This window comes from Euphorbia lathyris, chromosome 2 (genome assembly GCF_963576675.1).
Source record: "Euphorbia lathyris chromosome 2, ddEupLath1.1, whole genome shotgun sequence".
In the NCBI taxonomy this organism is placed as follows: Eukaryota; Viridiplantae; Streptophyta; class Magnoliopsida; order Malpighiales; family Euphorbiaceae; genus Euphorbia; species Euphorbia lathyris.
The window spans coordinates 445,836-517,924 of NC_088911.1; the positions used below are offsets into that span (position 1 = coordinate 445,836).

Below are 72,089 nucleotides of genomic sequence, written 5' to 3' on the forward strand. Positions count from 1 at the left end.
ATGCCCAAATTCATTCAAATTCAAATGGGTCACCATCTTTAAATCTCATGTATAATGAGGTTAATCAAACTAGTTCAACAATAGCTTTGAATTTTCATAATAATTATGAGCACAACCCATTTATACAAAATGGTGGGCATGTTCAAGACATGTCCAATCCATTTCTTCCTCATCATACTCAAAATCCTATCGAAATTATGGGCTCAAATCAGAGTCAAACCCATCTCAATAAGAAACCTTTCAAGAATAACACAGTTAAGGGGAAATGGACAATTGAAGAAGATATGTACGAAATTAGAAAAATCTGAGAACTCATGTTTGATGAAATTAACCTATTTTTTCTTTGTGATATGGTATCTCATATATATGCATTTTGGATCATGTTTTGCAGTCTTCTGACTCAATTAGTGCACAAGTATGGAGAAACAAAATGGTCTCAAATTGGTCAACTATTGCCTGGCAGAATTGGGGGACAGTGTAGAGCAAGATGGATGAATCACCTAAGGCCTCATATCAAGGTAATTTAGCTACCAAAGTCCCTATCCATGGCTGTTTAAACAACTTTTCCCGGTGTTTCTTTCCCATCGTGACAAAATACTATATTCCCCATTATATTATCTGCAGCTTTCGATGTTTTTTTTAATGTTTTCTATCCTAGAAATAAAAATGCCTCCATGGAAGACATATGGAAATGTCTGACTTGGGATGTACATATGAATTTGTTTGTAAATAGTGATGCTAATTCATTTTATTTAATATTCATTAAATGGAGTGGTCTCTCTAAACTATATTACCATGTGTAAACCATGTTATCACTTGTCTTATTATGTATAAACTGTGTTATGTATGATTTTTTTTTTTTTAATTTTGCAGAAGGATGCATGGAGTGAAGAGGAGGATAAGGTACTGATACAGACACATAAAGAAATGGGAAACAAATGGGCAGAATTTGAAAAAATATTACCAGGGAGAACTGAGAACTCAATTAAAAATCACTGGAATGCAACAAGAAAGAGAAAGTGCACCACTAAATATCCAAGAAGAGATCTTCTTCAAGATTACATTAGAAGCTTAAACTTAGACTCTGAAGGGACTAGTGCTACTGAAACACCAGGTTCGAGCTTGATGCAGCCACAATCCATAGAGTTTAAAGCTTGGTTCCAAAATATGATGTTTGATTTTGATGAGAAGATGTTTGAAGATGGAAACTATGAATCTTTATTTTGCTTACTTAAAGATATGGATAATCATCATCATGTTAGTGTTGTTGATGATCACAAAACCTTTGAGGAGGATGCTGCTTCCATGAATTTACCCGTGAAGAAGAAGGAGATGGATTTAGTGGAGATGATTTCTGATGCTAAAATGTAATAGATAGATAAATACAATAATATTAATATTTTGTTGTTTTAATTTAAAGGTAATCCAAAAACAAATAATATATCCAGATGTTTTTAGTTTAGTTCTAAATTAAAAGAATATTATATTAGGTGGTAACTGAAAAGAAAAAACCGTGTATGGATATAATTAAAGTGGCTTAAATAAAAATGTTGGGGATGTAAACATTTTGCTTTTTAGTGTCTTTTTGTGTGTCTATTTTGTTTATCAACTCTAACACACATTTTGCATATTTTAGTATTTTTTTCCTTAAATCTTTTCTAATTAATTATTTGCTTGGAAATTTTACAAATTTAATTATACCGCTGCACTTGCCCGAGGGACTGGAAGTCAAGAAAGCATTATGAGTATTGGAGACAAGAGACCGGATAACCGTATTAATTGGCCGAACAATAATTTTCTGCAAGAAAACATTATTGTCATTTTAATAACAAAAACGATTAAAAATATTATTATATTCATATAAAAAATAAAATTAATCCAAATATACACATCATTACAATAAATAGAAAAACACTATGGGTGGGTTTGGTTTACCTACTTGTTTATGTTACTTTTTGCTGTTGGAAAAGACTGCTTTTCGACCAAAGGTCTAGCTAGGGGATTTTAATTATTTAGTTTCTCAAGACGAAAAGCGAGGTACGTTCCTTAGCCACAAGTGTTGTTTATGGGTTTTAGGGATGCAATGGTGGATAGTGTCCTGGTGGATATTGGTTCACTTGGTAGCGAGGTAGAGGTACCATCAATTGGTTGGCAGAAAGGATAGACCGGGCTCTCTCATCGAATTTGTAGCTGAATATCTTCGTTAATGTGGTGGTTAAAGTTATCAACTTCAGGCCTAAAGGGGCCAAATATAATATAATATTTTTAAGCATAAATTTCTATTTTAAATTTTTAAGTATAATTTTTTACTAAGATCTCTTGTCTCTTATTTCGTATAGAGCCCATAAAATGTCAGGGGAGCCCTGGATGTTCTCTCAAGAAAAACATAGTGTACCCAAGCTTTTTCTTAATTAAATATTTTACAAATTAGCCACTCAAATTTCCTAAAAGTGATGAAATGTTCCTTATTTTTTTTAATCAGAGAAGATGTTGATCTGTGACGATTACTCATCTTTCGACTGAATTATCATATACAATGTTGCTTTTTAGTTTATAAACATTTGCAATGTGTCATTTCGGACGGTATTTCAAATTGTGCATGAGTTTAGAGAGAATATTGCAAAATATGCTCTAAGAATGAGTAAATTACCACTCACCTGAATTATGAAAGAACGCTTGGTCTACTATCACAACTGCCTGTCAGTTAAGCGTTCGGGGGAAATTCTGAAGTTCCTAGATCAAGAATGACAGGAGCCAAATAAATTATTCTAACTCATTTTAACTAAATTGAGAAAAGAGAGACTAATTTAAAGAAAGAAGGTTTAAGTTCCAAATAGGGGGTTTCCTGGTTAAAAGAAAGCAAAGAAAATAAATAGCACTAGAATTAATTCATGGCATAATTAATTGATTGAAGGTATGAAATTTGGGGGAATAATTAATTCATAACAATTGATATTGATGATGGCGTAAATTGAATATAATAGAGTTTCTCTTTTCTTGTTTGTTTTGTTCAAAAAGTGTAATTTCAGAACCATTAAATTCAAAACAAAACCTTTTTGACATTGGTTGAAGAGATTAAAAATTAAATAAATAAAAACAAAACTTAGCCTAGCAACCATGATTAAACTAGGAAGAGCACCTTCATTATTACTGCAAAGGTTCTGCGAAAGTTTATTGAAAAGACAGCTTTCAAAACCCAATAGAGTCCAAATTAATTGTAGGTAAAAAAAACGGAGCAGGTATAATAGAAAGGCTAAGCTGGTGATTTGATCAAAAGGAACCCAAGATGAAAAGGAACCCAAGATGAAAAGCAGATGAAGGTATGACAATGAAAAGACGGCCGCTCTTGAACCAAAAGGATGAGCAGATTATTTTATTTTATCTTTTAGGGTTAGTTGTGGAAAGTGTGTAGTTTTAAAAGCCACTCAAATTTTAGATAAAATAAAATAAAAGTGGGTAGTTTTTTATAAAATAATAATAATAATAAATTGTAAAATTCAGGGTCATTATATAACTCGTTGTAGGGTGCGAGAAACAGGGATAGTCACCCGGTCATGTAGCTTTTTATCAATTACTTTAGTATTCTCCGCTTCCTTTCGCCCCTCCACCGGGGGAGGCTTCCGATTACGTTTACAGTCGTATGCCATATGCCCAATCAAAGAGCAGACCTTGCAGAAGCTTGGAAGCTTTTCATAAACAACCTCTATCCATAATTGCTTACGATCTCTCTCAATACCGAGTTTCACAGGTAATTCTGAAGTTAGGTCCACATCCAGCAGCATTCTAGCAAAGTGCCCAAAGTCCCCATCCAAGGTTGCCCTGTCAAAACAGAGAAGCCCACCAATACCTTTAGCAATGTCCGGGAGTATCTGAGAGTCCCAATATTCCCAAAGGAGAGAGTATAATCGGACCCAGACTTGAGTGTTTGTGGATTTCTCTATCATGGGGTCGAAGTCCGGTACCCACGGCTGAAGACGGAGTGTGCCCGGTTTCGTATTGACTATTCCTTTTGCAAATACATGTGACTTTGCAGCTGCAGAGCCGAGAATCACATGGAAGTAGCCCTTCCCAATCGAAATAAGCCTCTAGGGTTCCCTCAATTCCCAAATTTTGGTCAAATTTTCTTTCAAATCAGCCACTTTCCACGGTCTGTCCCCTTTGTTGAGGATGAGCCGACCTATCCATGAGTTTGCACACATCGCAATGCGTTTTTCATAAGCTATCTGAGAGATCCTAACATATTTGAAACCACCGATTTCAGAGATGGTTGCCAACGAGGGCGGCGTATCCACTGTGTTTTTCTTCAAAGCTCCCGCATAAGACACTGATTTAGCTGGCTGGTCTGATGAGGCGAACCTCAAGTTTGGATTGAAGAGAGTTCTTATGCTGAGGAAGTCGTCTAGGTGGGACTGAGGGCGGGGGGAAACCACAGCGGCCATAGCGGCAAATGGTGGAGTAAGGATAAGCGGCGGCGTCTAGCGATGGCGGCTAGGGCGTCGCATTTTTCCTCCCCAATAAAATCTCTTATTTCACATATCTGCAATTTTCTTATATCAAAAAGAATCAACTTTGAACATAAAGCTAGTAACAGAGTGTCATTCATTTTACCTAGAATATATATAAAAAAATTAACAGTTCGCAAGATGTTTTTGTTATATTATCACTGTTTTATATATTATTTTAAGTCATTGTTTTATGTTATTTTTTAGTCTTTTGTGAGCGTTTCTCCATAGTTTTCAGTGTATTTTACCTTATTCGTATCTTGATTGGAGTTTTGAGTAATTTTATGTGTTTTCAGACTTAAAATGAAGTAATTGGAGAAATTTTCTGAGAGACTGCTCGACGAGATGACTACAATTCTAAAATTAGAAGAAAAACTCAAGTCTTCCTAAAAACTCCAAAACATTCCTTACTAAATTATAATACAATTATGACAAGAAAAGGAAACATGAAGGTTAGGGAGATAAAAATATGACTACAAAGACTGCAAAACCTTCCTTACATAATTTCAAATCAATTATTGCAAGATAAGGCAACAACATTGAAGATTATAGAGACATTTTAGGTGGTTTTTATGTAAATAGGAGTCTCAAAACTCCTATAAATTTGGACCTTTGCTAATTAGATCTAGACACCATTTTTACACAGTTTCTAGCTCATTTTCATTCTCTTTAGCTTTCAATTTCATGGTTGCTTACAAATTATTTTCTTTATTTCAGTTCTATTTTTTTAGTGTAGCAATGGTTAAACTAATCCATAGTTTAGACCTTGCAAACCTATACTATTATATTGAAGTTCTCATTTTCTTTCATATCCATCTTCTTCCATTTCTAAGATTTCAATGTTAATATATTTAAGCATTAGTTCGCCTAATTCCATTCCTATGATGCTTACATGTTTTAGCTCAATCATTAGTGAAATCCACGTGGGTTAGGATGGATGTGAACTTATCCTAATCAAATACGAATCTTTAAAGATTTTTAATATTGTGTTGTAAAGAGTTAGCAAAACAATTAACTAAAAACTATTGTTTTATCTATTGAAAAGAGAAGTTGAATTGTGAAATTAGTTAGTTCTTTTAATTAGTTTAAAAACCAATTTCATTTAGTTAATTCTTTAGATAGAGCATGACCCTGTTGAGATCCTTTTTTTTTATCACCAAGAGTAGCTCAAATGGCTAAAAAGGGAGTTACCCTGTTTCGGATGACATAAATTATAACTAAAAAAATGGCTTTCTCAACCGGTGCTTTTCCCCAACCATATAGAATTTAAGAAACAATAAATAATCAAATACTAGTCCGTGTAGGATCGATCTTGTTCATAAGAACTATATTATTTGACGCGATGAAGTTAATTTCTCTAAATATTGTTATTCGGAGGGCGAGCTTTAGAGCAACGGTAAACGTTGTTGTCGTGTGACCAAGAGGTCACGGGTTCGAGTCTTAGGAGCGGCCTCTTGCCAAATAAATTGGCAGGGGAAGGCTTGCCCCTAGTACACCCTTGTGGTGGGATCCCCTCCCCGGACACTCGCTCAGCGGGGACGCGTAGTGCGACCGGGCCACCCTTATTATTATATGGTTTTCGCCTGTCAAGTTTTTGGTATCGTTGTCTCTGAAAAATAGAACTTTTCTATTATAACTGAAGGACAAAATGGTAATGTGAAATTCTTCGAATTTTGAGAAAGAAACAAAATGATAATTTCAAATTATTCCAATTTTGAGAAATAAAATAGACCCAAATTATATATATATAAAATTAGGAATAAATAGTTATTGTATTTCCTTTTTTATTACGGTAACCTAATATGATTAGATGACTAATTAATTAATCAACCTAATATGATTATGAGTGCAAATTAATAGGAATATAAGTATAAATATCCTATAGGGCTATTCGGCCAAGGAATTGTAAATTGGCTAGTCTCTAAATAATATTCGACCCAAAATTATTTCTCTCATTCATCCTTTGATTTTATAGTTCGTGTGGATACCATTAGAGGTGTTCGATTCGTGATCGCTAAATAAAGTTGACCTCGTTCGTTGAAAAGGTTAGAAGATCTTTGCAAGTACTTCGTTTGCAACAATAGATAGATCTTAACTAAAGTATTTATGTTTAACCTATATTTAATGGACCCTACAGAATAAGGAAATATAAAAGTTTTGTTTTGGTTGCACCACATCATTTTGGATTTCCTAACAGTGGTAGCAGAGCAAGCGTTAAATCAAGCTCCTATGTTAACTAGTATACTGTGCTAAACACAATTGTTTAGAAAAAAAAACTTATTAATAAATGATTTTTTCTTTACATATATATTTGTTTTATTCGATGTAGTATAACCCGCTTTTCATCTGCATCATCTTTATTTTCACCGTTAGGAAATAGCACATGCGTAGGCGCAGCCTAAAACAAAACTTTTCTATTTCCTTATCTCGTAGGACCCGTTAATATTTATTTCATATAATAAATAGGTTAAATGTAAATACTTTGTTTATGATCTATCTACTGTTGCAAACGAAGTTCACTAAAAGATCTTCCAACATTCTCAACGAACTAGATCAACTTTTTTTAACGATCACCAATTGAACGGCTCTAACTATATCCACATCAACTAAGAAACAAATAAACGAACGAGAGAAATAATTGTGTGCAAAAAATTAGACACGAACTAGCCAATTTGCAATGCTTTGGCCGAATACCCCCAAATGGTATTTATAGTGTTTTATTTCTATTAATTTGCAGTCATAATCATATTAGGTTAACTTAATTAAAAAAAGGAAATAAATACAATAATTATTTATTCTTAATTTTGTTATATATATATATATATATATATATATATATATCCTTATAGAACTATAATTAATCTAATTCATTTATTTCTCAAACTAATAATGCAATTAAGACCCCTACATGTTCTTTACCAAGATTGAAACAATTCCAAATTACCATTTTGTTTCTTTCTCAAAATTGGAACAATTTCAAATTACCATTTTAATTAACTTAAATAAATTAACTCAATCAAAATGTATAACAAAATTAGTGGGCAAACTGTATTATGACATTTTACATATCACTATTATATGCAGTATAATATGATCATTCATCACTCCCCATAGATGAGAGAAAAAAAACATGGTATCAAAGTCTTATTTGACTTTAATTCCTACCTTTTTGTGCAGAATTTATGGGTTTCTGATTTGGCTTTAATTTATATCATTGTGTGCAGAATTTTTTGGTTCCTACTTTGGCTTCAATTTACTACCATTCTGTGCAGAATTTATGGGTTCCTAGTTTGGCTTTCAATTTCTGGTGCAGAATTTCTTGCTTATATTTTTGGGCTGTTTCTTGCTTTATTGTCCACCCTTGTGAGAAGATTGGGTTCAAAGTCTATGTTCTTCTTTTACCACCATGGACTCTGTTTCCGACTTATCTGTCCAGTTAGTTTTCTAGTAAATCTCATTTTGTGCATTGATGTTGTTGGAAGCCTCTTGTGTGTTGCTTCAACCGAGTTTTTCTTCTCTATTTTCAATAAAGCTCGATGTTCTGATGTCAGTCTCCCATGTCTGACTTGTTCTTCTAGGTTGCGTATCCCATATTATATTTTATATTCTAAAGTATCATGTGTGTATTGTCTTTAAGACTATACTATCTATATTTATAATAAGTTAGGCATGGTAAATATCCCATAAAGAATATTTTATTTTTTAATAAATTTTTTCAACATCCAATATTTTCCATGCCTAAGCCTATTGATTATTCACTGAGTTCATTGCATCAAGCTGCTACTGCTAAAATCCTGCAATAAGTAAAAAAACTGACACCAAAGAAAATATTTGACGGTGTTAGGCCATTTAATTTTTAGTTGTCAAGGAGAGCATGAGAACAAAGTCATATCTAATGACTTTTAATTTTATGAAAAGGATGAGAATATAAGTGTTGAAAGGTGATGTGTCAAAGGGAAATTTAATAAAAAAAATTATCTTATTAAAATATTTTTCTCCTTGTTTTTTTAATCTTCTTATTGTTATGTCAAAGCGGTTTTCTATTATCATTTTTATGTGATTTAATCTCTTCTTTCTTTCCATCCTTTTCCTCTTGTACCATTTTGAGAAACTAAGCTCTTCTTTTATATGATTTATGACACATATATTCACTTTATAATCCTAGTTATGCCCACATGAATTCGTACATTGGCAATCAAGTTCCTCCTCCAAACGTGGAATCTTTAACATCTATCAGAATCTAGCATTCATCTTTTAAAGTAATATTCTCACCCATATCAAATTATAGTGTCGACTTTGTTTTGAGATGAAATTCTGACATTGTTGTCACATGATCATGAGTCAACTAGCTATAAGAAAGTTTCGAGATATTTGACATCATATTTTTTTTATCACTTCCATAATCTCCTATTTCAGCAGTTCATGATCCTCTTGTGACACTATATTAAAGAATCCCCCTTATTTTCTCATTAATTTTCTGGCTTAATATGCTTTATAAGCTCGAATTTGCAATAACTATTTCAGCATGGTTCTCTATATTTTATGTTTTATTACTGTTTGGCTTCAACCTCTTCACAGTTGAAGAGTTTGAAACCAGAAAGCAATGAAGTATCAAGTATAGAGAAGCATCATTAGTCTTGCGACATGGTATGAAGTGAGCCATCTTTGAAAACCGATCAACCACGACAAAGATGGAATCCATGCCCCTCTGAGTTTTGGGTAACCTAAGGACAAAGTCCATGGACAGATCCTCCCAGATGGTTTCTGGCACAGGCAAAGGTAGCAGCAAGCCAGCATTCATAGTGCGCCCCTTGGCGGACTGGCAGATATAGCATCGTTCTACTAAGTAGGCAACATCTCTCCTCATCTTAGGCCACAAATAACGGGAACTCACTGCTTCATAAGTCTTGTCTCGCCCAAAATGCCCTCCAAGGGATCCGCCATGTAGATCCCGAACAACCTTTTCACGAATGGAGGTGCAAGGTAAGCAAAGCTGGTTGCCCCTCATGAGATACTCATCCATCAGGTGATACGCTCCATCTCCATGCTGGTTCTTACATTTTTCCCAAATACTCCCAAAATCAGGATCCGCCAAGTATTCTCCTCGGATGTGTTCAAAACAATCGGTCTCCAGGTTTACTGTCTTGATTAGTGACACCCTTCGACTCAAGGCGTCCGCCACCTTGTTCTGTTTTCCATCCTTATGGAGAAGCTTATAGGGGAACTTATCTATGAAGGCGGACCACCGGGCATGCATGGAGCTTCGAAGTTGCTTCTGACTTCCCAGGTACTTGAGAGCTTGATGGTCAGTGTAGAGGATGAATTCTTTTCCCACCAAGTAATGCTCCCATACTTTCAACGCCCTCACTATAGCATAAAACTCTTGATCATAAGTTGCCCATTTTTGCCGTGCCTCACAGAGCTTCTCACTGAAGTATGCAATGGGCCTCTTTTCTTGCATCAAGACACCACCAATCCCAACTCCACTGGCATCACACTCAACTTCGAACAGCTTATCAAAATTGGGATACGCCAGCACTGGCGCTGTACTCAGCTTTTCCTTGATCAAGGTGAAGCTCTCTTCTTGGGCGTCCGCCCACTCGAACCCCTTTCCCTTCTTCAAACATTCCGTCAATGGGGCGACTATAGAACTGAAGTTTTTAATGAATCTCCGATAAAAGGTTGCTAGCCCATGAAAACTCCTGATGTCCCCCACATTCCTCGGAGTAGGCCATTCTCGGATGGCTCTCACCTTCTCTCCATCAACTTGGACCCCATCGCCACTAACCACGAACCCAAGGAAAACCAGGCTCTCCATGACAAAATCACATTTCTTAGTGTTGGCGTATAGCTGGTGTTTCCTTAATAGGTCAAATACTGTCCGCAAGTGCTCCACATGTTCCACCAAGGTCTCGCTATGAATCAGGATGTCATCAAAATACACAACTACAAATTTTCCAATCACGGGGCGAAGCACCTGATTCATCAACCTCATAAAAGTACTGGGGGCGTTGGTCATCCCAAATGGCATAACTAACCATTCATACAATCCATCTCTCGTCTTGAAGGCGGTCTTCCACTTATCCCCAGATCGGATTCGTATCTGATGATAACCACTCCTGAGATCAATCTTAGAGAAGACTCGAGATCCGCCAAGTTGGTCCAGCATGTCATCCAACCTTGGAATCGGGAATTTGTACTTGATGGTGATCTTGTTAATAGCCCTACTGTCAACACACATCCGGCAAGACCCATCCTTCTTCGGTGTAAGTAAAGCTGGAACGGCACAAGGACTCATACTCTCCCTAACGTATCCCATCTCGATGAGTTCCTCCACCTTCTGTCTCATGATGTCATTCTCCTTTGGGCTCATTCGATAATGTAGGAGGCTTGGTAAACTAGCCCCAGGCACAAGATCGATGTGATGTTGGATGTCCCTCAAAGGTGGTAACCCACTTGGCAGTTCGTTAGGGAACAGATCCTGATATTCGCCAAGTAGGCGGGTCACTTCATTCGGCGTCTCCCTTTCGTCCCTTTGGGCAGATTCGTGATTCGCCTTAACCATTACCACATACACCATTTGGCTCTCTTCACATTCGCTGACAAACGATTTGTGTGTAGGACAAACTACCAAAATAGATTTCTCGTCGGCCTTTGGCTCTCTCATCATTGGCGTAAGGACGAACTTCACCCCATTCTTCACAAATCTGTAAGTGTTCTCTCTTCCTGCATGGGTGGCATCGTTATCAAACTGCCAGGGTCGACCCAACAATAGGTGGCAGGCATCCATATCGACCACATCACAACAGACTTCATCACTGTAATCACCAATCACAATAGGTACCCTGCATCTCTGGGTCACCCTAAGCTCACCCACGTTTTTGATCCATCCCACTCTATAAGGGTCGGGATGCGTCTCCGCCAATAACTCGAACTTCTGAACGGCGCTGCTGCTCACAATGTTCTCTTGGCTCCCACTATCTATTATCACATTGCATCGCCCACCTTTCACAAGACAGCGGGTCCTAAATAGGCGGTGCCTCTGATCTCCCTCTACCCGGCTGGAGACTAACAAACGCCGTACAACATGAAGGTGTATCTCTCTTCATCCGCCTCATCATCATCTTCTCCTAAGGGTTCGCAAAATACTTCATCCCCTTCGTCATAGTCATCCTCATATCTCTCCACCATGTTGGCGCTCTTCCTCCTAGGACATTCGTTGGATCTATGGCCTGGCTTATTGCACCGAAAACATTTGAAAGGTGCTGGCCTCGCATACGGATTGTTGCTCTTAGGTGGTATAAGTGCTTCCTTGTATGGCCTAGTATCTCCAACAGACCCCCTTCCCACACTGTTAACCTTGGCCCCACTGGCACTCGCCACCTGCTTGCCTTTGTCATAAGACCTCACGTTATCTCTTCCTCCAGGCGTATACTCAGTAGTGGCGGATCTCCTGGATCTCCTGGTCAGTTGGGATTCAGCCTTGAGGGCTAAATTCCTAGCATCTTGTACTCGAACCACCATCTGTGCGCCAATACGATCCTGGATGTTGTATCTCAACCTTTCTAGATACCTAGAGGTCTTTTGGCTTTCAGTTTCAGACAAGTTGGCCCTTGCTGATAGCCTCAAGAACTCTGAGGTATACTCATGGACACTTCGGGTCCCTTGAGAGCATCCCCTGTAGGAGCTGTAAATATACTGCTCATAATCCGGCGGTAAGAACCGCTCCCTCAACATCGCCTTCATCCGTAGCCAAGATCGAATCGGATCTCTGCCCCTTCTTCTTCTTTCTTCCCTCATCTGATCCCACCAAACTGATGCGCCACCCTTTAGGCGATACGCCACCAGCCTTACTTTCCTCTCATCAGGAATTCCAGCATACTCAAAGAAACGTTCAACTTCCGATAACCAGTCTAAGAACCCCTCTATATCCAGTTCGCCTCCAAAAGACGGTAAGTCTATTTTTAGCTTAAAGGCATCATCTCTATCAAAGTTCCCTAGACCTGGATATCCCCTAGCAACCTCCACACGTCGATTGTCAACAGGCCCAACATCCCTCATAGTTCTAACGGTATCATCATTTCCGATACCCTCAAAGTCATCACTATCACTATCAGCGTTATGCACAATGACAAAGTTGGGTCTTCTTACCTCAGGATCCCTAGGATCCATTTGTGGAAGCGGTTGTTCACGGACTCCTTCATTTCTATGGGTCAGTCCTCCCGCAGTAGGTCGGATTATCGCCAGAACCTCCAGCTTGAAGTTTTCGAAGGAGGTGGTTAGCTCCAGGAATCGTTGGTCGGTTTGCCTCTGCCGCTCATGGCTGGCTTGGATCTGCTCCGCGAGGTGCTCCCTCAGCTCCTCATACCTCCGGTCACTGGTTTCCATGGAATCTTGCGGTTGTCGGGGTTGAACCATTGCCAAAAGAAGTTTCGGGTCAGGAAACGATTGGCTCTGATACCAACTGATACAGATTGAAAGCGATAGATGAAGGTTTTAATCGTAAACCAACAAACAGTTTCTTCTCTAGCTAAACTAGAAGGAGTGAATCCCAATAACAAGGTATAAACCTCGGTTCTCAAAAAGAATAATGTTTGATTGATAAAAAGTTGTCGTCATTCTTACAAAATGAGGGTTTAAATACTCCCCTCTAATAATGACAAAAGACCAAGATTACCCCTACTAGGGTTACATTCAGTTTATCGACTGAAGGGTAAAATGTGTGATACGCCCCGACAATCGGTACAATGGTACAGGTACGGATTGTCAGGGTTGTTGGTGAATTACTTCGGGAGCAAGTAGTCCGAGAGATCCGCCCAAGGTAGATGTTGATACGCCTCCTTGTGCACTCCTAGATTCGCCCCACTGGCTTGTCCTTGGGGATCCGCCAGAGCGCCTGTGATCAGTGATCTTAGTCAGGATGTCCGCATCAATAGCACTTCATCACGAGTTTCATGAGATTATCTTATCTGATTCCGAAGAAGAAAAAGTGATCGAACAGCAGCAGGGGAAGAAGAAAAGGGTGTTTGAACAGCAGCAACTCGAAGAAGGAGAAGAAGGAGGTGGATAGTAGTGAATCTGCTGAATGGAGTCAGTCAAGGGCAAAATCGGGAACAAATTAATGGTAAATATATATATTCAGATCTTTTTCTGAGTTAAATACGAATGGAGACTGTATGTAAATGATGTATAAAGCTTTAATTTTCTTTAAAGCTTGATTGATATACTTGTGAGTTTGAATAAACTGGATATATCTTATTTATTCTGCCCAATCAACTCAATCAAACACACAACAATAATTTGATATGTATTGCTTATCACTGAAATTGTACTCTGCTGTATACGAAGACTTAATCAATGATTGCTAAAAGAACAACATCTAGAATTATGGTGAGCAAAGAAAAAATGATGAAACATTTTGGATGTTCAGCTGACTCGTAACTGTAAATTGTCTTTCATTTTATCATCTGGTTTAACGCAATATATTTATGCAGTCTGATTTAATGTATTTTAATTATTCTGATAGGCTTTGAAGATCAAATCACATTTGTAAGTTTATTTGAATCTGCATTTTATCTTCCAGGCAGCATAAGGCCTATTTTCTGCGGGAACTTCGAGTATGATGCCTGTCAAACTTGAACGACTTTTTCAGACGTTATGGTAGAGTTGAAAGAGTGGATATGAAATCTGGTTAGTTGTCTTTGTTAATCTTTCCTTACATGATTTATTATGATCCAGACATGCTGTATTCTGTTAATTTCACTTTTGATTTTGGAACTGGAACTACTAAGATGTGAAAATTTATCTTATGTGAGTAAATTGAAGCCAGTGAATTATATTAATAATGCAAAATTAATCATTGGAATAGAATTTGTTTTATAATTTTCTTACATGGTTGAACTTGAAACACCCAGTTCATTTTTGTACAATTGTTAAAAACATACTTCTTGGTGGCTATTATGTTAGTGGTGGGGAATGTTTAATTATATCTCTAAATACATATTATTTGTCTCTAATGTTTAAAATGGTGCAATTTTACCCCTAACGTTAGGGGTAACATTTGGTTGTCAACTTTAGGAGTAAAATTGCATCATTTTAAACGTAAGGATAAAATTACCCATGGTTGTAAACATTAGGGGCATTTTTACACCTTATCCCGTTACAAATTAGGAATGATAAATTACTAACGTCTGTCACTAATTGCTATTTATATCTTTTGCATGGTCTTTTAATTGTTTCCAAAGCATTCAAAGCATAATAGTATGTGTCATTTGATTTGAGAAAAGTCCATTCTGAAGGTTTCAAAGCTCTAAATTTGATGTATTATTTGCAATCTTTTTTGCAGGGGTGAATTCGTGAGTAGTAACTCACAATCGGCCAAAACATCCTACCTAGTGCATTTTGTAAAGTTGTTAGATTTTTTTTTATCATTATTAGTACAATTTGAACTTTATGTTAATTAATAATGTAATTTTTATTATTATTATTGTTGTTTAATTTATAAACTTTTATTGTTATTAATTCTGTTAAGGTTTCATATTTTTACACATAATTTTTTAATTAAAGCGGTCTTCCAAGCAGCAGGAACAGGGCATCCCAACGAGGTTGGCACCCCCTGAAAACCTACGAACTCAGAGCCGTATATATTAAAAAGAAAAAGAGAAACAGACAAAAAAACAAGAAGAGAGTCATAAACCTATGTGAATCGGTACACAGACCGTCTACTTGAGTCTACAAAATAGAAAGCTGAACAGAAATTAGGAATGATATCCCACCAGTAAGTGCTTGTCGCAGTTCTTCCGTAGTTGGCTAGCGCATCTGCCGCCTGATTGCCTTCCCTGTAAATATGGGAGACTACGAAAGACATGTTTTCTAGATGAATCAAGCATTGAAGCCAATCCTGTCGGACCTGCCAGGGCACTCCGAGAGATCTTGAGCGAAATAAGCTGACTACATAAGTGGAATCACTTTCCAGCCAGAGCCGAGTCTAGCCCCGATCATAGGCCGCCCGAACAGCATAAATGGCAGCCCGAAGTTCTGCTAGGAAAGCAAAGCTAGACGGCGGCGGGAAGGCGAAGGCTCCTTCAAAGCCCCCAGTCGAGTTCCTGAAAATACCACCACACCCAGCACTCCCCGGACAACCAAGAGCAGAAGCGTCTGTATTTACTTTCGTCCATCCCAAGGGGGGCGGCTGCCAGAACACCGGGATGATACGAGGAGCGATTGATGAGCGTTTAGAGATGCCTAACTCATCCAAAAGACGACACTCGACAGTAGAATTCCAAACACAGCCGATGCCAAATCTGGAAGCATCCTTGATAGCAAGCCACACCCGTCGAAGGGTTCTTCCGACACATGGTTGAATGTCATTAAAAATGCAATCATTTATTGTTAGCCAAATTGCCCAGAACGCATTTACTATGGCTGCTGCCCACAGAGGCTTTATTTGGGAACTCATACGTTGCTTAGCCGCATCGATGAGGAGATCACAAATTGAATTACTGCAGTGAACAGATCGCCCAAAGAGAGAAGTAATTCCATGCCAAATCTGTTGTGTGAAAGAGCAGTGGAGAAATAAGTGATCGGATGTCTCAGCATTGGCAAAACATAAATAGCAACGAGATGTTATATGAAGTCCCCGGGCTTGCAGCTTCTCATGACTCGGCAGATACCCCAGAGCAGCTCGCCAGCAAGTAAATGAATGCGACGGAAGAATTGAGGTGGCCCAAATGAAACGGCACCAAATCGGCTCAACTGGAGAGGGAAGAGACCAATTGTAAAAAAGCTTTACTGTAAAATTACCATCGGTCGCCGGCATCCAGACGCACCGATCCTCCATATCCCCATCTCTATGCACCGCCCTTACCCTGAGCTCGTTTTCTCCGGAAACAGGGAGGTTTTGCCAGTCCTCTCCCTCAAGGTAATCTTCTACAGTATCATGTTTCCTCTCACGGCTGATTACCTGCATCCCAGACTCTAACGGTGGGTTTAACCATCGACCAAACCATAAATTAAGGTGAGACCTCCTGCCAATCCACCAGAAACAGTGCTGAAGGATTGCACAATATATACGTTTAACCGAGCCCCAGACTGTAGAGTTAGCTAGCCAACAATGGGGCCGACCTACAGAGTCCAGAAAACGAGCCCTCAACAGACGATGACAAAGTGAGTTACCTTGCATTATGCCCCAAGCCATCTTCCCTAGCAGAGCCGTGTTCATCAGGGTAAGATTCTTTACCCCTATCCCTCCTTCTTTGAAAGGTCGATAGCAAAGCCGCCAAGGGACCGCAATCAGCTTGCGATTATTTACTGAACCAGTCCAGACAAAGTTTCGCATACATCTCTTCATATGATTAAGAAGAGACTTGGGCCATTTATAAAGGATGAAGGAGTGTATGAAGGAGCCAGTGATAACCGAGTTGATCAACGCTAGTCTCCCTGCCATAGATAAACTGCTACCTTTCCACCTCGCAAAGTTTGATAAGATTCTATCCATAACTCCACGCAACAGACCAGCCTTGGGGCTGCCATGAAACAACGGGATTCCTAGATATTTGAATGGAAGCAAACTAGTTCGAATACCAATCAGACTCGCAAGCCTGGCCCTGCGACGGGGGGTGACAAAGGAGCCAAAGAAGATATCCGATTTTTGCCAATTAATATACTGACCAGAAAGCGAGCTGTACGGTTGGAAGGCCTCCCGGATTTGACAGATATTGCTAACCGAAGCAACCCCGAAGAGCAGGACATCGTCTGCATAAAGAAGGTGCGTTAGGAAGGTCGTCTGTACCGTGTAATGCATAGGGCTCAGCCTCTCAGCCTCGACCAGATTTATTAAATACCTGCTAAGAAAATCTTCTGCAATGCTGAACAGAAGTGGAGATAATGGATCCCCCTGTCGAACCCCATGAGAGCACTTGAAATAGGCCGGATTAGCTACCTCGGTAAGGATGGAGATGCGAGCCGAGGATAACAAACTCAAAATCCATTGACGGAATTGCTGAGAAAAGCCGAAGGCTTCGAGCACTGATAGCAGGAAGTCCCATCGCAAGGTGTCAAAAGCCTTTTTCATGTCAATTTTCTTGGACATCTTACCTCCGAAGCATCTTTTCCGTAGCAGGTTCGTGCCTTCAGACGCAATAGCAACACACTGATGGATACTTCTACCCGGGATAAACCCAAACTGATTCTCAGAGATGATATTGGAAGCAATAATTGACAGCCTGCTAGCCAGAATTTTTGAAATTATTTTGTAGCCGAAATTGCTCATGGCAATGGGCCTATATTGATCCACATTCGTCGCCCCCTAAACCTTTGGTACAAGCACCATATTGCTGGAGTTAAGCCCCGGTAACATAACCCCCGTAGCAAAGAAATCCTCCACTATGAGACAAACCTCCGGACCTACAATATCCCAGTACGTCTGAAAAAATGAGCCAGTGAAGCCATCCGACCCGGGTGCACTGCTCTTATCCAAAGCGAAAACAGCATCATAAATCTCTCTTCTATTCGGACATTTGATCAAAGCCTCATTTTTAGAATCAGTGACAAGACTAGGAATAATCCGAGAGACCTCCTCAAAGGACCTAAGAGCGCAATCCTCATCCCTGAAGAGATTGGCGAAGCACTCTGTAATATGAGCTGAAATCTGAACCGAATCCGTGCAAAGATCACCATTAATTTGCATAGCAGAGATCCCCGACGCCACCTTCCTAACAGAAGCGACTCGATGGAAGAATGTACTGTTTCGGTCTCCTTCATTAAGCCACTTTATCCTGCTTTTTTCTCGGAGAAAGATTTCCTTCCTATGCAAACTAGTGTCCAGACTCATATGTGCATCCAGCTCCTGATTATGCAATTCAGACGAAAATCCTGCGTCTGAAATTTCCGCCTGCACCTCAGCCAACCTGGCTTCCGCTTTGACGATTTCCACGTCCAAAATTCCAAACACCTCTCTGTTCCACTTTCCAAGGATCGGACGAAGTGCCCGAAGCTTGCAACTCAGGAGTTGCATGGGCGGGAGACGTGGATGAGAACTTCCCCAAAAATCAGTGACAATTTTGCGGAGATCGGGATGCATCGTCCACATAGATTGAAAACGAAACTGTGATGGATTTGAATTCAATTTTGAGCAACGAAAGAGCATAGGGGAGTGATCCGAGTGGTGGCGTGTCAGAATGGTGGAACTATGTGAATCCCAATTATCTGCAAATTTCGTCGAAAGCAAAACTCTGTCAAGCCGACATTCCACCCTAGCAGAGCCTGCTCGGCCATTGCTCCATGTGTAAAATTACCCGCTGGCTTGCTCATCCATAAAATTACCACAATCAATGAAATTACGAAACTCTCTACAGGAACGACTCCCTGAGGCCCGACCAGACTTCTCATGGGAGCCAAGAACAGCATTAAAGTCCCCTAGAACTAGCCATCCACCTAAGAACCGATTCTGCTGTTCTAACAAATCAGTATACATACTCAGACGATGATTCGCCCAAACGCTGCCGTAGACAAAGCCGATGTAATGAAAATCGCCATATGCATTTATTTGAAGTAACACAAACTGCTCATGAGTGAAGCAAACATTAACAGCAAAGGAAAACCGAGCTGATACCAGCACCCATAGGGAAGGTTTATCCTTTATATTCATCCCGACTAGAGTCAAGCCCAGTCGAGACCAGAAGGAAGGAGAAATTGAATCAAAAGTCACCATTGGTTCGGAAATGCAAAATATATCAGGCTTGTCAAGCGAACAAAGATTAGCTAAATACCTCTGTGTATCCAGGTTCTGGATACCACGACAATTCCAGTAGAGAAGGTTCATTTAAAATGGAGAGGCAGCTTACTGACTCGCTTGGGGCGTGTTGTTTTAGATGTCGCCGACGCAGTCTGATCCGTACTATTTTTACTTTTCCGAGAGGTTACCGTTTTCCAAGAGCCCTCCTCTTCATCATCCATTTGATCAGCCCATGATTTTAAACCAGAAGCAGGTTCAAGAGGATTGCCCGCCCCTAGGGAGGATGCACGTTTCGGCGAAGAGAAGCAAGCCCCATCGTTAATGGTAGCACGTGGACTAAACGCCAAAACTTCATCAGTGGCACCCGTTATAGGCCCTTGATTGTCCAGAGGTTGAGCTGTAACCGTCCTAGCATTCGGAACATTCCAAGTCTGTAAGAATGTGGTTGGTAATATCAGGCACTTGTATATCAGCTGCCGGAGCCTTCTGATTCCCCAAGACCTTTTTCTCTGCTGGCTTTTTTTGAGTCTCAGGCCTTTTATTCCGTCTGCAGTCATAAGCCATGTGCCCGATGCACGAGCAAACCCGACAAAAACTAGGCAATCTTTCATACACGACATCTATCCACAGCTATTTACCATTACGCTCAACACCCAATTTCACTGGGAGATCTCCCGCCAAATCAACATCCATTAGCATACGAGCAAAATGACCAAATTCACCTTCCAAGGTAGCTTTGTCGAGTCTCAACAGGCCTCCAATACCTTTGGCAATATCCGACAGGATTTGGGCATCCCAGTATTCCAATGGTAAGGAATATAGACGTACCCAAACTTGGGCATTGGTAGATTTCTCTGCCAGAGGGTCAAAATCTGGGACCCATGGCTGCAAACGGAAGGTTCCCGGCTTCGTATTGATTATCCCATGATCCAAAACAAGTGCCTTAGCCTTTGCTGAGCCCAAAATGACATGGAAGTAGCCTTTACCAATGGAGATGAGCCGCCAGGATTCCTGAATTCCGTAGATCTCAGATAAGGTTCGCTTCAGGTCCGGAACCCTCCACGGAGTATCTCCCTTTTGAAGTACCAATCTCCCAATAAGAGAGTTCGAACACATCTGAATCCTTCTTTCATAAGCTTATTGTGAGATTTTGATCGTTTTTATACCTCCAATCTCAGTTACTGTCGCCGTCGATGGTGGAGTGATCACCTCTTGGTTCCTGAGAATTCCGGCGTACGAAGCAGGGGAATCGCGCGACGGAGCACTAACCTTTCCCGTAGTCGATTCTCTCTGGAATCTTAACTTTGGATTGAAGAGAACTCTGATGCCGACATATTCATCCTCAATCTCGGGTGGAAGGGTGGCCATGGCGACCAGGCAGCAGCAGCAAAGGCGGCGGCGGCGGCTAGGGCAACCTCAATTTTATATATTATGTAATTTACAATTCACTTGTTATATTTTCTTTTTATTTTCTTTTTATTTTTTTTTTTGTGATACAATTTGCCATTGCCATATTTTTACACATAATATAGTTTATTTGTGAGGATTTTCTTATCATCAAATGTGATACATAATATTCCATATAAATTACAATTCAAATGTGGCAAATTTATTGTCACACAATATAGCTCATCAGTAGCAAATTTTATTTTCCCCATAATATATATATATATATATCAATTGTGAGGAATGTTGTCATATAATGGCATTCATTAGTGGCGAAATATGTATTCCCCATAATATATATCAATTTGTGGTGAATGTTTTATCACATAATGTCATTCATTAGTGGTGAAATCTGTATTCCCCATAATATATATATCAATTGTGGCGAAAGTTTCGTCACATAATGTCACTTATCAGTGGCGATATACTGTTTTCCCACAAACTATCACTTTTTGTGGCGAATTTGTATCCCACAAAACTAAATATTAAACCTAATGAAATATTTATGTGTGGGGAAATAAATGATATAAGTGGGGACATATATTTCGCCACAATATAATACTCAACTATGGCGAAACTCAAATTCGCCATAAACACCTATTGTGGCGCCTATAGGATGGCGAACTAAGGACGAACTTTGAGTTCGCCACTAACGCCTTTTGTGGCGAAAAAGTAGCATATAGTGGCAAAATGTTTCCCCACAAAATGAACGATTTCTTGTAGTGCAAGTTATATGACAGACTTTTTTTTTCCTCTGATCTGATTATTTTTCGCGATAATATTTTAAACTTCTACCATTCTTAAAGCTTAAGTGCAAACAAACTCAAATTTGTGGCTTTATGATTATACACGTCTGTTATCCAATAAAAACTAGATTTTCACTGAAAATGTACATAATCATCAGATAACAATATTTATATATATAATATAATTTCACTTTTATTGATGACTCTTATTTAAATATATACATACTAATGTCCAATATACCCTCTTTTACCGCCATAGCACATGACATGTTGCCCATTATTTCCACCATATTCTTTCTCTATAACTTAATAATATTTATTAATGTTTTCGTACTTTACAAACGACATATAGCAGGAATACTTTTCTTATCTTGAATTACAAGTGTCAATTGTTGAGGCAAACTTGGCAACAATTACAACTTTGATAAGTAGAACCAACTATGTTATCCATTTCAGGACTTGCAATATGTGAAGGACTATAGACTTCTGCTCCCCATTCTACATATGTAGCAAAGCTTCCTAGTCCTGTAAAAAAATTTGAAGGCCACATTCCAACTTCTTCTTCATTTGGTTAATTTAAGAATCCAATTTCCACTTGCTTCATCCTATCATTATTTAAAAAGAATAATTAATTATATAGAATTCATCATATTATTAAAAGATTGTTTTTTTAAAGGATTAAAATATTGTTTTCTATACTAAAAAAAAGCATATAGAAATTAGGTGATATGGAAAATATAACAAAATTATATACCACGCCATATTTCTATTTATTATAATAATATGTTTAATTTATGGGTTCTTATATTAAGCCTCTGGTTTTCCATATTACTTAGAGGACCTCCAATTTATATTTAGATAAGTATATTGTGACCCTTTATTTATTTATCCATACCTAAGCTCACCTCTTCAAATCACATGTCTTTTAAAAACAAACAAATAAAAAAGGCTTAATAGGCACCTAGCCCCCTAAACTTGTAACTTTTTTCATCTGGCCCACTCAACTTAGGGGACAACCTCTCAACCCCATCAACTCTCCAAAAACATCACATACAACCTCTTACATCTATATGTTCGGTCAAAATATTGACCCGTATAGAAAACGCGCTTGACTGATGACCACACCAATGTCACGTGTCATTTTTTATTAAATTTTTCCATTGAGACCCCTGCTCGGCGAGCAAGCCCATTTGTGCTCGGCGAGCAACTACCAGAGATGGATTTCGATCAGAATTCTTATGCCAGAATGGAAAATTTTAATAATAAAATGACACGTGACATTGGTGTGGTCAACAGTCAAGCGCGTTTTCTACACGGGTCAATATTTTGACCGAACATAGGGGTGTAAGGGGTTGTATGTGATGTTTTTGGAGAGTTGAGGGGGTTGAGAGGTTGTCCCCTAAGTTGAAGGGGCCATGTGAAAAAAAGTTACAAGTTTAGGGGGTTGGGTGCCTATTAAGCCAATAAAAAACTTCAACAAACTTAAAAGCATTATTTTACAATAGAAATCGGCTATGAAGTTTGTGAAAAGATTGAATTGCATAAACCATATTGATTCCCTTAAAGTTAATTTTGGTTACTTTGTCCTCCCGATTTAAAGTATAACCCATTAACTACTTCAACCATCTAAAAGTGACAAAACATACCGTTTATTTTTTCTAATTTAGAAAAGATTTAACCACTCGTCGTTGGATTTACTTTCTATATGTGTTACTTTTCCCTTTAAACAATTTACTCCTTCTTAAAGCATATTCTATAATAGCCTCTTTAAACTCATGTGCACAATTTGAAATATCGTCTCGAAATGACACGTTGCAAATTTTTATAAACGAAAAATCAACATTGCATATGCAAAGTCAACCGAAAGATGAGTGGTCACAGATCAACATCTCCTCCGATTAAGAAAAAATAAGGAACATGTCATGTCACTTTTAGAGAGTTTGAGTGGCTAATTTATAAAAATTTAATTAAAAAACGCTTGAGTACACTATGTTTTATTAAAACATTTCATTGCTAATAGGCCAAGAATATAAAATGTATCCATTTTTTTTTAGTTTTCTAGGGCCAAGAGTCCTTGAAGAAAGTAAAGTAACATTCAATTTGCAATATATTAAATTAAAAAAAAATCAATTAAACATGACATGTCACTTAATTTTTGAGCTAAAAGTGGTTGCGAGAGTACTAAAGATCCATATGTGGGACTAATCTTATGATAAGCTCAATCAAAAGGTATATCTAGTCTAGTTTTGATAAATAAACCACAAAAGTAGTTGAAATAATGCTTGTTATTAACGTATTAAAAATATCCAAAATTAATGTCAGTAATTAATTAGCTAGTGCAAAAATATATATGTTTTTTTAATATAATCGAATCAAGCAATAAATTTACATATGTTTATATAAAGAATGGAGTTTTAGAATCTTTATATATTTTTTGGATGTACAGGTATAAAAATAAACATTTCTTGAATTAATGATAATAAGCAGAAATCTAAATTAAATTCCAAGTTAGTTAATATATTGTCCATCCAAAAAGAATACTTTCATGCTCGTTTTGGAGTTTAGTTTGAGTGGAATGGTATGGTGAATCATGATTTAGCATTCGAGTGATGATGTATGAAGCATGACAAACTAGGCCATTAAATAATTAGTTGATTACTAATAATATTATATGGCTAAAAACAATTATTTTACTTTATTTTGGTATAATGCAATATAGTATATACTAATAGTGATTGATGTAACTTACATGAACTCCAAGTCTTTCAGTAGTTCGTGGATTCAAATTGGATGCATATATTTCAGCGGCTAGTTTTGCTATGAACATGTCATTTTTTGTGTTTTTGTTTAATCAGAACAGTGCCAACTAGACAATCTTTACCATTTACCCATATTTTTTCAGGTCTATAATAAGATGTAAATTTTTCCTTTCTCCATGATACGAAGTAGGTTTGATTTACATAATTCAATTGTAAGATTATTAGCATCAAGTTGGTTACGGTCCAGTAATTAATGCATTAATAGAGGAATAAAACCTGAGGATGGAAAGAGTGATTCTTCATTAATGGATTATCAAAAGCAGGTTGTTGGTAAAAATCCACACAATCATATGTATCTCCATAGATTATCTATATATTACGAAGGAACAAATAGGTATGCTACGGTAATATAATACCGTGTTAATATGCATGTACTAAGATATATATATATATATATACACACACACACGTATGTTGGGAATTTTTCTTGATTGCGACAATTTAGCGGAAACGATAAAATAATTTTATTGAATTATGAGGTTTACAAGAGGGTGTTCTCTAGAAACTTTCTAGAGTTACAATGAGATAAAACAAAAATAGTAGCACTCGGGTATTTTCCAAAACTACCCAAAATAATTAGACTACCCTCTAAATAAACTCTCAAAAATTCACAATGCACAATTGTGCCTTCTCTCACTACATTTCTTATGCTCCCTCTATTAACTCTCTTTTTTCACAATCTCACTCAATCTCTCTTTTTCCAATGCTAATATTGATCTCCTCTTTGGCTTTTTATAGGCCAAGGAGGGACATTGCCAGCAATAATTTTGCTGGCAATGTTCATTCAAAGTTGAAATTTGGTGGTCAAATTAGACCACCAAATTTGTCCAACTTTCACACCATTTCCTTTATTATTTCTTCTTTTTTTTTCTTTTAATTAATTACAAAATCAACCCTTCAATAATATAAATTACAAAAATAATCCCTCATTAATTTAGACATCACAACAATTCTCTTTTTTATTTAATTATTTTAAATTAATAGTTAATTTTCTCAATAATCTTCCCCTTAACTATTAATTTAAAATTTTCATTTTTTTTTATATATATGATGTACTTTCCCATCATCACCTTGTAAACGGAGCACTTCTCTCCACAAACAACTTCTCGGTGCACTTCTCACCGAATCAATGATGTACTTTCCCATCATCACCGGAGCACTTCTCTCCGCAAACAACTTCTCGGTGCACTTCTCACCGAATAAATTTGTTGATGTACTTCTCATCAACCTTCAATTATTGGAGCACTTGTCTCCAAATTAAGCAAATTCTTCTTCGTCAACATGGTCTGTCACATTGACACTTTCTTTGCTCTTGTTTCTGCAATTCCATTGCACGCGCCCAAACTTCTTACACGAAACATTTGGGCTCCCCCATGCCAGCAACCCTTCCCTCAACTGCTTGCTCATTTTCTCCATTTTCTCACGCCCAATTGATTTGGTGGGTGACGCTACATTGAACCATAGCTCTGATACCACTGTTGGGAATTTTTCTTGATTGCGACAATTTAGCGGAAACGATAAAATAATTTTATTGAATTATGAGGTTTACAAGAGGGTGTTCTCTAGAAACTTTCTAGAGTTACAATGAGATAAAACAAAAATAGTAGCACTCGGGTATTTCCCAAAACTACCCAAAATAATTAGACTACCCTCTAAATAAACTCTCAAAAATTCACAAGGCACAATTGTGCCTTCTCTCACTACATTTCTTATGCTCCCTCTATTAACTCTCTTTTTTCACAATCTCACTCAATCTCTCTCTTTCCAATCCTAATATTGATCTCCTCTTTGGCTTTTTATAGGCCAAGGAGGGACATTGCCAGCAATAATTTTGCTGGCAATGTTCATTCAAAGTTGAAATTTGGTGGTCAAATTAGACCACCAAATTTGTCCAACTTTCACACCATTTCCTTTATTATTTCTTCTTTTTTTTTCTTTTTTTTAATTACAAAATCAACCCTTCAATAATATAAATTACAAAAATAATCCCTCATTAATTTAGACATCACAACAATTCTCTTTTTTGTTTAATTATTTTAAATTAATAGTTAATTTTCTCAACAACGTATTGAAGGGCTATAGTTATTTAGAAAATAATTATGTACGTATAATCATAGTATAAACTTTGATCGAAATTTATTTCTAACCTCAATACGATATTATATTATGACCCACGATTCGTGATCCACGATCAATTAACATAGGTTGCAGGATTAACCAGATTGGATAACACTTATACTTAATTAATAAATCATAATCTTAAATTCAAAAAAATTAAATTTTATTCAAAATATCAAGAATATATCTCGAATACACAATAAGTTAAAATCATACATTTTTTCTGTTGGGCTTTGGAAACTTATAGATTTACTTCAGCGATCCGACAAGTTCAAATTTTTTTTGGTCGATTAGGGTTTCATCATAGTTTCATTGAGTGGATCATGCTCTGTGTACAGTCAGTTACCTACCAATTCCTACTGAATGGTGAGACTATTGGACCCATCTCTCCGGCACGAGGACTTAGACAAGGGGACCTTCTGTCCCCGTATCTCTTCATTTTATGCGTTGAGGGCCTCTCAGCTATGATTAAACAGGCCGAGTCCAATAGCACTATATACGGGTGTAAGGCGAGCCGCCATGCCCCTCGGGCCTCTCACCTGCTATTTGCCGACGAGAGTTTTCTCTTCTTCAAAGCTAAAATGGTAGAATGTTCTGCTATGAAGGACCTATTGGCTAACTATGAGGCTCTGTCTGGTCAAGCTGTGAATCTCCAAAAATCAGGTATCATGTTTAGCACAAATGTATCACCCCAAACTCAATTGCAGATCAAAGATATGCTGGGAGTCCATTCTCCGTTGAACACTTCTAGGTACCTGGGCCTACCTTCCCTAATTGGAGGCGGAAAAGAGCTGTCTTGAGTTATCTACGGGACAAGATGTGGGAAAAAACTGTTTAACTAGAATGGTAGACTCTTTTCACAAACGGGCAGGGAGGTGTTTATTAAGTCAGTGGCACAAGCTGTCCCATCCTTTTGTATGAGTATTTCCTCTTGCCTGTGTCTCTGTGTAATGAACTACAAAGAATGATGAACTCGTTGTGGTGGGGATCGAGAGGGTCAAAGCGTCGAATTCACTAGGCTTCTTGGAATCGGTTATGCTTGAGAGAAGAGTTTGGTGGGATGGGTTTTTGGCAAATGGAAGCCTTTAATATTGCCTTACTCTCTAAACAAGCATGGAATCTTATCTCGAGTCAGAATGCTCTAGCAAGTCGAGTACTCAAAGCTAAATACTTTTATACTGACACTTTCTAGATGGCTCAGTTGGGTAACAACCCGAACCTAGTGTGGCGGAGCATCTATCAGTCAAGAGAAATGCTAATTTCAGGTTGTCGATGGAGAATTGGGCCGGGAGAGGCGATCAGTGTGTGGGAAGCACCGTGGATACCGAACCCTGAAGGGTTCAAACCTGAATATGTCGTTGTAAGGGGATCTGAGGCCTGGCGAGTATGAGACCTACGGGTTGAGGTGGATGGGGGCTGGAACTTACCGCTACTCGAGTTGACATTCACTCAACAGGATGTCAACGACATTCTGACATTGCCACTCGGGGAGAGGGATGAACCAGATAAGATCATATGACACTTTGACAAACGAGGAACTTATACGGTACGCTCAGGGTATCGTATTGCTTTCGACGATCTGTTCGGCAGGCATTCGAGTGATGAGGTGGGGAAGTGGACTGATATATGGAACCTCAATATCCCCCCTAATTAAGGTGAAAATCTTCTTGTGGATGTAACGAGTTCTTACCTAATAGGGAGTGTCTGTTCCTCAAAGGATTGGATGTGGTTAATAGCTGTGTTTTATGTGGAAATACAGGTGAACATACACTACAAGAAAAAAACAGTTTACATACGACATAATGTCGTCGGTAATAACAAGATTTTCGTAGGTAATATCAGTTACCGACGACATACAAACGAAACTAATGTCGTAGTCAGATTGCTTGTTGGGAAAATGGGTACCGACGACAAAATCATTGTCGTTTGCATTAGCGACGACATTGTCATTGGTAAGTTGTAAGTGACCAACCATAAGAATTAACTAGTGTCGTTATTGGACACGACGTATGTCGTCGCTAATATATATGTCGTCAGCATACCGTCAGTAATCTTCACGTGAATTTGGCGCCAATTAATTTGGCCCGAAAAATAGGGACAACTTTGTCGTCGGTGAACTGTCGGTAAATGATATTTGGCGCTAATTTAGAAATATATGTATCATTTGTAAGTCGTCCGTAATTCAAGTGTTGCTATGTCGTTGCTAACATGTGTTGTTGGGAAATTGTTTGTATGTGGTTTCTAAATTCAATAATATGAAAGTTGTTTGTAATATTGTCATTGACAATAATAAATCATCAAATTTATATAATTTTTAAATAATTTTAAAACTAATAAATGATATCCCATACACCAAAATAATAAAAAATACTAATCAAGTCATCAAACTAATAAGATAATATATCCAAAATAATCACACAATATATCCAAAAATTACTTTAATGTTCTAGTTTTTGAGCTCTAAGGGCTAGAGTTTTGAAAGTGGTATGAACTATTCTAAAATCATAATCCTAATGTAGCAAAAAGATGGGACAATCAAGCTAACAAGAAAAAATATTCCAAAATTACAATCCTAGATCAATAACCATATAAAGACCCTTATAAAATACTTTCCTTGATTCATGCAGCATTTCACCCCTTTCCCATTCACTCGTGATATTGCTCAACGACCACAGCTGAAGAGGACCTGCAACTACACCACTCTTGAAGGAAGACGAAGAACAAGTTGCCCTCCAAATACACTGCAAAACCAAAAAGAAAATCATAATCAATTTGACAATCTTATCATGAAGATGCCATTCCATGCATCACTAGTGGAAAAACGTTCATTTGCATCGCTGTATTTGCATCGGCCCCTTTTGATACGCGATGCAAATAACACATTTGTAAGGGCCGATGCAATTGTCATTAGATACAGTATTTGCATCGGCCCCTTAGTATGGACCGATGCAAATACGTTTGGTATTTGCATCGGCCATTGCTAAAGACCGATGCAAAAGCCCATTCATGTGTTTGCATCAGTCGCCTTTAAGTGGCCGATGCAAATGCTTATGTTATTTGCATCGGCCCCTTATTAAGAACCGATGCAAAAGACCGCTTACATATCTACGTCGGCCAATACTGTAATCATTTGCATCGGCCTTTTTCTAGGCCGATGCAAATGAAACATTACATTTTCCCCATCAGTCGAGTCTTCTTCTTGTCAACAGGAATCGTTGACGGCGCTAGAAAGGGATAACCCTAGACCCATTTACGCTTTGTCTTCGTTGGTGTTTGTTCCTCTTCCACCACACCTCTGTTTCTTTAATTCATTTTAATCTCCGGTAACCCGTTTCATACTTATCTTCTATGAAACCAAATCTTTCTCTTCGCCATATCTCAATTGGGTTTCCTTCGTCAAAGAGTTCTTTTTCTCTTTGCGCCATTCCTTTTCCTCCTTAAATCTGGCCACGCTCGGTTGACTTGTCTTTCTTGTGGTGTTTTTGAATCAGGTATGGGGTTTGATTTGCTGCAATTCGTTTTTGTTATGTTTGGGATTCAATTGTTTGTTTTTGTTTTCCTGTATCAGTGATCTGACTGCGTTTCTTTTAATCTATTGGTATTGGTTTTTGTTTTTGTTTCGTTATTGAGGATGGTGATGTTTGTTTGATAGCTAGACGTGGCCTCAGAGAGCTGCATTGATGGCTTACTCACCGAGATGGTTTCTTCATACTGCAATCGCCTCGACGCCAACAAGCCTGAGCTCGCCGGCCGTCGTATCGAAGCTATTGGCTATCAGGTCGGCCAATCTTAAACATCTTTCAAATCCTTTACTTCCCTAATTTTTCCGATCTTGTTGATTTCATAGTCCCGTTCAGTTTTTAGTAATATTTATTCTATTTTCTTTAGATTGGATCTTTAAATCTAAATTCTAATTTTGAGGTGTTGTTTGGTTATTGTGAAAGTCTAGAAAAGAATAAAAAATTTAGGTTTGAGGAATGGATTAACAGAGATTTACTTTCTCAGGTATACTATGGAGCGACCAAGGTTTAGTGACCATTTAGAGGCAATAAAGTTCATATGTAAAGACTTTTGGTCTGAGCTTTTCCAGAAGCAGATAGACAACTTGAAGACGAATCATCAGGTAAGTTTGCCATTCAATTCTTAATTGGATCTAAAAATAATTATGGAGATCATAATCTCGCTTATGTTTTTCTTACAGGGCACCTTTGTATTGCAAGATAATAAATTTGGATGGCTTGCTCGCATGTCAGTTGATCCATCGATCGAAGATATATGAGTATCACAAGATCCTTCTACCATTGGCGAAAGTAAGGTTGCCCAAGCAATGAGCATGCATCTCTATTTTCTTAGGATGGTGGTTTTGGTTTGACTGAATAACAAGCAGAGACTGAATACTCCTTTTTGGAGAACTAACATAGTGTTTTGCTTGATTGAATTTGCTGCAGACATTTCAAAATAAAAGATTTGCTCATGCTGTTAAAGAGAGCACTCTGGACAGTCTAAAAACAGAGCTTCTACTTTGGCTGTTGGATGAAAGGGTTCCTCATATGGGCGACGACAGCCAACTATTGAAAGCATTGAATGTGCTTATGCTTAAAATTTTGGTGATGGTTTAACTGACATGCTTCTTTTCTTATCAAGTTTAAGATATGTTTTACTTCCTACCTTATAAGTGGTTGTACATACAGGATAATGCTGATCGAACTTCATCCTTTGGTGTCCTGATTAATCTCTTAAGTCCACTGGATCCCTCGAGATGGCCTTCACCCGCGTCAAGTTAGACATTTGCCATCAGAAATCAGAAGTTCTCTGATCTTGTTGTCAAATGCCTGATTAAACTCACCAAGGTAATTTTAGTTGCTTCTTTGAGCCTTGCCTGCTTGCTTGAGAGATATGGTACAATTGGTGGTCTTACGTGAAATGGATAATTATCCTATGGAGTCTGATGCCAGATTACATTTGTTGTTAGTAGCTGTCATAGAAATTCACAGAAAGTTGTTCCATAATAGCACACGATTTGGATTATTGATGTCATGGTGGCATTAACGGTTATTATATGGTTTACTCATCTTTATCATTACCAAAGGAATGAGCTGATAAGAGAGAGGACCAAATGAAACGAGAACGGAAACATTAAAATTCTTTAAGGAACTAGCTATTGTTGTTTACCTTAAGTGTCTCAAATTGTCAAAGTGCATCAATGGTTTACTGGACTTCTTGTTAATGATACATGAATTTTCAGGCTCTGAATGGGCGTTAAGCTTTCCTAGAGCTTGAATGAAGGCAGATTGAGATTGCATATACTGTTTAAAATATGTTGTATCAATTTTAGGTACTGGCAGAAGAGTATAATTTTTTCCCTAAGAAATGCTAGTCTTAGTTGAACCATTTCCTAATATTGTTCTCTTCTATTGTATCAACAATTTAGAAGTGTAGAAAAGAGTAGAATTTCATCTTTTAGGGGAGCGTCCTTCAGTTTCCGTAGCACCCGTGTTCACCAATGTGTGAATTATCCAAGCATATATTCTTGAATTTCTTCAAGAGTGGTCGCAAGGTGGGGAAATTTTGAAACAATTACATGCATGACTGTCACCACTGATTCTGCACAATTGTCAATCCAAAATAGAAGAAAGATAGAGGAGAGGCAAGGCAAGATTTGAGATAAGTGCTCAATTGTTCCCTGTCAGTGAGGAATTCCTCCACATCTGCAACCTGTGTGGAGTTGGGGATAGTTGCTATAGGAAGTTGAGGAATTTGACCATAGAGGGCTTGATTGGGACTCATTCTGATAGAGCTATGATAACTGTTATTATACCAGTATTCTGTGTTTTCTTAGACATTGGCTTTTGATTTGGGTCTGTGTTTTCTCTATAGCTTCATTTTAATCTTTATTGCTCAAGTGAACGAGGTGCTTATGTATAGATTATTCATTAGAAAAAGACTAACCAGCTTTTAGCAAGATTGTACTGTTCAATATTTTTAATATATTATTCTTACTCTCTTGGTATTTGAAATTCCAATGTTAAGTTATGCTGAATTTCCACCAAGTAAATGCTCTGCCCAATTGCAACTTTATGAAAATCTAAATGCTCTAATTACCAACTTTATATACTTTTCGTGCTACTAGCATCAAAATTATTGTGGGCGAGTAGTAATGTGGAAATGCTTAGTGCTTTATTTGATTTCTTTTTCAGCATGCTACACTTTCATTGTGTAATATTTTGTGACTAAGCTGTGTAATCTTTTGTTGAATAAAGTGTGTTGCCATCGGCAATCATAATAATGTCTCTTAGGTATGAAACTCAGGATGATTTTACAACGTTGTTTCTATTGCACATGTTCATTTTTCAATTTTCATTTGTCTTTTGCTAGTGGGGTGTTATATGGTCGAGGGATTATAGTTATGAGATGAGAGGTATGAACTCAGCATGTTCATTTCATCAATGAAGTCGGGATGATTTTCAATATTGTTTCTATTTGCACATGTTCATTTTTCAATTTTCATTTTTTGATGTTAGTTGTCATTTCTAATTTATCAAGATACTTTTAATTGTGTGTATACTAAACAAGCTTGAGTATTTACGTTTCACTTTTTGCTTTTGTTAGGTTCTTAAAAGAAGCACACCTTATTCCGATGATGAGATAAATATCGTTAGAGATATTTGGGCGGCGTATTTTATAACCAATGCGCCAATTTAAGATTCGGTGAGATATTATGTATTGTTGCTTCCATTTATTATGTTTTATTTCGGAGTGGCTCTGCTTATATTAATTGTTTTTGTTTCATGATTTTTGATTGACACAGGTTGATGTGATATCAAAAGCACAAGAGCATGGAACAAAGGAGCTTGGAGTTAAGGAGCCTAGTAGAAGCATGAGGGATCCATTGGAGCTGTCAATTGGACCTATGACGAAGAATCGTGCAAAGAAAGACCAACAAATGCTTAATGGACTCATCTTGAGCTTCTTTAAACAAGGAATGAATTCTAGCGAAGTCATTAAAGATGGTGTGTTTTTGTGTTGTATCCAAGCCCAAGCCCATAATAGTGATATGTAAAAAGGTTGATCATATTTTAAGAGAAGCTTTGGACTTGCATGTGTTTGGCATGTGCAAAACCCATTGGGACTCATTAAAATTAATGCTATAACCTTATAGGTTTGATTGGGCTTATTTCTAGCTAATTAAAAGGCCCAAATAATGTTAATTAGTGGGCTGAAATTGGGCTCTAAAGGACAAAAACGAATTTAATGTTTTTCCTTGTCTAATTAGGATTTCTTTTACCTTGGTGCACTAGGATTCAACTTCCTTTTTAGTTTAGGTTTAGGTTTATTTTGTAGCCTATATAAAGGCTTGTATTCTTCATTATTTTTATCAATCAGAAATCAATATTTTTATGAACAAAAGTTCTTCTTTTCCTTTGGGAATTATTTTCAATCCGGGATTGAATTCTTTATTGTGAGCTTGAGAGACCGGGTCATCATTCTTGCAATATTATCTTGATCGTGAACAAGTATTTTGGTAAGGTACTTGTGAATCGCCAAACACTCAGGTTCCAATTTAATTATTCGAAGGTGTAAGGTCAGATCTCCTTTCATTGTCTTTAATTCTTTGGGATTGGTTTGTTATCACCAATTTATGTTTGTTATTTGATTCTATTAATTCCTTAAGATAGATCGGGAAAACTTGTTGATTTGGTTATTATCTCTTTTTCATAACCAATATCACATCAATTGGTATCAGAGCTTTGGCTCTTAAGGAATTTGTTGTTTTTGTTTTGTTTGTCGAAATTAAAAAAAAAAAAAAAAATTACCCCAATCTAGAGTCTTTAATTATTGATCGAGTTCCTCATATCTTTGCATCTAGTTATTTAGGTTCTTAGTTGTAGCGAACTGATTATTTTTGGATTCTATTCTTACTAGCCAAACCCATTTATGTGTGTGAATTTCTTCAATTTTTTTTTGCATGCTAAATCATTAGTGCAAGTTTAATTTGTTAATCAATTCCAATCTAGTTTAAAAAAAAGGAAAAAAAAAAGAAAAAAAAAAAGGAAAAAAAAGGAAAAAAAAAGAGGAAAAAAAAAGGAAAAAAAAAAGGAAAAAAAAAAAAAAAATCGGCTCATTGTTTGTACTAAAGTTACAAGTTTTCTAGAATTTGCATGCTAAACACACATTCTTAAAATTTCTTTCAAACATTTGTCTCTTCTTCGAAAATCGTCTTTTATTCTATTCTTAGTGTGCTAAACTTTGGTTATCGTTACAATATTAGTCTTCTTTGCTTCTTGTTTCTGCTCTACTTTATTTTGTCATTCTTTTGCTTCATTGGCATTTATATTACCCGAGATAATCCTTGTGATCTATCAAGATAATATAAAAGAGTGATTGAACCGGTTGTGAGGTACTTCTTTTACTTTCTTTTTCTTCTTTTCTTGCTTTAGACTAGATTTCACTTTTCTTTCATTCTTTATATATTTTGTCATGTCTAACGAACCTAAAAAGGACAACGTTAACGATGTTGATTCTAAAGAATGGCAACAAGCTATTGTAGGTGAGATGAAGAGGTTAGGGGCTATTGTGGCTGATTTGGTTTCAAACCAAAAGAAATCAAGCCAAAAGAAAGGAGGACGCGGGAGATTGAATTTTGATGATGAACTATCCGAGTCTGAAGAGGAGGAGCAGTTTGGATACCGAAAAAGGGGTAACGATCGAAAAGATAGTAATCTTAATGCTATCAAACTTAAAATGCCTACTTTTCGAGGAGCTAGTGACCCAGAGGCGTATCTTGATTGGGTACGAAAGGTTGAAACAATCTTTGACATACATGAGTATTCCGAGGAGAAGAAGGTGAAACTTGTAGTATCCGAACTAACTGAATATGCGGCTGTTTGGTGGGACCAATTAAAGCGCACAAGAAAAAGAGATGGTGATGAACCCATAAGAACATGGGGTGAATTGAAGAAGGTCATGAAAAAGAGATTTGTGCCGGCTCACTATTATAAGGAGTTGTTGAAAGAACTCCAATCCATGTCTCAAGGTAACCAATCTGTTGAAGATTATCACAAACAATTGGAGATGGCACTAATCCGAGCTGATATACAAGAAGATGAGGAAGCTACCATGGTTAGATTTCTCATGGGAATGAAGAGGGAGATTCGCAACCCTCTTGAGCTACAAACTTATTTCCACATGGACGAGATGCTCCATAAAGCGATAAAAATTGAGAGACAACTTCAAGAGGTTGAGAAAGGGAGATCAAAGTTCAAAGGCACTACTTCCACTCCATGGAAGTCAGATCCAAGAGGTAATTTCAAAACTAAATCTGAATTTAGCTCTAAAAGTGACCAAACGCCTCAGGTTGATTCAAAAGCATTTGGGAAGTTGCAAATTGGTGGAACTACTCCAAAATACAAAACTACTGAAAAACCCACAAGAACTCGTGAAATTGTGTGTTTTAAGTGCCAAGGGAGAGGGCACTATGCAAGAGAGTGTTCGAATCAAAAGGCGATGGTTATGAAGCATGGTGAGTTAATATCCGAAAGTGAGTCCGAACATGAATCAGATGATATGCCCACCTTAGAAGATTGTAGTGATATAGAAGAGGTGGATAGTAAAGGAGGACATGGAGTTAACTTAGTCACTCGTAGAACATTGAAGATGGGAGTGAGTGGTGACATTGAGCAACGGGAGCACATCTTTCATGCTCATTGCAACATACTTGGAAAAACATGCTTACTAATTATTGATGGAGGAAGTTGTTGCAACGTGGTAAGCAATGTGTTAGCAAGCCGATTAGGGATATCAACAATTCCACATCCCAATCCTTATCGGTTACAATGGTTGAATGATAGTAACGAACTCAAAGTTACTAAACAGGTGCTTCTGAACTTTTCTATTGGTTCTTTTTCTGATGAGGTATTATGTGATGTAGTACCTATGCAAGCATGTCATGTGTTATTGGGGAGGCCTTGGCAATTCGATCGATCAGCACTTCATCATGGTCGAACAAATAAATTTACTATTGCTGAGGATGGGAAGAAGTATATTTTGCCACCTTTATCACCTGCTGAAGTGTTTGAAGATCAGCTCTACATGCAAAGAATGTTACAAGAACAATCTGTGAGAAGGGAAAAGGTTAAGGCGAGAGAAAATAAGAGTGATAAAATCAGTGAGGGTGTGAAGAGAGAAGAGGTGAGTGAAAAGGCATTAGTGAGGTCGAGAAATGAGGGTGAGAGGAGAGAAAAAGAGAGGAGCATTAACAAAAGCCAAAATCTATCTTTATATGCTAAATTGAGGGATGTAAAGCAAGCTGATTTTGAAAACAAAAATTTATTATTATTTTATTGTAAGAGTTTTTGTTTATCTTCTGTAAGTCAGTCTAACCTTCCTTCTAGTATTTCCCCTCTTTTGCAGGAATTCAAGGATTTATTCCCCGAAGAGATGCCTAATAAGTTACCCCCGATTCGAGGAATTGAGCATCAAATTGACTTTGTTCCCGGAGCACAAATTCCAAATCGACCAGCCTATAGAAGTAACCCTGAGGAGACAAAAGAACTACAAAGGCAAGTCGAGGAACTAATGGCAAAAGGGTTGATTCGTGAATCTATGAGTCCGTGTGCTGTACCAGTCATCCTAGTACCAAAGAAAGATGGAACTTGGCGGATGTGCATCGATTGTAGAGCCGTCAATAAAATCACGGTAAAGTATCGTCATCCTATCCCTAGGTTAGATGATATGTTGGATGAATTAAATGGGGCTGTTATTTTCACTAAAATAGATCTTAAGAGTGGGTACCATCAGATTCGCATGTCATTAGGAGATGAATGGAAAACGGCTTTTAAGACTAAGCATGGTTTATATGAGTGGTTAGTTATGCCTTTCGGTTTAACAAATGCACCTAGTACTTTCATGAGATTAATGAATCATGTTTTGAGAGAGTTTATAGGTAAATTTGTTGTTGTTTATTTTGATGACATTCTTATCTATTCTAAATCTGAGGCAGAACACATAGAACATGTTAAGGTTGTATTAGATGTTTTGAGAGAACAGAAATTATACGCTAACCTTTCTAAGTGCTCATTTTGCATGGAGAAAGTTGTGTTTTTGGGTTTTATTGTTTCAGCACAAGGAGTTTCTGTTGATATTGAAAAGGTGAAAGCCATTCAAGAGTGGCCAACGCCAAATTCAGTTACCGAGGTGAGGAGCTTTCATGGCTTGGCGAGTTTCTATAGGAGGTTTGTGAAGAACTTCAGTACCATTGCCGCACCACTAACCGAGGTAATAAAAAAGAATGTTGGCTTTAAGTGGGGCAAAGCACAAGAGGATGCTTTTGAGATGCTTAAGGCAAGACTAACTTCTGCCCCCGTTTTAGCACTTCCAAACTTTGATAAATCGTTTGAAATTGAGTGTGATGCGTCGGGAGTAGGGATTGGTGCTGTTTTAATGCAAGAGGGTCGACCTATAGCCTTCTTTAGTGAAAAACTTAGTGGTGCAACCTTAAACTATCCCACTTATGATAAAGAACTCTATGCATTAGTTAGGGCTTTGCAAATGTGGCAACATTATTTATGGCCTAAAGAGTTTGTGATCCACACCGATCATGAATCCTTGAAACATCTTAAGGGTCAACAAAAATTGAACCGAAGACATGCCAAGTGGGTGGAATTTATAGAGACGTTTCCTTATGTGATTAAGTATAAGCAAGGGAAGGAAAACGTAGTTGCTGATGCATTAAGTAGGAGAGTTAGCTTATTGAATGTGATGCATGCTAAGTGTTTAGGATTTGAGTATATCAAAGAATTATATGTTGATGATCTAGACTTTGCATCTATTTATAAAGCTTGTGAACTTACTGCTTTTGGAAAATTTTATAGACATGAGGGCTACTTATTTAGAGATAATCGATTATGCATGCCTAAATGTTCACATAGAGAATTTCTTGTGAGGGAAGCCCACGGTGGAGGCTTGATGGGGCATTTTGGGGTTGCTAAGACTTTGGACATGATTTCTGAACATTTCTTTTGGCCTCATATGAAACGTGATGTGGAAAGAATATGTGCTAGTTGTATTAATTGTAAGAAAGCTAAGTCTAGAGTTATGCCTCATGGTTTATACACTCCATTACCTGTGCCGAATGAACCTTGGACTGCTATATCCATGGATTTTGTGATGGCTTTACCTAGGTCTAAGAGAGGTAATGATTCCATATTTGTGGTTGTAGATCGCTTTTCTAAGATGGCACATTTCATACCATGCCATAAAACTGATGATGCTATTAATATTGCTAACTTGTTCTTTAGAGAGGTTGTTCGTCTGCATGGGATGCCAAAGAGTATAGTTAGTGATAGAGATCCTAAGTTTTTAAGCTATTTTTGGAAGACTTTGTGGAATAAATTGGGGATTAAACTGTTGTTTTCTACTTCTTGTCACCCTCAAACTGATGGTCAAACCGAAGTAGTAAATAGAACTTTAGGACAACTTCTTAGGGCAGTTATTCAAAAGAATCTTAAGTCATGGGAAGAATGCCTACCATTTATTGAGTTCGCTTATAATAGGGCTATACATTCATCTACTAACTTCTCACCATTTGAAATTGTTTATGGTTTTAATCCTTTGACACCATTAGACTTGATCCCTTTGCCTGTTGATGAAAGGAAAAGTTTAGATGGAAAGAAAAAGGCAGAAATGGTGCTTAAGTTACATGAACAAGTGAAACAACAACTGGAGAAGAAGAATGAGCATTATGCAAAGCAAGCTAACAAGGGTCGACAATGTGTTCTATTTGAACCCGGTGATTGGGTGTGGTTGCATATGCGCAAGGAAAGGTTCCCCGCTCAGAGAAAATCAAAGCTACATCCTAGAGGCGATGGTCCATTTCAAGTAGTCGCACGAATTGGAGATAATGCCTACAAGCTCGACTTGCCAGGTGAGTATAGTGTGCATGCAACTTTTAATGTGGCTGATTTATCTTTGTTTGACGTAGGAGATGAAGATTTGAGGACAAATCCTTTTCAAGAGAGAGGGAATGATGTGATATCAAAAGCACAAGAGCATGGAACAAAGGAGCTTGGAGTTAAGGAGCCTAGTAGAAGCATGAGGGATCCATTGGAGCTGTCAATTGGACCTATGACGAAGAATCGTGCAAAGAAAGACCAACAAATGCTTAATGGACTCATCTTGAGCTTCTTTAAACAAGGAATGAATTCTAGCGAAGTCATTAAAGATGGTGTGTTTTTGTGTTGTATCCAAGCCCAAGCCCATAATAGTGATATGTAAAAAGGTTGATCATATTTTAAGAGAAGCTTTGGACTTGCATGTGTTTGGCATGTGCAAAACCCATTGGGACTCATTAAAATTAATGCTATAACCTTATAGGTTTGATTGGGCTTATTTCTAGCTAATTAAAAGGCCCAAATAATGTTAATTAGTGGGCTGAAATTGGGCTCTAAAGGACAAAAACGAATTTAATGTTTTTCCTTGTCTAATTAGGATTTCTTTTACCTTGGTGCACTAGGATTCAACTTCCTTTTTAGTTTAGGTTTAGGTTTATTTTGTAGCCTATATAAAGGCTTGTATTCTTCATTATTTTTATCAATCAGAAATCAATATTTTTATGAACAAAAGTTCTTCTTTTCCTTTGGGAATTATTTTCAATCCGGGATTGAATTCTTTATTGTGAGCTTGAGAGACCGGGTCATCATTCTTGCAATATTATCTTGATCGTGAACAAGTATTTTGGTAAGGTACTTGTGAATCGCCAAACACTCAGGTTCCAATTTAATTATTCGAAGGTGTAAGGTCAGATCTCCTTTCATTGTCTTTAATTCTTTGGGATTGGTTTGTTATCACCAATTTATGTTTGTTATTTGATTCTATTAATTCCTTAAGATAGATCGGGAAAACTTGTTGATTTGGTTATTATCTCTTTTTCATAACCAATATCACATCACAGGTCGTAGGATTTTGCTGCAATTTGAAGGGTTGATTGTGCATTTCGTGTTTTTGTTTCACGTTAAAGTTAGAATGAAGTCATTTTCCTTTTTGTAAATTCGTAGGATTTTGCTACACTAGAATGAAGTGTTTTTGTTTTTTTTGTACCAAAAACTTGGAAACAAATGGTAACCTTTTTGTTCTTATCAAACTGTTAATTTGTATGCAATATATTGATTTAGTATATTTTTTCTTCAAATTGAACAAATCTAATTTGTATGCAATATATTGATTTAGTATATTTTTTCTTCAAATTGAACAAATCTGAATGCAGGATATTAAAATTAAATTCTGGAAAAATAAATAAATTTATTTGTGCAAATAAATTCATTATTTGCATCGGCCCTTAAATATGGCTGATGCAAATAATACAGTCATTTGCATCGGCCCTTAAATATGGCCGATGCAAATGCTATATCATTTGCATCGGCCCTTGAAAAGACCGATGCAAATAAAGAATCATTTGCATCGGCCGTTGTAAGGGGCCGATGCAAATGATTGTGTCATTTAACGTGGTTGACATATCATTTGCATCGGCCCCTTACAAAGGGCCGATGCAATAGAGGTGGCCATTTGCATCAGCCTCTTTAAGGGGCCGATGCAAATGACCACCTCATTTGCATCGGCCAGCGGCCGATGCAATTGCATTTGCGTCGAGGGCTTTTGCATCGCGCTGCGGCCCATGCAAAAGGCCCTAAACGGCCGATGCAAATGGCCCTTTTTCCACTAGTGTATATCTTGTACTTGGGTAAAAGAAAGAGGTTCAAATAATAAGTACCTCTTAATGTAATAATAACAGAAGTCAGCTAAAATAAAAGTCTGGACAATTTCAGAGATAAGAACCATAGAAGGCCATAATCCATACCCCAATGCTACCAGCAAGTGTCCACGACTATCTAAAACTTGTTAAATGACAAAGCAACTTTGCTATTTCAGAATAGGAATCCAAATAGAACGATAACAACACAACAAGGAAATATGACTATATTTACATACAATAATCTTGCTCAATGCATGTAGTAATAATACCAAGGTCAAAGTCAAATGATAGATTACCAGAAAAATAACACTTGCTTGTAAGTTTTTGCAATTTGCTCTTATTATCTGGGAATGCTAATATAAATTAACTGTAAGAAATAACACTTGTTCAAAGAGAACCTAGATCATGTACACAAATTGAATATGAATGGATGCCCTAAACAATGATCATTTTCTTCTTCTATTATTAGCTAATAGGGGTAGGGAAAACAAAATAAGCCAACAATGTATATTGTCTTTTTACAAATTCACCACAGAAAATACCTGAGACAAATAGAAATGGAGGAGCATTAAAAAGATGGAACCATTGCCTCACATTATGCAACAATTTGCCTGCGACTCTAACATCTCCGGCGATCTGTCCAAAAAAAACCAGCCATTTGAGTACAAATTGCCATTTTAAGGCTCAGAGATGATGTCTATATGTATATATGTGCAATTTATATATCCACAAACGCCAAGAAACAAAAGTAAGAACTTACAATTGGCCAAGATTAGCAAAATCAATATCTGGAGCAAGTTCTTGGACGATGTCATTTGGTGGTTGTCCACATTCTTGCATTTTCTACATGAGATCAACAATCTTAGTGAAGTTATTTGGCTCCTTCTCATAAACTTCATTAAGGGTGTTTATCAATTCATATTGGTGGAAGTAGCGGTCGTATTCTTCTTTGGTTAATGTATCTTTGTGTTCCTCCAACCACTTTGGATATCTTTCTCCAATTTCCCTCATCGGTTCATGAAGAATCTTCTTAGACAAAAGTTGTTGCAACATGGTCCCTACGATGGATTCCATGTCCTATTTGAAGAGGAAACAAGACCTTTAAGATATTCAAATTCCCATATATGGTGAATGCAAAAATTAAATAAATGAAAAGCAGTGAAAAGGCTACAAAACTTAATACAATGAATATTCATGATAAGCAGCGCATCAACATATAAAGGTACTCATCAATCAGATTGAAATATCACAACTTTTTCATTTTTTTTATATTTGGGGAATGGAACTGAAGAGGCTGAGTTTTGTTAGGAAGTGTAAAAAATGATTTATGTCTAATTGGTATACTGCTAGTAGGTATCACAAACATTTTATAATAAAACATGCAATAGAAACCTGGACCAGTTGCAGCTGAATTGCTGAACTCGCTAAATTCAACTCTATAATTGTATAGATTTGTTACTCGTACAAAATATCTAAAATAAAAAGAGCAGTTAAGCCTTAACATTAAAACGAAATTTCCTCCACCAGCATTTGTACACAACAATTAATTCTAAATGTCATAAAGACAATGCCAGTAATGGAACTCGAGTACATAAAGGGACCATTGCCTCTTTTTACATTGAAGAGAAAGGTATAGATATAAATATGTGGAGGCTGGAGCGAAGTTAGTGTTGAGAACAGTAATAATAAAATTTTGTAGTAATATGTAGTATAAGATTGATACCATGACTGAGACCAAACTTCAGCATCAAATAGCATAGTTATGCTTGGAAGGATACAGACACGGAGATTTTGGAAATTGTAATAAAGTAAGCTTTCTTTTTTACGAAATTAACCGCTTCTAATAAGTAATATCAAACCCACACTATGTGGTCCCAAGCCCAAAACCATTATCAACGCACCTAATAAGCTTGGGAATCAACTGCAGAGTACTAGAGGTCAGCGAGGATCCATTTGATTCTCAAAGATTGCAGAGTGAAAATAAAAGTTGTATATGCATTTCTAGCACTGAAGTCAGTTATTCGAAATAACAAGGTTGATTTACTTAACAACTAGGTATGGTGACTTTCATCAAAGGAGCACTTTTGTGACTCCACCATGCAGTAAAAGCTCATAGAGATAATGATGCCGGTGAATCTCATGCCGAAGTAGCAACATGAATCGTTTAGGTCTTTAATATAACTCAATTAAAAAGTTATGCTTCCTTAATGTACAACCCTTCTCAACAAACACGAAAATATGCAGCGACTATATCACTAGTACCACAACAAGCTCATGACAAATGATTTACTAGAGAGGCTTTTAATCCAGGCATATAATTGAGTACAAAACTCAAGTAAAACAATACAGAAAAATAAATAAACCGGAATTCACAATGTGCTTGTATTCCAAACCACGAAAAGTCAATCACATCTTTAGGAAGAAACTGTAAAAGAAAATGCAAAATTGAACAACAAAAGAAGCATACTCAATCCTATTACTTCAACCACAGGGCTTTCCAAACATGCCATATAGGTGCAAAAAGCGTATGGCATAACTCGTATACTTGCATTCATCACAAACCTCATGAACCAAAATAGAACAAATGCACCCAACTTAAGCTCTGACACGTCCGTCCTATTTATAAAACAAATTAGAAACCAGAAAGTCCCAATTTACACTACAAAATAGAAAACGACACCTGAATGCAAGTTCTACACTACTTCAAAAAACATCTTAATTGTCATTACTACTAGAAAGCCACAGACAGTCAGTAAAACAATCCAGAATCAGTTCAATCAAAGAAAGAAGTAGAATTAAGAAAAAATGAAAGAAATTGAAAGCAAATTTACCTGAGAACCAGCAAGCTCCTCAAACTGCTTAACCCAATCCTCCATCATTGCATCCTTATTCAAATCATCTGGTTTTGGACCAGTGACAGACTCCAGTCCCTTAACAGCCTCCCTAGTCTGTTCTCTAAGCTTATCAAGTGCTTCAGCGGCATGAGACCCATTTGATACCTTTTGCTTTCCCTTCTTCTTGCTTTTCAAATCAGGCAATCCCATACCCAAACATTGAATCCTAGTTGGCAGTGAAGGAGATGAATCTTCATGCTTGCTATCTTTAATACCATCACTTCTATAATCAAACAGTAGGTAAATGATGAAATTAGTGGTTTATGTCTTGCTTATTGCAAGCCGAATGAGTGACTTTAGTTCTTTACAAATCAATTATTTTGGGGTTTTTTTTGTTCATTGAAATAGTTAAAGAAAAATTGATATCAGGAAAAGAGATGGATAAATCATCCAACAAACTCATTTTACCCATCACAAAATAAGCATCTATCCTAACGAAGCAGAAATCATCCTAACCATAAAACAAAGCAGAAATGAAGCATCTATTCTAAGGAAGCAGAAATCAAGCAAACCAGAAAACAAAAGCAGAAATGAAGCAAACCACAAACAAGAGCAGAAATAACTCACCGAAAATGGAGGAGATGATGAAAGAAGAGGAAGGCGGCGACGGCGTAGAGGAGATGATGAAAGAAGAGGTAGGCGGCCGTGGAGGAGGAGAGGAGATGAGGAAGAGAAGAGGAAGAAAAGAGAAAGAAGACTCAGGCGGCGTGGAGGAGGAGAGGAGATGAAGAAAGAATAAAATTAAAACCCTATCCCTCTAATTATCATTTGTGGGCCTTTATGGTGCTCTTTTTATTTAATTGTTTCTAATGAGATGATGATGGGTTTAACATTATCATTTTTTATTAAATTTAAATTATCATTTTTATTTATATGTAAATTATATTTTATGTAAATATAATTTGTATTATTCACGAGCTTTTATCGAGCTTCATCACGAGCTCGTTCACGAACCTCTAATCGAGTTTGCTCGCGAGCTTTCGAACCGAGTTTTGGTCTGCTAAAACTCTGCTCGTTTACAAACCGAGCTTGAAAATCGTGCTCACGAACGGCTCGTTTACAAATCGAGCCGAGCCGAGTCAAGCTTTTATCGAGCCGAATGCCGAGCTACTCATGAGCGGCTCTGCTCGCTTACAGCCCTAGGCGGGGATACTATTTTAGGTAAAGGGTGAAAGTAAAAAAATAAAAAAATTAAAGGGAAAAATAAAATATAGGGAATTTTAGAAAAAGAGTGGGAAAACAAAATTATTAAAATTTCCAACGACAAAAGTCGTTGGTAATATATGTCATTGGTAAGTCATTTGCATTTTGTGGGTATATTTGTTTACGCTGTTGGTTGAATGATTTTGTATATAAATTGTAGGTATGTTGTTTGTACTAACCACGACATATGTGTCGTTGGTAAATTGTCGTCAGTAAACTGTTATTTTATTGTAGTGATAATACCCACTTATTCCTGGATTGTGATTTTGGTTCCGAATGAAGATCATCGGTTGGTGTCGAACTAAATTCAACGCACATGGATACGTTCAGAGAGTGGTTTGATCACTTCCTCCAAAACGAAAATTCAAGAGTTGTTAAAGAGAAAGTTTGCATGGTGATGTGGTCTATATGGTGTCAGCGGAATAATAAATTGTGGGATCGCCAGCCGCTTTCTGCGTGTTTAGCAGCTGAACAGGGACTACTGTTCCTTCGGGATTACCACAGCAGCAAACACTACAAGAAAAAGGGGATTTAATGAAGGGAGATACCATCACTAAAAGTCTAATTCCACTCATTAAAGCTTTTTAATGAGCGGAATTTTCCCTTTGAGGAAGCCCTTCTTACTAAAAGTATTAATGAGCGGAATAGTTCCGCTCATTATTAACTTATAATGAGTGGACATTTACCCATACTAAAAACTATGTATAATGATTGAAAATACGCTCATTAAAAATATTTATAATGATTAAAAGTACATTCATTAAAAGTATTTATAATGATTAAAAAGCCTCTTAATAAAAATATTCATAATCATTAAAAATTGACTCATTAAACATGTTATAATTTGGATTGAAGGGAGCTGCTCTAAATTACATATATTCAACTCTCCAACAAATTAAAACAGTATCAACCTTTAATTAAGAACACATAGATAACCAATTCCAAGTGAAATCATCTCATTAACAATAAAAATATCAAAGATTTAAAAATAATTAACATAGTGATTAATATTAAGAATACAAGTTATATTACAAGATAAATTGTGAACTATGTATTCGAAAACATGTCAACTATAGATTATAAACAAAGTTGTGTTCCAATTCAATAAGAAGACACAAAACACAGTATATTAACCGGCAACTAAAAATGTGATGATTATGATAGAAACGCTAAAATTATTCTACCCTAATGTCTTAATCTCATCCAGAAGTCTCGTTAACCTCACCGTAATTCTCTCAGCAACTACTAGTTTGATGCTTCTGCTAAATTCTGTTTCATTTACAAAATTTCTGCATGTAAATACCAGGTCTCGGACAATTAAGCATTAAAACAGTAACATTGATTTAATCTTACAAGACATAATAACATTTCATGTGCAACAAATAGTTCAGATAGAGTGGTCTAAAAATGAGGACAACATATATATATATATCTGTATTATTCTCGAGGAACACTTAGTTCAAGGGGTACAATATTTTCATGTCATGACCAAAACAATCTAATAGAAAACAGAGCATTTAATTAAAAGCAAAATACATATAGGAAAAAAAACAACATTAGTTAGTGGTAATATGGTGAATATGTATATTTCATGAAGCTTATATTTGCTCAAATAAACGTAGGATTCACAACTTGCCACGATAACACATATATGTGTATTTATATGATTTTACCATATATATATATACCTCATTCTGGCAGCCTCCCCCAAGGCAGTAAAATTGAGCAAATATTGATGGGATTGAAAGTATTAGAGAGTATAATATACTCAAACCGACGCCTTTCTAACATACCATGTTCCTCCCTGAAATTAAGAAAATGAAACAAATCATGTGAATTATTATGAACCAAATCAGTAAATTATTACGAACCATATTAAAAGGGGTAACTAGAGTTAAATATATCATGTGCAGGCCATTAACCAAATGTCAACCACATAAATTGTGGTCAAACAAGATATATACCTCTGTATAGCCTATAGACAGCCGTTTTGCATAATCATTAGCCACATGTTGCTTTTCTGTACCAGTGACAGCATCATGATGCTGAGCAATTGCCATTGCATCTGCCGATGAGTCTGTGTTTGGCCTTGTATTACTTCTTCCTTTAAAAAATTCTAGTTGCCTTGCAGTCTGGTGTCAATAAGTATATAAGATCATAGCATGAAAATTGTTGTTGAACCATGATCAAGTAATCGTAAAAACTTAATCAATCTAATGATACCAAATAGTAGCCGCCCATCATCCTGATATAGCGTTTCAAGGCTGGTCTACTTGAAAAGTATCCTGTCCAATAGCATTTGCTCGATCTGCATAACTGAAATACATATACCTCAAATTTTAGAGTGACTCAAGGCGAGGAAACAATTGCAAACAGATGATAATTGACAACAGGCATTCAACTCACGGGAAGAAGTCATCAGTCTTTGATGGCCAGGACTCATTTGTGGCATGCTTTGCATCGGTATACATGGATGGGGTAGAATAGAGAGCATTGACACGTCCATCCTTGAAAGTACTTTTAAGCCACCCCATTTGGAATTAATAGTATTCAACAGATGAATGGGATGCTATAGGAATGTAAATTATAAACTCGTAACTCATAAAGGATGCAAATCAATGACTAAATTAGATTGTAAAATTCAAAAGAAAGAGAACCCAAGATATCTCTACTGCAAGAAAGCAATCCATATGGAAAAGATGTTCATCATATGGATAAACAAATTTTCCATTAGTCCAAAGTGGTGATTCCCAAGGACCCACCACAGCTATGCTTGACTTAGAAATGCAAACAAGGATTCAATGATAGGTAGAGATGTGCCTTTCAAATTTTCCCACACCATCAGAGCATACAACTAATATTAGTATCAGTAACTGCTGACTGGCTTAGTTCAAATGATCTTATTTCACTTTGGAAAAATGCCTACATAATCAAGCAAAAACTATACCCATAAAGACATAGTACAAGATTTTAAGGGATGAACATTACATGTAACACCATAGAAAGAGAGTGGCCAATTAACAATCTATGTCAGAAATGCTTATAAGATGAAGTTTGACAGTCTGTGCCATAGAAGAAATAAATGGAACTTCAATAGAGTGCTGGCTGCATAATTGTGAATTTTCATTGTTTGAGGGCCTTCCCAAGGTACAGAAAGCAGAAATATCTTAGAACCTAATCATTCCAATTGTTTAGATCTTGTCAATCGTATTACAGGGCTAAACGCTAAAATGCAGCAATAACTCAATGATCATCAGCCCAATTTGATTTGTATAACTTTCTCTGAATTTCAAATTGCAACTGCTTATTCAACCAATATTCTAAACTCCATAGTCCCATGTTACTAAAAAGGAACAATTCTCGAGTCGGTGGCCAGGCCAAGTAGAACTAGACTTAGAACTTCTGGGGTCCGAAAGACCAGCAAAAAAGCAGCTCAAACAATATCATATAACATTTCAATTTCTTAATCGTTGAAAATAGTTGGTTCTTTCTCCACCATTTTATCGGGAATGAAGTAAAGTTACCAAAAATTCAGAAATATAACAAAAGAGAAAGATAATACCTGCTCTGACATAAATGAATTTGCGATTCTTGTCAGCCAAAAGAGCAGGAATGAGAGAATCCAATACATTTTGCACACAAGCACCCTGCACCATTAAAAACCATCAAGTACACTCTTCAGTCTTCACACTTACTCGTGCACAACCATTAAAAAAAAATGAGGAAGATGATGACTTGGATTGAATTGTGGTCAAACAAGATATATACCTGCCATGCTTTAATATTGGCACCATTTTAAACAGGAACCAAAATTACAATTGCTTGACATGTACTTCTTCGACCATGTCATGTCCTAAGCTTCCCATACTACCATTCTAGCAATAGTACTATGACAAATAATTATGTTAATCGCAAAAATTGGACTTAACCATTGCGATCCTCCTAGTTATAAATCTGCTCAGATAGGGACAAAAAGGATATGAATGTAGCAACATAACATGATCAACTGCCAGAGTTCAGTGCTTGTTTAGACGCATAAAAAATAGCATGTAACTCTTGTCATTGTGAAAGATCAAGTCCAAAAGAGGTTATGGACAAAAAGCATGATAGCCACATTAATTCGCAAAGGAACAGATTTGAAAGATAGCAAATGACTGCATATCAGTATGGAAGCTCTTTAATATATTTAGACACATGAATGTAATATATACATGCCAACGAATTTTACACAATTGTAGACTGAAGTATAAAACATTGGGATACCAGCAAGTAATATAGCAGAAGTAAAACATTAGGATATCATATGAAAGAACATATCTGGGATTTATATGCACCTCTATATATAGTCTTAAGATTAACTAAGCAGGATACCAATGAGAACTTATAGAATGAAATTTGTAAATGTAAAATCATGTATCTAAATGTGGATACTAGTACATGATCAAAAGTGAAAGTTTATTGAAAAGGGAAAAAAGTGTAAAGAAAGTATTCAAACACATTGCTAGCAAAACTCTACTTCAACTCTGCTTCCCAACTCTTCCCTGTCATTTACCATTGCTGTGCCAAAATGGCTTTGCTTCTTCTTATGGATCCATTTACAAAAACAACTCAAAGCACTTTCCTCATGCAATTGCTACAAAATAGCTATGCAATTCCAAGCACTTTCCTCACTTATATTCCATCATGAATTATCTTCCTTCACAACATATCACAAGATGTTACGTGATCAAAAGGCACCTTTTCAGAGTGTAAATATCTTCCAACTTAAATTGCCTAAGAAAAAGACTGATCCACCTCAAACCAAGAAATATTGAAGCAAAATTTTAAAAGAAACAACACTTCAGACTGTCTCCAAACCAAATGCTATATAAAATTAACAAAATTAAGAATAAGGAATATCTCTGCTTTTTAGGCAGAGTAGGTTGATTTCTAATCAATAAAAAAACGAGGCTTTATACAAAAAGCTCTCGCCTCGTGCCCCTCGCTCGCGTTTGGGAGCCTGGGTTCAACATTATTTCAGACCTGCCCCACTTATCCACTTACTCCTCACCATATGACAGACCTAGGTTTCTCACTTTATAAAATTTATTGACTAAAAAAAGCCACCACATGACATACAAAATACCACAAGACATCAGGAAAGAGGAACATCCACAACAGGACAAAGACAAATTGGTTTGATAAGCAACATCATATTATTATATGATACAATCAATTAAGATCTAATTATGCAGCACATACTTCAAACTAATCATAAGCAACTAAGTAAGGGGTTGATTAGGATATGTAATTTAGATATACCTTGGAAATGAGGACATTGATGTCAGCATGCTTGTTATCCTAGCCAAACTCATTGATGGTATCTCCAGCATGCAACACAACCTCGTTTTTAATTATGTAATCTCTGTATTGGCGCGTGCATGACGCCTTGTGCAACCATACTTCTCCCTGGAGCAACTTGTCTTGTAAATGTTTTATTACTAAATCAGTGATGTTCTTCAATATGATACTCATATAACAACTGGGGCTTAGTGGCGTTCTTACCTGGTAACCATTCACATCACAAGACAAGGGCACACCGCTGAATGTAGGCCACTACTGTATAGTGTCCATCAGCAAACTCGAACCGCTATTGGGTTTTGCATCCTCAATAAGTTTTCTATTGCTCTCAATTGTGATCTTGTGATATTGGTTAAATTTGTTAAATTTCTTAAAATGCTCATAGAGGCCCTCTAGACGTCTAGAAAACTTAGACATCCTTACAATAAACAATAAGCAATAGTCAAGAATCATTTCAGTATAAGCAATAAGCAAATCATTAAGGGAAAGCCATGCAATAAATATCAGAAATTTCCTTCCAGTGGATTTGGTATTAAAAATGACAAATGCATTGGTTAATAAAATTCATGAATTAAACAAGATGTTTAAGTATTCATTATGTTCATCTATGGTAATTGGTAAAGATTAGATTTTGTGACAAAAGTGTTAAAGGTTTTGTTCCTAAGAAATAGCAATTTTAGTGCCTTTATCAAATATTAGTCGACTTACAGAGATAAGAACCCTGTCTGTAGTACCAAAGCACCGTGTCCAATATCAGGGCAAGTTTCAAGGCCTAGGTCACTATCCAAGCAGCTATGTTAGCATTCTAGTGTAAAATTACAAAATTGCAAATATCAATAATATTAGAAGCACACTATCCTCCTTTAGGTGCATAAAAGTCGACAATATTCCAACTTTACAATACTTTTAGGCATGCATTTTCAACAACACCAACTTAATAGAGAAATTGATGGGCAAGGTATGGAAAATTAGATAAGTAGGACAAAAATTATATACATACACATATAGAATTAGATAAGTAGAACAAAAATTACATATGTAAGTGTAAATTCATATCAGTCATATGGGATTATTGTTAGATCTATCTCCTGTAGTCTCCAACCAAAAACTATTTTGAGCTATTTTGGGGATTTGAAGAAGAACTCAAACAGCTTTGAGAAGAAGAATTTGTATCAGTTTAAACAAAAACCAAAACCTAGATGAGGATGATTTTTCAAAATCTGGTCCTTTAAAAGAAACGAAGAAGAGAGAGGAGGTACCTTTGGTTGTCCAGTTTCAAGCGTTCGATGGGTTAAGAATTCCCAGATTCCGATTTCAAATTCTTCCGTGGCTAGAGAGATGACGGCATGAGGGTCGAGAGAAACCTAAAAGTTCTGAGGTTTCTAAATGACTTTTCGAGGGAAAGAAAAATCACATTTTTGTCTTGATTTTGATTTTTGGGGGAAACCCAAAATTCTTGGAGGGAACTTTTGCCTCCTAAAAGAAAAGAAAAGAAAACAAATTTAATAAGTTTTTTTTATATTTTTTCTTTAATGAGCGGATTTTTTGGTGAAACTTAAGAAAAAATAAAAAATCAGTCAGTAATAATAAATTTTATAATTTCCGATCATTAAAAGTATTAAGGATAGGTTTTTAATGAGTGTTTTTGTACCCGTCATTAAATTTTGGTCATTAAAACTGTTTTTTCTTGTAGTGAAAGTCGAGCGAGAGGAAGGTACCACGTTTACCCAGCAGCGTGGGAGATGGCTGTTTCCGCCAGCAGGTAGCATCAAAATAAACACCGATGCGGTTGTGGACGCTGCTAATAGGCGGATTGGTCTTGCAATGGTTTGTTGTGACTCTCTTGGGAGGGTAACGGCCTGCAGAACGGCACACTACATCAGCACATGGAGACCCTTAATGGCCGAAGCTATGGGCCTACGAGAAGTTCTGGTTTGGGTTAAACAGCAAGGTATGATGTCGGTAATTATCGAAATGGATTAAAAGGGCATGGTGGATGCTTTTTTCTCACCACAACCGGACAGATCGGAGTTTGACTTCATCATCACGTACTGTCGACAGCTGGCGGAAGCCTGCCCCAACCTTACACTTGTCTCTATACCACGAAATGCCAACAGGGTGGCGAACAGGCTCGTAAAGAACGCTTTTAATTTTGCTTCACCCTTTGTTTGGGATCATTCCCCGTTATGTATTAGAGCATTGACTCTTTCTGATGTAAGCTTGGCTTAATTATCAATACAAGGTTCTATTTAAAATATATATATATATATATATATATATATGAAATATTTATATTTAATAAGATTTCTAAACTTTCCTTTTTATGATTTAACTATTCTAGAATTTAAGATTTTTATTTTTCATATAATTTCTAAAAAGTGGATCCACTGTGTTGAATTCTTATACTAACAAGTATCTTTTTATATATGACAAAAAATTGATTCGATAAAAAACTTCGGCCATATCTTTTTTTTTTTTTTTTTTTTGCTGACATCTAAAACAATAAATATTAATTTATCACACAAAAAAAACTTTTTTTTGCTCACATCTAAAACAATAAATATTAATTTATCACACAAAATACCACAATCCTTAATTGTCAAAACCCGTACTATAAGATTTTTTTTAAGTCCTCCCTTTAAATTATCTTCAAACAAATAATATGCATAGTCACATATTATCAAATAAGATTAGCTAATATAAATTTTACCAATACACTAAAACTAAATTAAATCAAACAATGAAACATTAATTTATCACTTAATATTTTTAATATGAACCCTAATCATGGAATTTAAGAACAAATTATAAACTTGAAGACATTAAAACCACAATATAATTAAAATTTCAACTAATTGAAAAACTCATTAGAGAGTTACATGGAAAAATTAATACATTAAATGCTTATTGATTTTTAGCTTGTTTGATATCACCTTTTAAAAATATCAAATCCCTTGAAACTATTTTTAATAGCACTACTTAAACTTAAACGACTAAACCATTTTTTTTAAAGTAGATGAGATATATTAAACTCAAAGCAAATTACAAATAGTTGGAGGATGGACATGAGCCCAAACTCCACAATCAGACGCAAAATCAACAGCCTGAGTTAGGATATGAGCTGCTTGATTCACTGATCGTTTCATAAAACTAATAGAACAATTTATAACATCCTCCAAAAGGGATTTACAATTAGAAATGTCTATTAAACCCTTTTCTGTTTGGATAACTTACCTATGGAAAATTATATATACGTTCCCAAACTTGAGCTAAAGTAGACTTATGTCTACAAAGCTGATTCTTTTTAATTAATTTTGGGCTTTTAAAAAAAGCAGACTTATATCAATGAATATGAAAGAACAGAGTATAGGAAGCCCTTGCAAGAGTGTGAGCAACCACATTCGCAAGATGACCTATAAAATTGACTGAAACGTCATTGAAAGAAGAAATAATATGTTTACACTCTTCTTGAAAGGATCCATAAGTAGATCCAGAAAGGATGCATAGTTGAAAATGAACAATTACCATAACAACATAAGACTCAATCACTACCTCTAGGCCTCTCTTCTTAATCCAACTAAGGGCCTTCCTAATCTCCGTATCCTCTCTCTCTAGGCAGCTGGTACTTACCTAGAAAATTTAGAGAAAAAGCCCAACAAAAGCACCCTTAACTGTTTTACAGAACTAGACAATACCAAGAAACCCAGACATAGAAAGAATTGAAGCATCTACATTTAGTTTGAGCACTAGAGGCGCTTCCACGCATATTAATCTCTATTTTTAGCAAGGCTTAAATATCATTGTTAGTCCTTATCCAAAATTCAAATACAATAGCCATCGAATTTATCAAATTTAAGAAGGCTTAATACATTATTTGCCCCCTAAACTCGTCCAAAAAGCTTGATTGGTTCCCTGAACTTCAAAGTGTCTCGATAGCCCCCTAAACTTGAATAAGATATTCAATTAGCTCCCTGAACTTACGTAAAATGCAACCAATTGATTACTCGATTGTAAAAAAAAAGCAAGTTAAATGCGGAAAATTTATTTTACGTGTCTTAAAATGTTATTACATAATTCAAGAATAGAGTAAAAAGCAAGTTATTACTTCTTCAACTATAAACATTGTATTCTCTAATATTACAACCGCAATACCCTGATATTGATTGTTTTACTTTTTTAAGATGCGTGCAATATATTTTCCGTATTAAACTTACTTTTTTACAACCGGGTGATCAATTGATTAAATTTTATGCACGTTCAGGGGGCTAACTGAATATTTTATGCAAGTTCAGGGGGCTATTGGAACACTTTGAAAATTTAGGGGCCAAACAAGTTTTTTTTATAAGTTCAGGGGCAATTGATGTGTTAAGCTATTTAAGAATAATTGATCCAGTTTAAACTATGTCTTTTAGTACTGTGTAATTTAAAAATAAGATTTATTTTCTACAAACTATTTGTAAATTTTTTTTTTTGTTTTTATGATCTATTTTCTTCTTTTTTGATTTTTCTACTCTCTCTAGTTTGGATTTTTATGAAATTTTATAAGTTTATATTTTTTTAAATGGAATAATATTAATTTCTGTTTTGTTTATATAAAAAATTTTATTTGTTAATAAAAGAATTCAATGGAGTTGATCTAATTTTTGGAAAAGATATTAAAACTCAGAATCCCTAAATTATAGGAATTTTAAATCATAAAAAGAAAATTTTAAAAATCTTACTAAATATAAATATCTAATATATTTTTTTTATGAAATATTTAATATAGTTAAGTGTTAATATATCAGAATTTGTTTTCCAATAAAAGTATAATAAATACCATAAGACCCAATTCTTCATGACAGTTGATTTTCACTAAGTTTATAACTTTATGAAAACAAAATATATTTTTAGAAAGGTTTCATATCTTTTTTGTCCTTAACTCACTGCAAAATGCGAGTATTATATTATTTTGTTATTTTTTTTATGGATATATAGTGTTTTTCTATTTATTGTAATGCGTATATTTGGATTAATTTTATTTTTTTATATGAATATAATAATAATTTTAATTGTTTTTGTTATTAAAAAGAAAATAATGATTTCTTGCAGTAAATTATTATCCGGCCTTGATTAATACGGTTATCTCGTCTAGGGATGACAACGAGTATTATACCAGCGGGTATCCGATATTATCCGATTCTAATAGATAAACATGTACCATGTATAAAAAGGTATGGGACGGGTATGGGATCAGAACCATTACGTGTTAGGTTAATGGGATGGGTATGGGAATACCCCTATGGTACCCTGTACCCGTTACCTGTCATAACTTTTTTATATATTAAAAAATAGGGTCAATTACATGAATATCACAATTAAGTACAAAATTACAACAAAATCATATCACCAAACTTAATTCTTAATGTCATTATTCTTTATATAATATGATTTTATACCATAGTTTAAAAATTCTAGAGTCCAATTCATAAATCATAAACCCTAGAAAATATATTCTAGACTTCTAATTTATAAATTCGCATCCTTAAAATATATTAAAATTACTGATTTTACTAGTTTGACATAATCCAAAATTATGATTTGACATAATTGTAAATAGTTATTAAAAGATGAATTTCTGTGTAATTTTCCCTAAAAAATATTATTGGTTTTTAGATGTAACATATAAAATTTGAACCCTAATCATTTGTTGTTCAACCATTGTGTGATGCCATTATTGATTAAAGTTCAATTTATTAAATTTATATTGTATTAAATTTGTAATACTTTTTTGCTTTATTTATTGATTCTTAACGGGTATCCATAAATTAAATATGGAATGCAAAAGGTATACCGGTTAGGGTAATGAGACGAATACCGGTAATTAAAACTTCAATGGGTAAGGACTTAGGATTGACATTACTTGCATGTACCCTACACATTGTCATCCCAATCCGGTCTCTTATTTCCAATACTGATAATCCAATATAATATTTATTTTTTTAATTTAGAAATAAACTAAAAACATCTAGATGTAATTTTTTTTATGCATTTAAATTGAAACAACAAAATATTAATATTATTGTAATTATCTATCTATTACATTTTAGCATGAGAAATCATCTCCACTAAATCCGTCTAGTTCTTCTTCGCCGGTAAATCCATGGAAGCAGCATCATCCTCACAGGTTTTGTGATCATCAACAACACTATTCATATCTTCAAGTAAGCATAAGAAAGATTCAAAGTTTCCATCTTCAAACATCTTCTCTTCAAAATCAAAATTAAACTCAAAATTTAGAACCAAGCTTTGATTATTATTCTGATTAACCTCCATGACCTGTGGCTGCAGCTGCAGGAAGCTCGAACATGGTGTTTCAGTAGCACTAGGCCTTTTAGAGTCTAATTTCAAGCTCCTGATGTGATCATGAAGAAGATTTCTGCACTTTTTCTTTTTTCTTGCTGCATTCCAGTGATTTTTAATTGAGTTTTCAGTTCTCCCAGGCAATAATTTTACAATTTCAGACCATTTGTTTCCCATTTCTATATGTACCTGTATCAGTATCTTATCCTTCTCTTCACTCCATGCATCCTTCTGTAAAAAAAAAAAACATACCATAACACAGTTTACACACACGACCATTTAACGAATATTAAATAAAATGAATTGGCATCATTATTTACAAATAAATTCATATGTACATGCCAATTTAGACATTTCCATATGTCTTCCATGGCGGCATTTTTATTCATAGGGTTAACTGATTTTGTCCCTATTTAGAACACATATAAAAAAGGTCGAAAGCTCTAGATAATATGATTGGGGATATAGTTTTTTGTCATGACGGAAAGGGACACCAGGAAAGGTTGTTTAAACGGATTACTAAATTACCTTGATATGAGGCCTAAGGTGATTCATCCATCTTGCCCTACACTGTTTCCCAATTCTGCCGGGCAACAATTCACCAATTTGAGACCATTTTGTTTCTCCATACTTGTGCACTAGCTTAGTCAGAAGCCTGCAAAACATGATCGAAAATGCGAGATATCATATCACAGGGAACAACCGGTTAATTTCAACAAACATGAACCAGATTTTTCTAATTTCGTACCTATCTTCTTCAATTGTCCATTTCCCCTTAACTATATCCATGTTCTTCTTGAAAGGTTTCGTATACAAATGGGTTTGGCTCTGATTTGAGCCTATAATTTCAGTGGGATTTGGTGTATGATGAGGATTAAATTGATTGAACATGACTTGAACATGCCCATTATTTTGTACAAATGGCTCGGGCTCATAATTATTTTGGAAATTCAGAGTTGTTGTTGAACTGGTTTGATAAACCCCATTGTACATGGGATTTAAAGATGATGATCCATTTGAATAATTTGAATTAATTTGGGGATCAACATTCTGAAAGTCCAATTGATTTGATGATGAAAGTGACCATTCATAGGAGAATCCATCTTTCATTGTTGGAGAATTATAAGATGAAAACATTGATTTTGGTTGGATTAGATTGTTCTCCATTGTGCTCAAGCTCTCCAAATTGAGAGAGAGAGTAAAAATGAGAGTGATGGAAGGTTTTCTGTGGTAATTTAATAGTGGTTACATATTAGTCATGGACATTGATTATTATTCATCCAACGGTTGATATTGCTCTATGCAAGTGACTGTTAAGCTTATCTGTTTAGAAATTTTGAATTCCATATTCTATTAATGTTCTTTTAAAAAAATGAAATTTTAGTATACATTCCACATTCAGATGATTTGATAAGTTTGACCAATAACTTAATAACATATTTTATATTTTAGATTTATAGTTTAAAATTTAAAATTTACATATTAGTATGAAATTTATATTTTAAAGTTATAAATAAGTAATTGAAAAATATGTAATTGCTAGATTATATAAGTTAATATTTTATTGATTAATATGACATGTATGATTAAATTATTCACATATATGTGGAAGATATTATACATCAATTGTATAGTAAAATCTCTTCCTTTCATTTTTTTCCATGAAAGATACCTTTTGGTGAATTTATTTAAAATATTTTACATTGTAATTCATTTTCAAGTAATAATATATAAAAAGAATAAAATAAAATAAATAAATTTAAAAAAAGTAATAATAAAAAAAATCAAATGATGGGCCATTTTTTATGACAGAAATTTTTGTAAGAAGTGAAAAGAAATAATTAAATTGATATAACCGTTTAAAGAAACTTGAAATAACCATTCACCTACATACTAAAGGGTATATATATATTAGTATTTTAGGAAAACAATTTCAGAAAATAGATTTACTGTCAAATTAATTATAACTCCATTTTGGATCTTGACTCAACTCATATAGGAGTCAAATTCAAATTCAATTGGGTAAATAATTTGTTAGTCCCTTCATTTTTATCTAACACACTGTTTAGCCTTCTATTTTTAAAAACACATTATAAAGTCTCTATCTTTTGTCAATATTAACCTTTGGTTTTCTATCTATTTTTTTTAGATTTATAACCGTTGTATTGGCATAACAGACAGACATAAAATAACAGAGTAACATACTCATTTTGTATCGTACTATGACAATATTTAAAGCTAAGATATGTTCGATTAAAAATCCAAAAAATACACACAAAAGGACTAAAGGGTTATTATTGATAAATGATAGGGACCTTATAATGTGTTTTTCAAAATAGCGGGATTAAACAGTGTGTTAGGTGAAAAGGTGAAGACTAATAAATTATTTGCCCAATTCAAATTCAAGGATAGTCATAATATAAACAAAATACAGAAATTAAGCAGAACCTTAATAGCTTGTTTAATTCCATTTACACATATTAACAACCCAACTTATATAATACATTTCATTGTAACCTAAACATTTCATTACCATTAATTCTATTTTAATTTCAATAATTATTAAATTTTCTTGTTCAATAGAAATGTAAGAATATTTTTAACTTCAACATCCTAAGTGTAATTCTAATGGTTTCCAATGCGTAATTCTCAAGTGTAGTTCATATGACTTCAAAACATATGGAACAAACGGTCATAAAAAAAATTGTTCGACCTATTAATTTTTAGGGTAAATAATTATAAGATCCTTGTGTTTTTATCTAATACACTACTTAGTCCCTATGTTTTTAGAAATAATTATATAGTCTCCCAGGTTTTGTGTTTTTAACTCCTTAATCCTTATGCGTGAGTCAATCGTCAAACTATACTAAATAAATTTTCAAATACCAAAATTACCTTTTACTTTATGTTTTAATAATAAAACATCTATTTTTCCTATTTTATATTTTTTTTCTTTTTTCCTACATAATCACAATATCTCCAATATTCACATATCCTTACACGTGTGTGCATTGCATGCGCCAGTCATCTCTCTTACGCGTTTGACATGTGCGGGTTAGCCTATGAATAGAGGCTTTACATTCATTTCATCGGGGTTCAATTAACATTAAAAATTAGAGACGGAATGAAAAAATAGAAAGATAGTCAAAGAGAGAAAGTCCTAATTATTTTTATTATTTTTGTTTTGTTAAAGCAACAAAAATACCAACAAAATCATGATAAGTTGTTGATTTATAATGAGATATTGTCTGCTCTGTTCCAATTCCACTTTTCAATATATCTTGTTAGATTTGTAAATAGAAAATAAAAAGTCTTAGCTGACATGGCATTGAAATGTAATATAAATAGGGACCCATGTGTAAAAGTTCATTAAGAAATAATAAGACATCTTTCTCATTTTCTGGATTCTTTCTTCTTCTATGAAACTATGATGGTATCAGAGTATGGTTTTCTTTTCATAACTCTATAAACTATGCAAGGTAGGACTTATGCAAATGTATTGCATGCGCGCAGATCCTATTCCGAAAGAAGAAGTCATACCTGAAGTAGAAGATAGTAACACCGATTCGGTTTCTAGTGACTCAAATCTTGAAGATTCAAGGCAGAAAAATCAAAACCTAATTTCAAATCCAGAATCCGATCGTGAAATTTCAATGTCAGGAGATCAAGGAGGCGATTCAATCCTAGGTCACAGAGATGACAGAGATCGGTTTGTGTTAGCATCAAACAATGAAAATCCTGGGTTGATTCTTGTTTCTACTCTCTTAAATGGAAATAATTACATCTCTTGGAAGAGGAACATGATGCTTGCTTTTCATTCCAAACGCAAACCAAAATTTGTTTTGCAAGATGATTTAGAACCTTCTCCAGGTACTAAAGAGTATGAAAATTGGGAGTATAATGATAGTCTGGTTTTCTCCTGGATTATAAACTCTCTTTCCAAGGATCTTGCTGAAACCTTTCTTTTCGCATCCTCTGCACGAGAATTGTGGAAAGACATTGCCTCTGAATATGGAACTAGTAATGGTCCATTAATTTTTCAACTGAAAAGAGAAATTAATTCTGTTGTTCAAAGCAATTGCACTGTTGTTGAATATTTTAACAAAATCAAACGATTTCGTGATGAATTGTGTGTTATTAGACCAATTCCGAATTGTACTTGTGGTGATATGAGGAAAATCATTCAAGGAATTAAAGATGAAGATCAGCTGATGCACTTTTTATCTGGATTAAATCCAGGTTATGAACATGTTGTTAACTAAGTCTTGTTAATGGATCCTCTTCCTCCCGTTACCAAAGCACTTTCTATGCTTATGTGTATTGATAAGCAGCGAAATCTTGTTTCTGATTCTCATTCTGTGTTTGCTAATTCCGTTCAAACCTCTACTTCTAAATCACAGGGCAACCGATCTAACAATTCTGGATCCAAACCTAATAATTCTAACAAGGCCAATTTGCATTGTGATTATTGTGACAGGACTGGTCATGATAGGAAGTCTTGTTTCAGGCTTGTTGGGTATCCTGACTGGTACAAAGGACCACGCAAAACTGGTCCAGTGACAGCTGTGTCTGGAGCTTCTAATCTTAAATCAGGTGGCTCAGGAGGTTTGGGTGGTTCAAATAAAGCTTGTTTTACAAAGGAACAACAACATCCACTTGAATTTGATCCAGATAGTGAAGATGACACAGATCAAATGACTAAAATGAAACAAGGATAATGAGTATGGTGCAATAGGAGGTTAACAAGCTTTTCAAAGGCAAGCAATCACTGTCTTCTAATTCTCAACCAAATGAGTTTACAGCTTTTGCTGCTAGCTGTTCAGGTATTTCTTCAGCCTCTTTTCCACATACATGGATAATTGATACGGTGCAACCATGCACATGAGTAACAATTTAACACAAATGAGTGATTTGATTCTTTTACCCAAGCCTAAGAAAGTTTTTCTACCTGATGGATCTATCCAGCATGTTACTCATATTGGTACAGTTATCTTTCATGAGTTTTTGCAACTCAAGCATGTCTTATTTGTTCCAACTTTCCAGTACAATTTGTTACATATATAATCTTGCACTAGCTAATTAATTACTGACATTAATTTTCGATATTTTTTAATAGGCTAATAACAAACATTTTTCAATGTTTTGCGGTTTATTTATCAAATTCAGACCAGATATACCTCTTGATTGAGCTTATGATCGGAATAGTCCTGTATGTGGATCTTTAGTATTCTCGCAAATGCTCTTAGTTCAGAAAGTAAGTGACATGTTAGGTCTAATTGAATATATATTTTTAAATTTAATATATTGTAAATTGAATGTTATTTACTTTCTTGCAAGGACTCTTAGCCCTACAAAAATATAAAAATTGGATACTTTTTATATTATTGGACACTAAATTTCTGTCATGTTATGTATTTTACATCAAAGATTTGTAATTTAATATTTATTTCTTATTGCTTAAGATTTGTTTTTCATAATTTATTGGTTAAGACTAATTGTTAATAACTTATAATCTAGAATGTCATTTAAAATCACCAACTAAATAAATATATAGTCAATTTAATTACACCATACTATTATTCCATTAGTTAAAGTGTGAACTTGTATGAACTTATTATGCTAGTCAATAATGATATGATGTTCTCAAGGTGTACATGTGGTATAAGTTAGGAGTGCGGCGGTTTAGAGTAAAAAAGCTCAAATATTTGTTTAATATATATATATATATATATATTAATTTTTTTATTATAAATTTAATTACAATACTCATTCAGGCCTAAAGGGGCCAAATATAATATAATATTTTTAAGCTTAAATTTCTATTTTAAATTTTTAAGTGTAATTTTTTACTAAGACCTCTTGTCTCTTATTTGGCATAGGACCCATAAAATGTCAGGAGAACTCTGGATGTTCTCTCAAGAAAAACATACAGTGTACCCAAGCTTTTTCTTAATTAAATATTTTACAAATTAGCAACTCAAATTTTCTGAAAGTGGTGAAATGTTCCTTATTCTTTCTTAATCAGAGAAGATGTTGATCTGTGAGAATTACTCATCTTTCGGCTGACTTATCATATGCAATGTTGCTTTTTAGTTTATAAACATTTGCAATGTGTCTTTACGGACGGTATTTCAAATTGTGCATGAGTTTAGAGAGACTATTGCAAAATATGCTCTAAGAATGAGTAAATTTTTTAAAGGAAAAAGTCACACATATAAAAAGTCAATCGAAAAACGAGTGGTCAAATTTTCTGTAAATGAGAAAAATAAAGGATATTCTGTCACTCTTAGACAATTGAAGTAATTAATGGATTATCCAGTCGATAAAATAACAAAAATCAACAACTTTAAGGGAATTAATATGGTTTATGCAATTCAATCTTTTCACGAGGAGATCATGACTCCCGCCACCGATCTCTTTCCGGAGATCTCCTCGCCAGGAATCAATGGCGACACCAGCCACGCACTGCATAAAGCCTTCGGCTCCCACCGTCAATAGGTCTTTGAAGCCGTTAACCTACGCGACTACGCTTATAAAAAACAATCATTCGAATGAAACAGTGAACTCGAGCTATAACCCACCGAAGATCCAAGATATTGGGGGACTGAAGGCAATTAAGATCTTGTAAGAAAAGTATAATAACAGAGTCGAAGCTTGCCGTTTTTCCGTAATTGGTCGTATCACCCTAGCTAAGGGGGAAACTCCATGGAAACACATTGAACTTAAAACAAAATTGAATACTCTGTGGGGCTTACAAGGACAATGGAAGTTAATCTCATTGGAAAAGGGATTCTATCACATCAATCTCCCTTCGAAAAAAGACATATCATCGGTTTGGAGTAAAGGAGCACTTTCTTTAAAACCAAGAATTCTAAGGCTATCGCCTTGGCAACCAGGATTTGACCAGGCGAATCATAGAACTATAACAGCTCAGATTTGGGTCAGAATGTATAATCTTCCATGGGAATTTTGGGATAGGGAGATAATTACAGACATAGCTAGGGTGATTGGTGTGCCTTTACGACTGGACAAAAACACAATTGATGGAGAGTTTGGGCACTATGCAAGAGTTTTAATTGATATTGATTTATCGAAACCCCTGCACCATGAGATCCGCGTTGACACAGATGAACTAATGATTTGGGCACAGATTTGGTATGAAAATTTACCAGGATACTACTCCGAATGCCATTCAGATGGACATGTAACAGCCAACTGCCGAAGGAATAACCCGAAAAATCAAAGGAATCCTGAGAAATCAGACAAGCCAAATGTCGAGAAGGAAAAAGGCAAAGGTCTTGATACTGAACGACAATTCCCCCAGAAATTATTTTGGCAGCGCACAAATGGAGCTACTGCTTCTTGGCAGACCAGTAACGATAAAACATATTCCCCAACCTTGGAAGCACAGGTCGTTAACGTGAATGGGGAAAGCGTGGAAGCTACGGAACCGGTCACTGTTGAAAGGTCAGATGGGATTGATGCTGAAGTCAGTAATAAAGAGGGGCAAATGGTGGTGTTCCAGCCATTAAAAACCTCACAAGACCCTGTTATTGACACAGTTGACTTACAAATGATATCTGCTACCCTAAAAAAAGTGTCCTGGGCAGAGGAATGCGAGAGTGAAGCTGAAAAGTCGCCATCTGATAAGGATGACAGTGAATGGACACCTGTAACCTCAAAGAAGAAAAAAGCTAAAAACAAGCTATTCGCTCCTCTCAGGACATCAACCAGGGAAACTAGGATACCGTCGCGTCTCCAATGATTGTGCTGTACTGGAATTGTCGTGGTCTTGCAAACTCCCCCACGCAAAGAAGGTTGAAAAACATCTGCAGAGACCGAAAACCGGACATTCTATGCATTGCGGAACCTATGGTTAGTTTCTCTTCTATTACTCCATCTCTTTGGATCAATTTATATATGGATTTGGTCTTTTTTAATAACCACAACCCTACTTCTCTATGGGTCCTTGTCAAACCGGATCTTCCGGTGACTCTTGTTGAGCGGAATGAACAACATATTACTTTCAGTTTACAATTGGATGATGTCAATTTTCTTTTATCTGTGATTTATGTGGCTAACACCCCCGTGGAGCGTCGCAGGTTATGGGCTAGTCTAGAGTCCATTTCCACTAACTATAATGGGCCTTGGGCAATGATTGATGACTTTAATGTCACTAGAGGGTCGTATGAAAAAACGGGGCTGCCACCTCTCAGATCATCCTGTCAGGATTTTAATGATTGCACAAACAATTGTGACATGTCAGATATTGTCTCGAGAGGATCTTTCTACATGTGGTCAAATGGGAGACGAGGGTCTCAAAGAGTTGAATGCAAAATTGACAAGGCTATGGGAAATTTAAAATTTTTTCAGGCTTGGACTGATATCAACTGTTTGGCTCTCCCGAGGCATTGTTCTGACCATTGTCCGATTATCCTTATGTGTTCCACAGGCAGTCGCATCCCAGCTCGCTTTAGATTTTTGTCAATGTGGACCACGGATCAGGCTCTTCGGGGGATAATTGAACAGAATTGGACCTCAGACACGCCCCCCTTCATCCTATGCAGCGGCTGGGATTTAAACTTAAGCGCCTAAGATTTTTGCTCCGGGATTGGAATAAAAATACATTTGGTAACTTTAATCAAAACATTGAGCAGGCCCAATTCGCGCTTCAATCAGTTCAGAACCATGTTGCTAACGAGGGCTTCTCGAATGAGCTTCACCAAATGGAATTAAAGGCTCATGAGGTTCTTGAGAAATATTTACTGCAGCAGGAGATGTTTTATAAGGAACAAAGTAGAACAAAATGGCTCAAGGAAGGGGACCAAAACATAGGGTTTTTTCACCGACAAGTGGCTCGATGAAAATCAAAATTGGGAATAAAACATCTCAAAATTAACGAGGTGATCACCTCAGATGAAGCCCAGATTGAGGGCCATGTGTTGAGCTTTTATAAAAATCTTTTTACTGCTCAAAATTTGGGAAACAGGAATCTGGAGGAGGTGAGAGAGACGATCCCCAATCTGGTGTTAAAGGAAGAAAACGATGCTCTAACTGATGTCCCCTCGATGCATGAGATTCGAGCCACTGTTTTTGATATGGACGATCAGAGCGCCCCAGGTCCTGACGGCTATATGGGCATTTTTTACAAAACCTACTGGAATATTGTGAGCTCTGACGTGTGTCTTGCTGTGCGCAGCTTCTTTCTTATCGGTGTTATGTCGACAGGGTGGAACTCTAATCTAATGGTTTTGATCCCCAAGGTCTCTGATGCAATCACTATAGATCAATACCGCCTAATTGTTCTGAGTAATTTCTGTTTTAAGATTGTCACTAAGATCCTGGCCTCGAGATTGGCCAACATTACACAACGAATTATCTCCCCCGGAGCAATTTGGTTTCATAAAAGGGCGTCTTATCTCAGCCCGCGTTGATTTGGCCAAGGGGAGGTAATTGTTGAAACACCTTTCCACATAATTTTGATTTGACAAAATTGTTTAAGTATAAATTAGAATACATATTCTAAACACACTAAGTTTAAATGCGTTGATTTATTCTACTAATGTGTTTGTTCAATGTTGAGTATAAATGTTATAAGTCATAAGGATTGGAAGGCCCAAGCCCAATACGGAAGCCAAGGCCCAAGTCAAACAAACCCAAGATCACTCAGCCCGCGTGTCTTCAAAACGTTGCCGTTGAAGTAATGAGACGCATGCTGAGTAAAGAAGGATCGAGAAGATCCACGTAGACAACTTCGGTATGAAGCTGCTGAGCTGTCTCGACAAAACGTACAAGACAGCTGATGACCATAAGACAGCTTCCAGACAAAGTATTTCCTCCTTAAGTAAAAACCAGAAGACACAGCAAGCTGTCTGGTTGACATTACCCAAAATGGAGGAACATACTGTCACACTGACCGAAGAACAGAAGACGCTGGAATCTGATTGGCTAAAGAGAACTGCTGGCAGACTCAGTGAAAACGACTTGTAGCCGTTTCCCTCCAACGGTTATTTCGAAGTTCGAAATAACCAGAAGCTCTCATAACTCTCTATAAATAGAGCATTCAGAATCCACATTCCACAGAGAACTTTGAGCAAAAAGCCTTTACGCTGACCAAACGTATACAAAAGTTCTCCATCAGAAGCAAAGCAAAATTCTTACACTACAAAGTCTATTCATTTGTGTAAAAGTCTAGAGTGATTGTTTTTCAATCATCTAAGGTGTTCTAGCAATTGTTGTTTAGGACAAAATCTTTATCATTTCTAGAAGTAGAAAGGAGAGGCTGAGTACTCGGTTTTAAGTACTCAGCGGAGAGATTAGGATTGAGTAGAAGTATAGAGGAATGTACTCTTGTCATACTCAATTGCTGATATTGTAAAAGGTTTGAGGCTCTACCTTTAAAGAGCTCAGTAGAGGATTTGAAATCTCGGAAGTGTTCCGGGGACAGGACGTAGGCTTAGAAGAAGCCGAACCTGGATAAATCTGCTGAGTGAAGTATTTCTAAACCTTAACTCCTTATTTACACTGCTTGCTTAAAACAAACTAAAACTGACCAAGTAAAAGAGGTCAAGCTGAGTTGTGCGCTACCAACGAGAAGGTTCAGGAATAGACTCTAAGTGCTATTTCCTGACCTAAGCAACGAAGCTGTCCTAGTCACTAGTTGACTAAGCCAGTGTCTTGCTGAGTGCTAAGCGCCGCTGTTAGATAAACTTTTCTTAAAGAAAAGAAATCTGCCCAAATTATTTTAAAAAAGGTAAAATAGTTCCTAACCCCCCCTTGGAACTATATTTGCAACCTTACAAGGGACCAACAAGTGGTATCAGAGCTTAAAAGCTCATTACTAAAGGTCTAACAACCTTGAGTTGATCCATACCATGGGCGAAAACAGCACTCGATTTCTCCCTGGAAACCAGACAACTCAGATATTACCTGAGGGGCTGTCCATTACCAGGCCTCCCCTATTCTTCGGGTCAAACTATACCTTTTGGAAGAATAGGATGAAAAACTTCATTCAAGCTACAAACATGAGTGCCTGGCTATCTATAGTCCAAGGCCCGTTTGTACCTGTGAAAGTTGTTGCTGGCCAGTCAGTTGTTAAAGCTGAGGTTGAATGGATAGAGGATAATCTTAAGAAGCTTCAAAACCATGCTTCGGCTATCAATATGCTTCACTGTGCGCTCGATGCTGCAGAATATAACAAAATCTCAGGTTGTGAGTCGGCACAAGAGATCTGGAAAAAGCTGGAAGTCACCTACGAGGGAACAAACAAAGTAAAAGAATCCAAAGTGAATCAGCAGATGAGACTGTACGAGCTGTTCGAGATGAACAATGATGAGGGCATTTCAGACATGAACGCAAGGTTCACCAACATCATTAATGAGCTCAAGAGACTTGGGAAAATCTTCACTGAGGAAGAACAAGTCAAAAAGATACTCAGGAGTCTTCCAAAAGACTGGCAAGCAAAGAAGACAACAGTTGAGGAAGCTCAGGATTTAACCACCTACAAATATGACGAACTCATCGGTTCATTGCTGACCCATGAGATATCCATGAAAAACTTTGAGGTGAAGGAAAAATCTGATGACAAGAAGCAGAAGTCACTTGTCATGAAGGCTGACTCCACTGACGGGAGTTCAACTGATGATGAGGAGATGGCTATGTTCACAAGAAAGATGAAGAGGCTGTTCAGGAAGAACGACAAATATTCCAAAAAGCCTTACAAAAAGTTTGATAAGTATAAGGCTGACTCAAGTGACAGCAAATACAGAAAGGACAGCTCAAAGCCCATTACATGCTTTGAGTGCCACCAAGATGGCCATATTAAGTCAAACTGCCCCACGCTGAGGAAAGACAAGAAAAGTGGGAAGAAGGCAATGGTGGCTACTTGGAGTGACAGTGATGAATCTTCATCAACAGAAACTGAGGCCACCGAGTCAGCGAAGATATGCTTTATGGCTGACGAACTTGCTGAGCCATGCATTTCTGAGCATGCTTATCAATCTGATGATTCAGATAATGAAGAGCAATCTAATGAGGTAATCTCACTCTCTCAACTCAGAAATGAAATGGGTAACGCCCTGAGTGATCTCTATACACTTGTTAAAAAGTGTAACAGGAAGATTAAAGCACTCAGCCGGCGCTGTGATGAAGTAGAAGAGGTCAAACTGAGTGACCTCAGATACCTTCTTCAAGACAACTCAGTTTTGCATGAAAATATGAAAATCATTCATGAGTCTGTCTCTGAAGTCCAGTCAGTTTCAAAGAAACTGAGGAAGGATGTCACAACCATTCAGAACCAATTAAAGGTTCCAAATAAAAACAATTTTCCGCTGAGAACTCAGTATCAAGGTACATAGTACCAAGGTACTCAGCAGAGACGAAATCCCCAGCGAAAAGTCCAATGTGACTTTTGTGGGAAGTTAGGACACACTACTAAAGTGTGATGGCACGCTCAGCACTGGGGTGCTGACAAGTCAGTAAAAAATCCTAAACAGAAGGTCAGTTGTGACTTCTTTGGAAAGAATGGCCATACTGTCCATGTATGCCGCCATAAAATAAAATATGATGCTATACCTGTTGCACCTAACAAGTCAGGACCCAAAAAGAATTGGGTACCTAAAAATAACTAGTTACACTGCAGGTAAGCCTGAGATGTGCCGAGAAGTCAAAGATGTGGTATATTGACAGCGCATGCTCAAGGCATATGACGGGTGATGAAACTCAGTTCATCACGTTTGAACGTAAACGAGGAGGGAGTGTAAGTTTTGGAGACAACAAGAAGGGTAAGATAGTAGGCTCAGGAACCGTCGGAGGTAACCCTACTATTAAATCTGTCTCCCTAGTCAGCGGACTCAAATATAACTTACTCAGCGTAGCTCAGCTATGTGACAATGGGAGAAAAGTTATATTTGATGCTACTGGATGTAAAATATACGAGGGTAAAACTAATGAGTTAATCTTAACTGCCCCTCGGATAGATAATGTCTTTATGCTAGACTTAGAGAAAAAGTTTTCAAAAACTGTGTGCTTAGTAACAAAGGAAGAAAATTCCTGGCTATGGCACAGGAGACTTGGTCATGTAAGCATGGACCTCCTGGCCAAATTAGCAAGAAAGCAATTGGTTGAGGGACTGCCTGAACTTAAATTCCAAAAAGATCAACTATGCCACGCTTGCCAAGCTGGAAAACAAACCAAACAATCTTTTCATAGTAAAAACATTGTTTCAACTAAACGTCCGTTAGAGTTACTACACTTGGATCTCTTTGGTCCAGTCCAGCCGCTGAGCCTGGGTGGAAGAAGATTTTCCTTGGTCATTGTAGATGACTTCTCTCGGTATACGTGGGTTATCTTGCTGACCAGCAAGGATGAGACCTTTGAGACATTTTCAAACTTGGTTAGAAAAATTGAAAATGAGAAAGACCTAAAATTAGCTCATATCCGTAGTGATAACGGCGGAGAATTCAAAAACCTAAAGTTTGTTGAATTCTGTGAAGCCAGTGGCATTGACCACAATTTCTCTGCTCCTAGAACGCCTCAGCAAAATGGGGTTGTTGAAAGGAAGAACAGAACTCTTGTTGAAATAGCAAGGACAATGCTGGATGAGCATAGGCTTCCAAAGTATTTTTGGGGAGAAGTTGTTAACACAGCATGCTATATTCTAAATAGGGCTCTAGTCAGACCTATACTTAAGAAAACCCCTTATGAACTTTGGAAAGGACGAAATCCCAACATTGGATACTTTCGTGCCTTTGGCTGTAGATGTTTTATTTTAAACACCAAAGATAGCTTAGCCAAATTTGATTCAAAAGCTGCTGAGGCTATCTTTCTAGGCTACTCAACAAACAGCAAAGCATACAGAGTTTTTAATAAGAGAACCCAAGTATTAGAAGAATCTATACATGTGCAATTCGATGAAACTGACCCTGCAGGAAGATACCAGCCGCTGACAGAAGATGAACCAAACTCAGCACCTGCTGATCAAGAACCAGCTACTGAGTCCTTCATAAAACGGCTGACCAAGAGTAAGAGTGAACCTAAAATTACTTTCACTGACCCATCTACTTCTGCAGAGAATGTTGAAACACGAACAGCACAAGACATGAATCTACCCAAAGAAATAAGGATTCCAAGAGGGCACTCGGAAAGTGCAATCCTTGGTTCTGCTGGGAACACCCTGATGACGAGGAATCAACTCAGGAAGTACCTCAGCAATGTTGCTTTCGTCTCAGTACAAGAACCGAAGAATTTCGCTGAAGCTGAGTACGATGAATTCTGGATGAACGCAATGCAAGAGGAGCTCGATCAATTTCGAAGAAATGATGTATGGGAGTTAGTGCCTCATCCAAAGAGTCAAAAGACCATCGGAACAAGATGGGTCTTCAGGAACAAGATGGATGAACAAGGAAACGTAGTCAGAAACAAAGCAAGGCTTGTAGCTCAGGGCTACAGTCAGCAAGAAGGTATAGACTACGGTGAGACCTTTGCCCCAGTGGCAAGGCTAGAGGCAATTAGAATACTGTGTGCATATGCATCTTACATGAACTTTAAATTATTCCAAATGGATGTCAAAAGTGCTTTTCTTAATGGAGTTATAAACGAGGAGGTTTATGTAAATCAACCTCCAGGTTTTGAGGACCCTAAGTTCCCAAACCATGTTTACAAACTCAAAAAGGCTCTGTACGGACTCAAGCAAGCACCACGTGCTTGGTATGAGAGGCTGACCAAATTCTTACTGACTAGAGGTTACGTTAGGGATCAAGCTGATACAACCTTATTCATTAAGAGAAAGGGTAAAGATACCCTTCTGGCACAAATATATGTGGATGATATTATATTTGGTGCTACTAATGAATCTATGTGCAAGGAATTTAGCAAACAAATGCAGACTGAATTCGAAATGTCAATGATGGGAGAACTCAACTTCTTCCTCGGACTTCAAATTAAGCAAGGAAAGAATGACATATTCATCAGTCAAGCCAAATATGCCAAGGAGATCTTAAAGAAATATGACTTGGAAAATTGCAAGCCAATATCCACTCCTATGGGCACTGACACTGTCCTTTGTGCTGATGAGAATGGTAAGTCAGTAGACAGCAAGTTATACCGAGGTATGATTGGCTCTTTACTTTACTTAACAGCAAGTAGACCGGACATTCAGTTCTCAGTATGCTATTGCACTAGATATCAAGCTAACCCTAAG

At 36.4% G+C, this 72,089-nt stretch overlaps 1 protein-coding gene and 2 long non-coding RNA genes across 3 annotated transcripts; 2 read left to right on the forward strand and 1 right to left on the reverse strand.

The window, feature by feature from the left end:
* The first annotated feature begins 29,144 nt into the window (after positions 1-29,144).
* Positions 29,145-30,671, forward strand: LOC136220589 (uncharacterized). The gene is made up of 3 exons (XR_010684581.1): positions 29,145-30,143; positions 30,371-30,488; positions 30,567-30,671. It is a non-coding gene; the product is annotated as an uncharacterized lncRNA (long non-coding RNA).
* Positions 30,672-30,692: 21 nt separating this feature from the next.
* On the forward strand, positions 30,693-40,436 carry LOC136220588 (uncharacterized). The gene is made up of 4 exons (XR_010684580.1): positions 30,693-30,972; positions 31,057-31,215; positions 32,975-33,073; positions 40,314-40,436. It is a non-coding gene; the product is annotated as an uncharacterized lncRNA (long non-coding RNA).
* Positions 40,437-41,385: 949 nt separating this feature from the next.
* On the reverse strand, positions 41,386-51,018 carry LOC136220310 (peroxisome biogenesis protein 19-2-like). The gene is made up of 6 exons (XM_066008118.1): positions 50,753-51,018; positions 50,510-50,670; positions 46,897-47,012; positions 43,943-44,228; positions 41,872-42,188; positions 41,386-41,747 (listed from the first exon to the last, which is right to left on the reverse strand). The coding sequence occupies exons 3-5, from the start codon at positions 46,899-46,901 to the stop codon at positions 41,955-41,957; spliced, it is 525 nt and encodes a 174-aa protein (XP_065864190.1). The 5' UTR covers positions 46,902-47,012; positions 50,510-50,670; positions 50,753-51,018; the 3' UTR covers positions 41,386-41,747; positions 41,872-41,954.
* Between the last annotated feature and the right edge of the window lie 21,071 nt (positions 51,019-72,089).

What these genes read in the sequence shown, in the direction of transcription:
- LOC136220310 (XM_066008118.1), bottom strand. An exon ending in AGGAGCTTGCTGGTTCTCAG is followed by an intron (nt 42,189 to 43,942) that starts GTAAATTTGCTT and finishes CTCTTCAAATAG; the next exon opens with GACATGGAATCCATCGTAGG.